The sequence below is a fragment of the Dendronephthya gigantea genome, unplaced genomic scaffold, assembly GCF_004324835.1.
Source record: "Dendronephthya gigantea isolate DGI-Jeju-01 unplaced genomic scaffold, DenGig_1.0 000018F, whole genome shotgun sequence".
Classification (NCBI taxonomy): Eukaryota; Metazoa; Cnidaria; class Anthozoa; order Malacalcyonacea; family Nephtheidae; genus Dendronephthya; species Dendronephthya gigantea.
This window is the reverse complement of record NW_021163028.1, coordinates 1,788,753-1,860,841: the sequence shown is the minus strand read 5'-3', so window position 1 is coordinate 1,860,841 and position 72,089 is coordinate 1,788,753. Positions and strand designations below refer to the sequence as shown.

Genomic DNA, 72,089 nt, shown 5'->3' with positions numbered 1-72,089 from the left:
CCAGACAAATGAGTTGAAGTTAATAAAACTCCGTAAAACACTTGAGATATGTGTTAAAATTAATTAAAGTATGTTATATGCTACAAAACTACTGTTAGAACCATGTATGTAGCGTGCTCCAGTGGCGCTGCCATTTGACTATGCAACTAGTGACGTAACTTACTATATTATTAGGAAGGATGGAAACTCTCGCCTCAATTTTCAACATGTTCACAAATTAAAACACAAATTACTATAGTAAAACGGCACGTCGGCTGCTAAATGCCTACCCTAGGTTTAAGTTGAATAATCAAACTATACTTTCATCACAAAAATAATACTGAATTCAAAAGAAAGCGCTGGAAAAACGTACACAAACTTTGTAAATTTGCCGAAATTTACGTGAATTCATGCGGGATGTAAGTACCTACCCAAAATGGCGGCGGCAGAAGAATCTGATTGGTCGAGAAAGGTAAACAAAGTTTGAGAGATTTTGATAAACCGGGGGGGAGAAGCAAGCGCGGGAATAGTTAAAAAATTTTAAATAATATTACGCAAAATATTTTCATATATGTAAGATGTTTTAAATTGAAATATATCGACGAAGGCTATCATAATGTAAAAAGACAGGCGAGCAAGGCTTTTTTCAGGTACAATTATATTTTTTAATGTCATTTTTGCACAAATTGCTGGCAACGTTTCGCAAAACCGTATTGTCAAAGTCTTTCCGTACTTGCATAGTTCACGGCAAACGGCCGTCAAAAATGGCAAAACAAAATCAAGAAAATACGTACAAAAGGAACGTCAACAATTTCTTATGGTAAGTTCATAATTTAATTTGTATAAATATGAAATTGCAATAAAAATACCGCGACAATGTAAACAAATATAACATTATAAATTCAAGGTCCCCAGCCGTTGTCTCGTACAAGTTTCAAAAACCAGGGTAAAGTGATAAACATGCCTATATTTCACGTTCATTTCGCAAAATATTGTCAGGTGTTAAGGTTTCACATATATTTAAGGTCGATTTTGATAAGAAGGTTATAGTTTAAAAAACCTACCTTGAATATTTATTGAATCAAGTACTCGCATGTCCGTTTCAATCGAAATTGTCCACTCAAATGCATGTTTTTGGTGATTTCATTTATGATACACGTATAAAATGTCCATTTTCCCGACACACACGCAGTTTTTGATTAAAACACAGCCCGTTTTGGCGTTTCAGTGTTCTCTGCAGTCTAGATGACTCGTAGCACGAGTTTATATGCCTTTGCCCCTTCGACGATTTGAGAACACCCTCAAAAATTTGATTCAACAAATCCAGAAACTCCTCCGGTTAAGAAAACGTTAAAAAATGTTCCATATAGTTGTACAAATCTAAAATCCACCTGGTTCGATGCGACCTGAAAGAGAAAAAAAGCCAAAAATCGTATTTTCGAAAACAAGATGTAAGCGTGAAAAATCAACACCTAAAAACAGTGAAAATAAGCTGCAGAATATCAAGATCAAACTTAAAACTTGTTATTAACAGTATTACCTGTCTAAAATGTGTTTAAACGGTTGAATTACTCCCCAAAACCAGCATCAAAGAGCGTTTTATTTCAACAAAGCGACCAAAAAACTGTCGCTTGCACGATGCTATTGCATTCTACTATTCCACGCATGCTCGAATGTAGTTTTAATTATTCCATGACACATGTGACATGTTTGAACGTCGACGTCAGTATAAATTATGTGAGGTCAAATATGTCGTAATTATATATGGAACCCGAGCGTGGAATAAATCGCACGCAAAGGCCATTTGCAATTTGCAGCGTGAATGTATCATAAGAATTTTAAAAGATTTTTTTATCATGAAACATACTTTGAAAAAGTTTCATTCATTCTGTTTTAGGGTTATTTCTAATTATGAATATAATCAGTCTAAAAGTTCGATCTTACGGTCTGAGGAGATACTCGAAAGTGCGCATAAAGCCGGATTGGAATTAAACTCCAATTCATTGGGAAAGATCGTTCAATCTATCTGGGGGGAAAAAGTGTCGTATGATCATCGGGGATTAAGTGTTTATAGGCACCTACAAGAAAAATACGCCACTGAAAGATTTAAGCGGAAGATCACAGATCTTGGTGACAAAACCTTAACAGACATCGAGTCTCTCTGCGATAAACACTCCGGTTGGCTTCTTGACACATCTGGTGTAAGCAAAGGTTTCGTTACACTTATGAAATTTCCAAATTCTTCCAGTGACTGTGACGAGGTTGTTATAAATGGACGTCGCCTGGCTTTTACTGTTATGGTAAAAATAGATCCTCAACCCGTGATAAAAATGCAAACATACGGACATGACGTTGCATTACAGCAAATAAAGGGAATGGAAATTATGAATTACACAATTCAGGCAATTGAGGAAGCGATTCATCTTTTTGAACGAGCGTCACCATGTATTGGTCGTGAAGTACCAAAAGAAGAAACGTCAGCACATCTTAAGATTCCTGTTTGCGGCTCAAGTGTGCTCGCAGTTGTTACAAAAGATCGCGATGAGCATTTACGGCTTATTTCCAACTGCTGTCTTCTGATCAAATTCAACGGAAAGGCGTGTCCACCCTGCTCGTACATCATCAATTTATTTAACAACAGAGCAAGAAAACGGAAAGCATCAAACCCAAGCTGCACCCCTCCACTGAAGTGTAATGTTCGCTATCTAGATCGACTAGGATTGGAGGAAAAAATTGCTTATCAAAAGAAGGAAAAAAGAAAAGAGAATAAGGAGACATGCATGAAAGATGACCCCAGTCTAGAGTTTATGGAGAAAGATAGTTTGGATATAGCGAAAATTTTTCAGTCGATAAATGAAAATGATGTACCACCTCAAATGCAACTAATGTGGGAAATGCAAAAGAAGCAGTTGTTGGCACAATCTCCAAGAGGTTACCGTTGGGACCCAAGGTATCAAACATTGTATAGTGAAAAAGTTCAATAAAAAATTTCTGAAAAGCTAAAGAAGTTATATTAATTATAAAATTATTAATCGCTGTATTTAATTTCAAGGATAGTGAGGTTAGCATTAGATCTCTATTGCAAAAACCCTAAAGCACTGGATACCATGAGGGAGTTTATCATTTTACCAAGTAATCGCCTGATCAGGTAATGTATGTTAAAAAATTAAACAGCGTCGTTGAATTGACACAGGCTTGATTTAGCGAGTATAAAAAAATATGCCCTTTTTAAGGTACTACAAGAATTCCGTGTGTCAAGACCCTGGATGGAATGAGGATGTCATCGATTGGTGTGCGAAAGAAGCAAGACGGCAGAGTTTTAAACCGCAGGACTACTGGGGTGGTTTTGTCATAGACGAGATGAAAATACAAGTAAGCAATTAACTAGTGCGGTTATCAATAATAAATGGCAACAGCGGAACAGTTTGAGTATACAAATTGTTTTTTATATGAACGCATCTTCAGCCTGACCTAGCATAGCATGCAATTGCAGGCACTCTGTTTTCTCGTTTTCTCTGATCAATGATCATGAATAAACCATTAAAATTATGTTACCAGAATAACGGATTGCGATTTAAAAATCAACAAACGTCTTTATATTCAATTGACTGTATATATTTTGATGACTTTTAGGAAGATTTGCAAATGACAGTAAAGGCAGGACGTCATGAACTGACCGGTATAGTTTCGCTTGGCCAATATAACAACGACATGGAGAAAATTAAAACAGGTATATCTATTTAACACCGTTTATAGATAGAACGGTTTTTGGATATGCAATAAGCTGATGTATTGTATAGACTAAACAAACACTAGAATATGCATATGATCAGAAACTGATCACCTCATAGGAATGTCTTAATACGTTTTCTACTTTGTAGGAACTGATTCTAGCGACATCCACCTAGCATCGCATTTACTACAATTTGAATTTTTAAGTGGGAGCGGATTCCGCTTTCCTTTGGCGCACTTTCCAACGGCAGAATGTCCTCCGTCGGTGCTTTATCTTCAATTTTGGGAAGGTGTGCTGCGGATGAGGAAAGCAGGATTCAGGTTTATTATTGCCTTAAAGAGACCATACGTATACGGAGTAATCTAATGAAAATGGACTGTAAGATTTCACTACGAAACGCAATAAATTGTTTCATTCTTTTAGCATCCATTTTTTAATATGTGATGGGGGCGAGTCAAATAGGCAGTTCATCAAGATCCATTTCGATAATTGCAGTCCGGTGGATCTTCACTTTAATGCTTACAATATGCTGACGGAGGACCCAATGGTATTAATGATGGATCCAAAGGTATTTAAAAAACACTGCTATTTTTCACTCGATGCTGGTATTACCTGTGAGTGTCGTAATAGCATTCAGGTTTAATGTTTAATACTTACTATTATCTTTTTAGCACAACGTAAAAAAGATTCGTAACAATTTGGAAAAGAGCTCTTCTCATGGTACAACAAGAATGCTGACTGTTAATGGCCAGTCTATATTCTGGTCTTACTGGAAAGAGGCGTATATGTGGGACCAAAACGAAAATTCATGCCATATTCACGAAAAATTAACTGAGGATCATTTCCAACTAAACCCATGCTCAAGAATGCGTAATACTTTGGCAGAAGACGTTTTAGACAGGAAAATGTTAATTCTCATGAAGGTATATAAATTTTTCTATATTACATTATATGCAAATGTTGCTAATAACCTAAAAATATTATTTTAGGCCTACCAAGATCATCTCGCGTGTATAGGAGATCCGTCATCGGAGAAACTGAATGCTACCATACAATTTCTTCGACATACGAGTTTTATTGTTGAGTTTTTCTCAGACAAGCAAGTCATTTACGACATAAACGATGACCGTCTTTCAAAACTATGTGGAGTCCTGCAGTATTTCTCCGACTGGAAGAAAAATGCATCGGCAGAGAACGAGTTCATTTCTCATAAACTGTGGTTTGATCTCCAATCTATGATTCTTGGTTTCGTTTCCCTAGTGAAGACCAAATTGAACCGTTTTCCAGGTTCACTCATTAAACCAGCTATTTTGAATCAGGATGTACTAGAGAACCACTTTTCCCAGCTACGAGGCGCAAATGGGCAAAACGAAAACCCGTCGTACCAACTAGTGCAAGCAACCCAAAACTCAGTGATATTTGGTCAAACAACAGTTAGCGTAAAGTGTAACACGGGATGTACAAAGAATGATTCTTTTGTGCAATTGCCTAAGGATAAAGTGTTTGGAAAGAAGGGGGAAAATAACAGCAGAACGGGACAAACTGGACTAGTTTTCAAATGTTAATCAATTAATCAATGAAAAATATTACACCATGTAACAACACTAATAAAGTATAATAAATTATATGTCTAAAAATGTAACGCCACGGATTTAACTTTCACTGAATTTTAAATTTAAATTAAAAAAATTTAAATTTTAAATTTAAAATTTTAAATTTCACTGAATTTAGAATGTTTGCGCACGGATTTTCAGAATGCCTGGTATAGTAAAGCTCTATTCCATTTCTCATGCGCATAATTAAACTCGATGTAACCGTAACACAGGTACCGTGTTTGCGTTTTCCACATCACCAACAACATGGACGTAATAGGTTGAGGTTATCTGATGGCAAGGCATATGCTGATGCATATGGATTCCTTCGAACAGCGATGCAGCCAGTTGTTTCTTATTCCATTTGGACAAGAATCTACAAGCATATGCGTCGCATAAAATCTGCAGCTCTTTTTTCTTGTAGAGAGAAACCAATCCTTCCACATTTAGCTCATCCACAAGTGCTACCAATTTGGCGTGCGAAACTTTCTTCCCGGCGCTCTTATCCTGATTTATGTTCGCTAAGTCCACTTTCATCTTCCGCCTTCGCAACTTTTCTTTTCTTACCATAATGGCTTTCCTATGTGCCAGAGACTTCTTCACGTGGTAGTCCCTGCGAAAATCTCGCAGAAACTGACCTGCGCCCATTCTAAAATAGCGTGTGGTTACTTCCTTGTAGATTTCTTTAATTAAAATCTATAAAATAAGGTATTTTCACAAATCACAGTTTGTAAATAAAATAATATCCAATAACCTATAATCCGTCGTATGCTTACTATATTCATTTCCGCTATACCAACTTAACCTGTAGATACCCACTTACAGAATTTCCTGCAACATTAAATAATTGATCAAACTTTTTTTTGGAGATTTCATTTTCCCAGACTTCTTTCATTGCGTTATTCACCATATATTTTGGCAGGAACCTAACTTTTCCAGATTAATTTTCTCACTAGCTTGTTCCAGCGATAGAAAAAAATCAAAGGTTTCATCACTGATGTGGAGCAGACCCCTTTCGCGATATTGTAAGGATTCTGTGATGGTTGTGGACTCTAAACTTGAAGAGGTGTTTTGTAAGCTTTCGTAAGGGACAATGACATTTTCTTCAAGCAATTTAATCTTTTCAAGTTCTGATTTTAGCTTTCTCCTCACTAGTGGTGTTTGTGACAATTTGTTCTCAAGGAGGTACCTGGAAAATATAGTAGGTTTAGATCATATATACACATTGGTGCCGTATAGACAATTACGATAATAGATTAACTGATGCAAAGTTTGGTTGTAAAATGTTTTAAACGCGGAAAATAAAAAATTATTATGAAAAAAAATTCTGTTATGGGAATTGCCTACTAGAGATTAAAAAAATACTTTCGGGAAAAGCACGTTGTTATATATATTTAAAAACATACCTTCGTGATTTTTGAAGTGCTTTTCGCACAGCCCAGCCACCGATATATCGTATCTTCCCTCTGCCATCAGGACTCATATCCCTTACATTAAACGGAATCGGACCAGCTTCTTTCTTCCGCACCAAGGTACTTAGTTCATTAGCTAATAACTGAAAGAGGTGAAAAGCTAACTGCGCGCCAAGTGTCCTTTGACCATCGTCCAATTTTGACCACGAACTTTCCGAAAAGGCACTTATAATATCACTTCGATATTCATTCGTAAGAAAAAGCTGATGCAATTTTTATTATTTAACATCTAGGTCAACTAATGCATACTAAAATAAGCAGGAAACTAAGTTCCTTCGATTTATTCACTTATTTATTTCAAAGGTAACATGTATAAGGATTTCGACTTTGACGTGGGTGTACGTGCGAATGAAAAACGCGTAAGTGGAAAACAGCCTTTACAGGTCATTCACTTTGGTACAGAATTAATTGAATGAAAACGATCTGCGAAGAACATTAAGTTGGTGTATGGCTTGATAACACTATGCCTATGAACAAACAGGTGAATGCCATCTGTAAGAAAGCTTTCTACCATCTAAAAAAAGTTTTTATCTCAACGACATTGTGAAACCTTAATCCACGCTTTTGTGACGTCATCATTAGATTATTGTAATTACTTTTGAATGGTCTGCCACAATATCAAATGAAGAAATTACAACATGTTCAAAATGCTGCCGCTCGTCTCCCTACTGCTGCCAGAAAACGTGAGCGTATAACACCTGTACTAAAGGAACTGCATTGGCTTCCAATAAAGGAAAGGATTGATTTTAAGATTTTAATACTTAGGTACTAAGTGGAATAGCACCGAAATATTTATCAGACATTTTAACTCCATATCAGCCGAAGAGATCTTTAAGATCAATGAATAAAGGACTTTTAGTAGCACCAAATTTTAATCTTAAAAGATATGGGAGAAAAGCTTTCTCTGTTGCTGCACTAATGTTGTGGAATGCTCTACCAGATGATATTAGGAATGCAACTTCTTTAAATATTTTTAAAAATAAATGGAAGGCTTTCTTATTTAGATGTGTATATAGTTCGTACAAAACATTGTAATATTGTTGGATGTTGGACCTAAATAGTAAATTGTTGTAGTATTGTATAGTAAATATAGTATAGTAAATAGAAATAGTATTTTAAATATAAAAAGTGTAAAGTGCCATTCTTTTACTAGAAGAAATGGCGCGATATAAATGATTAAATATTATTATTATTTCGAAGAAATGAAAGAATGCCTAAAAAAACAGTGGTTTCGACGAGCACTCTGCAAAAGAGAAAGCTTTTTGTTCATTTTAATTAAATTTGATATGCCACATTTCATGATGTTCAATCGTTCAAAACTCGCACACGCTGGTTCTTAATTCAAGGGTTCGTTTATTTTACCTTTAATTCTCTATCTGTTTACATTCAATTTTCGGTCCTAATCACAATCTACTCACGATCAGTTCACAATCTATTGACGATCTACTCACAATCTCCCGCTCCTACAATTTAGCTCTCTTTTATAATAACTGGTGACTCCCTGTTTGCACAATTTGAAGTTTCGGTTTCCTTCGCCCACAAGGGAGCATTTCTGCGTTATCTTGTTAGGTTCATCGTCCGTTCCAACATAATGTGGGTAAAAACAGAGTTGCAAAAAAGCTGCGGGTACGCGGATACCACCCGTGAGGAAGGTTTGCTTTGAATGAGGTTTGTGAGGAAGGTTCAAACATCTGCACATCATGCATGTACGAAAAACCAAATATTTCTTTATGCTGGTTGCCACTTGACTCAGTGACGTAGCGTCATTTTGAGGAAGGTTTTCAAGACTTGAAATCCTACCGGAGGAAGGTTGAACTCTTTTTGCAACTCTGGGTAAAAACAATCTTCTACTTAACAAACAGATCTAAAAAAAACATTCTACTTGGCAATAACAACTATTTTACTTTTTGCGCAACTTTTATGACACAATAAATAAAAAAAATTATTGGAAAAGTTCATCCATTCACGTGTCGAAGTCATGCAAGATCATCAGTTGAATCATTTTTAAAATCAATAGCTTCGATTTTGTTAAAAAAAACGTACGACTCATTACTAGCGATATTTATAGCTGTTAAATATAATGTTATTTTATAGTAGCTACTTAAGTTTCTTTTATAGTAACTAAAAAAAGCTAACAATCTTACTTCCTTTTCTAAAATTTAATTTTAAAAGCATTTTTTATGCCATTTCCTTGTCATTAGCATTCATTATATGAACGTTTAGGTTATACAGAGTTTTTGCTAGACTAAAAAAATTTGTTCGACGCGTGGTAAACTATATCGCTGAAGTTCTAAGTCGCTATATCGTGTGAAGTTTAGGAATTTAAAGTTCCTCCAATGCCTTGCAAAAAAGGATGCTTCAACGCTTCACAAGCATATGGTCGACTATCAATATCATGACTTATCAACAATGTCACAAACCGTTTGGGGTCACCATAATCATCAAGTGCGTCTAAGTCAACTGGATTTCCCTTTGAGATATTCGTCATACGTTCTTGCACAGTAGCACCGAAGGGATGTCTACCGCCAGTTAAAATGAAAAAGGAAATCATACCAATCGATTGGATATCAGATTTTTTCTTATAACGTCCCATTCTTTCTCCGTTACCTGCTTCTATAACTTCGGCAGCCATCCAGCCTCGTGTTCCTTTCGCAAAAGTTTTAACTGTTGTTTCATCTTCGTTCAAAACACGGCTGAGTCCGAAGTCAGCTAATTTCATCTGACCTTTTAGATCAACCAATATATTTGATGGCTTCAGATCTCTGTGCAAGATTCCTTGGTCATGAAGAAATTTAACACCAAGTAAGATCTCCTTGATCATCCTCGGGCCTTCTTCTCGCAGGTGGGGAACACTGTGTGACTGTACGTATTCTTTCAATGTTTCTTCACAAAGATCCAAAATTAAATACATAAAGTTTTTGTCCTCGAGGATATAGCGATAGCTCAGAATATATGGCGATTTCTTTGCGTCTATCCGTTTGAGAACAGCAACTTCATTCTCATCGGCAGCTTGACGCAATAACCTTTTTACAGCCACTTCGTCGCCATCTTCTAAGATTCCTACGTAAACATACGTGCCAAATGAACCAGTTCCAAGGGTTAACTGTCTCTCTGGGGCAAAATATTGCAGCGGTGGTCCAATCTACAGACAATGGAAAAAGTCAAAAACAGGCAACTTTCCTCATGTACCGAGATCGAATTCCTATAATGCAGGATTTCTCAATAAAGGCAGTAATGGCACACTCAGGTTCTCCGGATAGTTTCACAGATATTTTACTAAAAATATCTCAAGCAACTAGTCCCTAAATGTGGTTTTCCACTAGTGGGTCGAAATTTTTCACACAAAGTTCCTTCACGCGCAACACTTTCAAAAATAGGTAGATTTTCACCCCGAGATTGCAGTCGTCTGTGCAGGCTAGCTATATAACTGTACAAACAATAGTGAATAGAACCATAAGAGTGAATAGAACCGGTGCCCTTTAAGACGACAAAATATTCCCATTCCTAAACAGTTTTGGCTATCCCAGTGGAGTTTAAAACTTAGGATGAATTTCTGACCAACCAAACTCAGAAAAGCTGCAGCAAAGTTTAACCGGATAAGATTGTATTTGCAGGGTATCGATTGTATCTGCAGGGTTATCATGTTAGCCGCATGCTGAAAAAGTAAAAATAACAAAGGACCGTAACCATAGTAACGACGGACTCAAGTAAACTGTTCGACGAAATAAGTACACCTTGTGTGAGATTTATGATTGTTTCTTTCGGATTAAAAAATCTCAGGCAAGATAAATGGTTAACACAAAAAAGCGGGTGGCAGAAACTCGCGAACGCCTGAGATACAACTTGGACAGCGAGTGATGATCATGTGGAATGGAAGAGGTCGCATGGGATGGAAAAGACCTTGTGGCATGGCAAAGATCGCGTGGGATTGCAAAGACCAATGTCGCGTGGGATGGCAAAAACACCTTGTGGAATGGCTAAGATCGCGTGCGATGCCAAAGACACCTTGTGAAATGCCAAAGATCGCGGGGATGGCAAAGATTGCAAGGTATTGCATAGATTTAGTAGATACGTTAATTTTTTGGACAGGGTTGAAAATGCTCGCGCTATATTCACGAAATTCTATTATTTTCAGATTTAAAAATACAGAATAAAATTAAGTTACCTCAGTTAGCTGTCCAACATTCATATCCTTCAAAATCTGGATTTTGTTCCGATGTTTAATGGACTTTGAAACCTCTAATCTAGGAAAACCCATGATTATATTATTACCTTGTTCTTCCAATTCCTTATATCAACGTTAAACTCGACTTATTAAACAATTATTAAATAATTATTTGGGTGTTTGCAAATAATTAACACTTATTTACCGCGACCGAAGGAAACCTTATGTTTTGTTGACTCGAGACTGGTCAATATTTCACGAGGCGAAGTCCAGGTGCGCCGCACGTGATTAAAGTTGTTATTTCCCATGGAAAATAACGCATCTCCCTCTGCAGGGGGTCGCGCGGGCGTATAGCCTCCTCCGCAGGCATCTCTTACTTCTATTTGTATTAGGCATGGGTTAGCTCATGCCTAATATAATTTAATACATAAGAGATGCCTGCGAGTATAGATCTTGCTAATTTCTGATAATCACAAATAAAGAATTCGATAATTGTTCTTATTATCCATTGCAAAAACCAACTCGGAACGTTAATATGATCGTGAATGATTGAACGTTTGTGCGGCTTATTTATTTTTAAAATCGTACGCACTTGCCAACTATGAAGTAATCTATATATATCTATATATGTATTTTAAGCAGACACTAAAGTTAACCAGAGAACGACATAAGTTAAATAAATTAATGATATGATGTAAAGCATATCTTATATACATACTTTCTTTTTAGAACGTTCCGTTTGTTCACTACTTCCTGCATTCTCTCTTCATCTTCTATTATAACACATAAATTAATTATGGAGCTTTAAAAAAGGAAGTTATTCAGCGAGACTTTTCCAGGAAGAGTATATTATGACAAAACCCTTCGAACTATTATTATAGGAGGCCGTAGTAAGCAACAGCCTTATACAACATGAAAAAAAGTGTAACCATTCATTATTGTCATAATTACCTTTTTTACCAAAACCATGGTAAGCTTTTTTACGACAATCCCTCGTTATTGTTAATAAAAAGCGCTGCCTTTCACGTAAAGCTTCTCTCTTTAACTTGGGAACATTTACATGTGGAAGGTCTGACACCTTACGACTAACAATATAATCAATTTTATGTGTTAGGCATCCAACTGCTGTAAATGCATTCTTAGCAAGTTGAACATAGTAATCGAAATCGGGCTTTGTTATGCTGATGCATGTTGACAGGAAAAGATGACAGAAGCGGTTTCTAAGCAGTCGAACTTGGTCGATTGCTAATGTTATAGTTTCATCCAGGTTCCCAGTTGGACTGGTCAGCGAGGCATGAAAAGGACTGGGTTTCTTCCCCTTTATAAATTGATCACTGAGTGTCTTGATGGTCGTTGTCGTACAGATTGCAAAGGTCTTGGAGTAAATAGTTGCACTAATCAGCTCTAAAAAATCCCAATCCTCGAACGATTTATTCTTTGGTATGGCAGTTGCATCGCCTTCGAGTGTTTCAAGAAGTTTGCGGACTGCAGGTGTGTCGGCCCATTCTTGGTAACCAGGCAACGGTGCAATCTTCGAGTTCCACAATGTCACAAATGTCCAACGTAACATTCTTCGAAACTCATAGCGAACGATGGATGTTAATTTGAGGAAATTTAATTCTTCTTTTGATAAGGGTCTTACTGCCATTTAGATGCCACTTCAGAGAAAATCTAAGATAAAGGAAATTGTTTAATTCCTACATCAAAGAAAAGACAGCATCATTGAACTGACGAAATTGTAAATTTAGCTTTCCGATCGCTTATAGTACATTTTTTTCAATCTTTTTAACCCATTCAAGACTTCCCACTATACTAAATGTTCACTTGGAACATTTCAACATCTATATGGTTGCATGTGAACTGCGCTGCTGACCGGAAATAGGTGTTTAAACTTGCTAGAATTAAAATTTGTTTCGTCAGATGGCACAGACCGCACAGTCTTACTTCAATGCAACTTCCAAGGCAATTCACGATCAGCAGCAAGAGGCCTACAAGATGGTTCTTAGTAAAAAAGAAACGGAAATCAGTAGAAAGCCGTATTTTTTTAAATTAAATTTTAGAAAAGTATGGCTTTTTTTTCATGATGGACTTTATATAGAAAGTAGCTCAGAAATTAAAGTCATATACGGAGCTGTTCGAAGAGATGGCTTGACCTCAAAATCTAACCCAATAATTGGCGTTAAAAAGCTGTACATGCATGCAAGTACTGAAGTACATATCAATCTTTAATATCGTGGTAGATATGATTTGTCTGAAATATGTGGTATCAGAATTCCTATCAATGTTTCTTAATCAAAAGGGCATTTGTTATCAATATGCAACGCATTCAATTTCTAGGATGATGAGAAATTTGTTCAGTTGGTACTGGTGGTACTCGATTATAGATCATATTATTATACATCTTTTCTTGCAAACGTAATTCACTGTTGGAGCCATTTAAGTGAGGGGTTTTTGATTTTAGTTGAAAGTTAGTAATTGATGTGTAGTCTAGTTGGAGTGAAAATAACAGCAAAATGCAGACAAAACATTTTATCATTTATTTTAACTCGCGATCATTTAATGGTTCCCAGCAAATTGCAACAACTAGAGACACAAAATATCTCAACCATGAATGTAGTCTGAAGTTACAACACTTTTTTTGTCATTTGCCACGTTAATAGAAACGGTTGACGGATTGACGATTATAACATGCAGTTCTAAAATTTTAAAAATAGGTACGCAATGCGTACATGTGGGTAGCCTGTAAAACATTAACTGCGATAAAGCTGCTATAGTGGCATGTAAATATCAACTGATGCAATAAAATATTATTTTCTAGTCTTATGTTCTAATGCCATAGACAAGGGAATAAACGCCCTATAGTTAGCTGGTTGAATACAGTTATAACGAAGTCAATTTATTGCACAATCTATATATTATAATATTTTATTGTATTAAATACATTTTAAACAGATCAAAACATATATAAAAGTATTTTTACAAGAGATAGGAAATGAACTTTTTTAAGCAGAATAGGTGAAGAGAACAAAAAAGAGAGTAAGGTTCTGGGATGGTGGCACACATTGTCTGATAACGTAAAGCTTAGTTTAGAAGCAGAAAAAGGTTTCAGACTTTTTTAAATTATTTCGTTTTGACGTCCTTTGATTATCAGCATGTCTTTGTTACATACAAGATTGGCTATTTTGTTGATAAATCAATGTTATAGTTATGTCAATAAAGGTTAAACATTATTGTTCTAGTGAGATTATACCACTTGTTTTCCAAAGTTTATTGGCAATACGTTACACCATTATAACTGAAGATGATAGTATGATTTCATTGATCCATTAGGAAGGTACAGGTGGTTTGCAATGTTGATTACAGATAACTTATCAGCATCAATTAGCTGGACATAATAGCACCAGTTCGTAGGTCCAAAAAGCTTAAATTTATCAGTTGACAATATCTTATCACTGTGGTAATCAGCCTGACAATCAGTCAACATTGAATGCCATCATTCATCATTGATATAAATGTGTATCGCTCAGTAGTAGTTACCAGGAAGGTACGAGTAGCATTTACCAGTAAGGCTACCAGTGAACTTTGTTCTTGTTTACAGTCACAAAACAAAGAGTCCAAAATTGTTTCAAACATTTCAGCATATAAATTTCAAAGGACTCATCTATGTATCTGAACAATATTTTAAAGATTTTTGTTCAATTGAAATGCACATGTGATAAAAGTTTTGTTTTTTAAAAAAAATATGTTTTGTTAGTTATGTTCAAATAAAAGCTTCTTTTTAAACTCCAAAGCATTTGGTTTAATAGCTGCATGATTACCGAAGATGTGACACCCACACACACACACACACACACACACACACACACACAAACATTGTCAAATTTCTCTATAAGAGATTTATCAGGACAAGTCTGGAGACAAGTCAAGAAAGGGGATGTAGGATTTTGCACCTGGGGCCTGATTTGCACAAACTTCTAGATCTGCAACATGTGTTTAACCAGGATAAATAAAACCATATACAATCACCATAGAAATATAAGTATACAGTATACCACCTTTACTAGTCAAAATATTGGGCAATTAGGAGAAGATACATTGAAAGAATACCCTATGCCTTATAATAATAATATTGGGAAATTTGGAAGATAATGTGATGAAATGTTATAATAGGTAAGGCATTTTGCCCTGGCAAATCCCTTCATGAAGATCTCACAGTGTAACTTATAATTAGATGTCACAATGTAGCTTATAACTAGCAAAATGCCTAAAGCACTTAACGGTGAACAGTAATAGCCATTTTATATAGGTAACAACTACATTACATCATTGTTTAAAAACAGTTAAATACTATGTGTTCCATAATTAATGAAGAGACAGGTTACAGTAGAAATCCATCATATTGTTATACCAAGGTTAATGTCTTCCTGGCCATATAAAACCTAAAAGGAGAAGTTGAATTAAAAATAAAAAACTGAAAAATCATCCTATGTGAGTTAAAATACTGTATAATTGCATATACTATAATGAAAATACCATTTCAATAATATCATCACTTAATTGAATGCCCATAATATATACACATTTAAAAACAACACTGCCAATTACTCCTTTCCTTTCCATCTAAAAAGATAGCATGGAGCCACCTTAACCTTACAAATGCTAATGTGGGTGTTATTTATGCATTTTTTTTAATTGATGACCACATATAGATTTCAAGCAGTTCAAATGAACACATGTTCAATAACAGGTTGCAGAACCCCATAGAGCCACCTTAATTAACAAAATGTACTGCAACATAATAATGAAAACCAATGAAGATGGCCAAATTCTGCAAGGACCGTAGGCTTTGATTTTTTCTAAAACATAATAGGTTGGCTCTAACAGTTCTTAGAGCCAACTTAATAAAATGCACTGCAATGAAACAAGAAAAGCTAGTGTATAAGGCAAAATTGTGCGGGGACCTCCTGCCCCGATTTCCTTAAAAAAGAGATATATTAACACTAAACATGTTATTTCGGCACACACAATAGCTTATGAGTGTCCCACACATAGTTAACATATTTTCATAATACACATCTGAATCTTTTGGGTGATTTTCATATTTACTGGCAATGTGTCATGATAAAAATTTCAGTATTTTTTTATGAAACAATGACTTGAATTTTGAAAATAATTACTATTCCAAGAATATATAGATCATAATTATATAGTGTTTCTTAAAAGCAAACAATGAATTTTGCAACTTTATACCAAAATAAAAAGACATACTATTTGTTATAAAAGGTCAACAAAATGGCAGACCTCAGGTCATTTAGGTCAAAATATTAAATTTATTGCAAGGACCTCCCGCTCAGATTTCCTTCAAAATATGCATATTTAACTATCACTAGCTAGTTGATACATAAAAGCATACAAATGTTGCAAACATGGATAAGTGGGAAATAATATTTTTTCACCATTTCAACATTTTTGTAGAAATGGAGCTAGTCCACTGAGAGCTAGTCTCACTGTCACACAAATGTATCTGACTTAATTATGGTTTTATGGAACTAGCTATCACTGCCTATACTTTGTCTTGATGTTTACGCACGATTGCGTCCAAAATTTCACAAAATATACAAAGGAATACAACGAATCCGTGGCAAAAAAACAAAATAAGCTACTCTTGGGGAATAATGAACAATTGAAGAGACATTAAAAAGCAGCAAAATTAGCCGTACCTGGAAAAGTTCGGTAGCAAAACATCACTCCTTCTAGGCTCTCTCCTAAAATAGTCGCAGTCGTTTTCGTCCAAAAATAAGATGTCAGGCTTGCAGATATCCCAAGCTAAACTGAACTTATTACGGATAATTCATTTCTTGTGTTTATCTTGAAATCGTAATGCACCCAACTGGGATATTAACGCTGGTAATTCACCGAATCAACTTTCCAAACTGGGCAAATCGCTCCATTTTCGCGCAAGGCATGATGGTATTTTTGAGCGCTAATTACCACTGATGTCTGATAACTCGATATTGTCATATTGCCGATATTCTTAAAAATCTCCTCTTAATTTTGTATTCAACGACTCGCAACTACGTCTACGCGACAGGATATTAAACCATGACGGTGCTACTTATAACTAGGAAGGTACAAAATATAGCTGAGGCTACACTACGTCGGACGTTGTAATATAGTAGAGTGTAAAACGAGATTTTACTCTCAGTATATAATACCAAAAAATGAAGGTTTGGCCTTGTCGCTACACTGACACGAATCAGCAGATCAAGACTAAGCAACATTAAAAGCAAGGAATTATTAATTTAACATATAACAAAACATGCTTCAAGATATTACTACGCCACATTTCAGTTAGTCATCACTCGAGTTTATGGACATGACATATTGTACGAAGTTAATAGTGGCATTATGCCAAATACTCACCAAATACGTCTTGTATTTCTACACGAGAGCCCAAGCTATTCTATGTAACGAAATAAAGCCTTCTTGTAATGCCTTATGAGATTTTCAATGATTGTACAATTGTGAAACGAAAAAATATATATGAAATACTCAAAATTTCTCTTATCGGAATTATCGCAATTTATCGGCTTCCCGAATCCCGAAATTTGAGGCTAGGGCAGTGCTTCCATTTTCAAAATCAAAATTTCTGATCTTTTGGTTCAATATTTCTCTAAATTCCTTAGATAGCAAACATTATTTCCTTGAAATCTCATTCAGTGATTTAGTAGTAATATAAACAATTTAATTAATAATTGCCAAAATAACAAATTTTGTCAAAAGTCTCCCAACCCCAAAATCAAATTTAATTAAATTTACTTACAAACCATGGTTGCTAGTTACACTATAATCAGAATCAGTGGTTACAACTTACAGATGAGGTAAAGTCCGTTTGCAGATCGCTTCTGTTCATACTACATTTGCCTATTTACATTTTCGGAAACGCAGGGAAAACTGGGAAAGATAAAAACATATTTTAAATAACCAAAACTGATAATTTACTCGATCAAACATTCAAAAAGGTAGTGACACCATCTTTGGCACAAAAATGCACTTAGATATCCACTTAGATGAATATTTAAGTCTTTGACTCTTTGGAAAAAAATCCTTAGATTTCCTTAGATTTTTTCTCTTCCTCAGATTCTCCTTTTCGGCCGTAGAATTTCCTTAGAAAAGGAAATTTCCTTGAAAATGGAAGCACTGGGCTAGGGCCTAGGTTTCCAGCTAGCAGCGCTTCCACCACTGGCTTCCACTTTCAAATTCCATATTCCTATTGGATAAATAATAATTATTTATTTAAAATAATTCACAGTCTGTGATTGGCTAATAGCCATGTGTGAAATCGTCATATCCAAACGTGTGACGTCATAACGTGTGATACGAGCTATATAATAATTCCTTATTGCTTTTATGTATCATAATTGCTTTTATGTATCAACTAGCTAGGGATAGTTAATATATCAACTAGCTAGTGATAGTTAATATGCATATTTTGAAGGAATTATTATATAGCTCAGTGGTGATACGACTTTTTTTAGTCACATCAACACAATGGCTTCCTCAAGTGAAAGGTTCGGCAACTTTGAGGAATACATGTTCGTTCTTTTAAATAAATAATAAAACATTTATTGAATTCGGTTTTCACATGATATGAAGAATTATCCAGTCTCATATTTATCATATTTCACACCCAAAAAAAGTCGTTATGTGGTGCTTGTTGCTTTTCGACACAAAAAGTGAAAGGTGTAATTAAAAAATTAGAATCATTGTATGTACAGAGGGTACTGTGCATTGCACAACTGACAAGCCAGGGAAACCTAAATTTTAATATTTACACGATCTTATACTGATTTTACATGACAGAAGAAAAATGGGAAAATTAATTTATGCTTTTGATAAATTTTCCAAATTTCCTAAGATTTCCTGATTATTTTTATTATGTCGCGTATTTTGGCGGGAAAACGCTTAAAACCTAAAATCTTTTCGGCGCACCGCTAAAATTAATTTATAAGCACACAAAGTGAATTAAAATTAGGTCGATTACGAATGGCTCAGCTAACGACAGAGCAAAGAGTATTTCTTGTTTTAAAGTACGCCCAAACTCAAATCGAAACTCGTAATCGAACTCATAAGTTTAATTCACTTTGTGTCCTTATTTTGATAACCCTGGGAAACGTATTTTCAAATCCCAGAAGCGTAATTAGTTGCACAGTCATTGAAATTCTAATGTATAATCTCGTGCATACAAATTGTGGTATTTGCAGTTTTTTTATACACCCTGTATACAAAGGATAAAAGCTACGGTGTAATCATGTATAATGTACAACATAGGACTAATTAAAATAATTTAGATTTAATAGAATCCGACTGTCCATTTAAGCTGGGCTTTAGTTCTTTAATGAAAAGCATTTCGAAAACCAGACAGTCAAACTCATTTTCGAAGAACCGAGAACCTCCCAAGCAAGTCATCCAAAATCTGTCCATGCGCTTCCTTATCATGCCTTCCAACAATCGTGGTTTTACGCTCATCAACGCGTTGATGTAAGTGTCGGTACGTGTATCCGACATAACCAGCATCGCACTGGTCACACTTAAAACGATACACAACGCATTGTTGAGACAGTAAAGGCTAATTTCCACTCACGATAATTCTCTTCTGGATCGGACAGGACAGGAAAGATTCCTTTGTATAAACGCCGCCAGAGAGCTCACCGACAAAGGAAATTTTCCTGTCCGTTCCGATCCAAAGGAGATTTTTTCTGAGTGGAAACTAGCCTTAACACCGGTTTTCTTTCACGTATCCTGAGCTGCTCACCAACTTTCTAACTGACCAAGACAGGTCTCAGGACCTTTCCTACTTTGTTAGATAGATCAGACAGCTGAGTGTGTTTCAACAAACTAATGTACGTGATTGTACTCACTATTTAAAAATGTTGTCGAAGTGCAATCCAGCCAACGTTTATTTTTCACGTTGCCTACACATCCGTTCCGAGCGGCGATTTTTTGCACTTCCTCACATTGATAACAGGCGGTAAATTTACTATACGCTTCTAATCAGTTTATAAATAGAGATTACTTCATGGTTGGCGAGTGCGCACGATTTTTATGCACGAGTTGTGAAGGATCGCAATACGAACGAGTGAGCGCAGCAGCGAACGAGTGAGTTTGCGATCCTTCGCAACGAGTGCATAATAAAAATCGTACAAACGAGCCAACCATGAAGTAATTTGTTTATTAAATGTGTATAGAGATCAATTTGACAACGACACGCTTTTAATATACTAAAACACAGCGAACAACAAAATCGAAACTTTATGCATGAAAACATATTTATTACCGTTCAGTTTCTTTGTAATTTTGTTCAATAGAAGTTAGACATTCTTTCCGAAAGATTTGAGATGTGCTGAATGTAAAAATATCTTGAATATGAGAATTATGTTTTGAATCTCACTCCTATATTTCGACGCCATATTGAAAGAAAATGTAAACAAATTGCAGCCAAAATGACATACGACAATTTTTCACGTGTGAAGAATATCGCACGTCCAATCAAAAGCCGTGCATGGCATCTTTTCACGCGTGAAAAACATCATACGTCCAATCAAATTGCATGAAATTAATTTACACAGTGAAATAGGATTTTTATTTCATCATTCTGCTGTGCATAAATCTCTATACACATATAATAAACGCGAATATGCAAAGAAAGATTCAACCTATTTCAAGCAAACTTGCTAACCCCGAGCGGGCGCGGAGCAGCCTGCGAGGGTACTAATTCCGCTGGGAAATTAATTACACCCGGGTATTGTGCACATAACGAACACTAATTCCGCTGGGAAATTAATTACACCCGGGTATTGAGAACATAACGGAATCCAAAGTTGCTCAAATTCTATGTCATGGACGTTCAATGGTCATGGTACTTGTGCGCACGCGCAAAACGATAAAAAGCAGAACCGTTGCACAGTTTAAGCTATAGGACAGTTTGCAAATTGTTATTCCATGTACAAAATATAAACCTAAAATCACATCTGAGTGCGCAAATGTCGCCACGTGATGTGATTTTTGCAGGATACTTTCCTGTCTATACAAATATTATGTAAAAAGAATGAAATCAAAACTACCCCATTCGACATTTCCAACTTAACTTCGTAATGTCATTTTCTTCCTTTGGCGCGTCTTCCTTGAAGTTACCAGAATTTTACTGTTAGTCCCTTATGCCTCCAAAGGCACATCTAACCATTCCTCAGTTCATCGCAGTGATGCAAACACATAAGTGATTCGCTCTAACTCAGGGTTTTCTGGTGCATGTTTTTTTTAAAACCCAGCCTTTCATGCAACAACAGCAAAAACTCTAGAATATTCTAAACGCAATTTGACAACAATTCTTTTCAACGAGTGGACGTTGAAAATAAAGGATTTATATTTAAGAATTAAAGAAAAGATGAATCGAAGTCCATCCAGAATTTCCAGATCGAATCACGAATGAGTTTGAATCACAGTTTGGGACTAGGACAGGTTTACGAACGACCACTGTGCAAAATTGCTGCTGTTTAGCGTTGACAAGAATGCATAAAATAACTAGCGGTTAGATTAGAATTAGAATTAGCGGTTAGAACTAGAAGATTGATCGAGATTATCACGCCGTATTTTTTCTTCACCTTGACGAATGCTTTCCAATCCTTTTACTTTATGCGGATCCAGCAATTTCTGCATCTCTAATGCCTCTTTAGCATATCCTATGGCTTCTTGGCAATCAGATTTCCTGTTTTGATGTGTTTTCGCTAACGCAAAATTCACCATCGCCCTACAATAGGTGTTCTTTCCAGCGATGTCACGAGCTTTCTTCAACGTTGCCACTGATTCGTCAAAACGACCAAGATAAGAAAGACACATGCCACAATTCTTGAGCAAGAACGCAAAGGGCTCGATAGAATCCAATTTCAGTTTCTTGCGCAGTAATAATGCGTCAGAATAATACTTCATTGCTTCTTTGTTCTTGCGCGAGTTTAAATACAAGTCTCCTAACAGTTTTTGGAGAACGCATGTTAATTCGTGGTCACCAAAATGGTCTTTGGCTAACGAAAAAGCTTGGTTGTAAAATAATTCTACACTGTTCATGTATTCAGAGTTGCGCTTTTTGTCTTCATTGGATACAAGCTTCTTTTTCAAATTTCGACGCTCCATCAGGAAATATACTTCGGCTGCTTTCGCGATAGGACTTTCTAACACGTTTTCATGTAACGTGGAATTAACGTCTTCCGGAAGATCAGGAGGGGCTGTATATTTTGCTTTATCAGAGTCAAACCGGGGGAAAATAGAGTAGCAAAACATCAAAAAGAACCTGTCCTCTTTCTGTACTATATGACTTTCATGTAACGCTACAGCGATGCCGTCTAATCTCTCGAAATATTCAGGAGACTTCCAGGCCGATCTATGACCTTCTTGGTCAGCTACCAGGCATTGAAATGTGATCGCAATAACCGGCTGCCCTCGATCTTCGGCCAGTTTAATACACGCTTCAAAGAAATTCCTTGAAACCATTCCAGACACAAGATCCCAAGTAATTCTATGGAAAAACCTGCACATGGACTTGTAAATATCACTACATACTAACAGATCAAGGATGTTTGGATTCAAACTCGTCGTTTCATTTTGGGTGCAGATTCTTAGCGTTTCCTCGATATTGTGGACATCCTTCTTTAGTGCATCCCTGGCACGAGTGTATCCGTCGTAAGAAAAGCATTCCATCGTTAACGAATGGCACAACTTTAGAAAATATCGAACCATCAATTCTTGTGCACCTATCTTTTCATCTCGAAATTGGTCTTGAAAAGATAAAAACCGTCGGATGAACGAATGAATCACAAAGCGCTGATCGTTAACATCTTGAATAAAGCCTCGACTGACTAAATATACCAAGAGTTCGAGAGTTTCCGCCTCACTTCTCTCGATTACTTCTTTTGCCGAATTTGTCTCGAAATTCCCATCGAACACTGAAAGACAAACCAACGCTTTCCGATCTTTCTCGCACAACTTCTGAAAAGAGACTTCGATAATCAGTCGAAGATTATGATTGGATTTAATCTCTAATAGATCATTATGATCTAGAATTATCGCTCCTGCGATGCTTAAAGCGAGAGGAACAAAGCCACAAAGCTCAGTTAATTCAGGGAAGTATGCGTCCTCAACATCCTCCTTGGGGCAACACTTTTTCAAAAGTTCGATACTGGAGTTTTCATCTAACTTTTTCATTAGATAGTTTACTGGCGGTTGTTCAGGAATTACGAGTTCAGTTCTTGTCGTTGTTAGAATGTGAAGATGGTGGTGTGAATTCCTGCGAAGGGTAAGCAATAATTCATGAAACTGAGATTTCACATCACTTTCAACCAGCTGCTCAACATTGTCCATTACAAGGACGACTTTCGTCTTAATATTCTTTAACCAAAACATCAACGGGGCCCCTGGATCTTTTCCAGGATTTAAGCCAATGTCATGACATAGACGTTGTCTTACTTGAGAAACGTTTGATGCATTTGACAGGGATGAGAAAATGACGGCAATATCATGTTCATTGCTTAAGTGATAAGAAACTTCAATCGCAACAGCAGTTTTGCCAAAGCCGGGTCCACCAACAATAGAGACAATTCCACAGTCATTCTCAACCAAGGCAGATATTATTTCCTTCACTTCAGCTTCACGGCCAATAAATATTTGTGGTCTGTTGGGAATGCAGCTTTTTAGTCGTGACTGTTGACAATTTCCTTCAACGTTGATGATATCTATTACTGGCTTGATGATACTTTCTATTTCCACATATTTCTCTGCTCTTTCAATAATATTTACCATAGATTTCACGTCGCGTTGATACAACAATTTTTGCATCTTCATCGCCTCTTTTGCAAAGAACGCTGCTTCTTGGGAATCAGGTTTCATTTTACTATACGTTCTTGCTAACTGACAATAAACCTGGGCTCGACAACGAGTATTCTCGATCTTGTCAGCTATGTCGCAAGCTTCCTTCAGCGTTTCCACCGATTCATCAAAGCGACGAAGAAACAAAAGGCACGCTCCGAAATTCTTAAGCAACATCACAAACTGTTCATTGGAATCAAGCTTTAATTTCTTGTGTAGATTTATGGCATCGGTATAATATGACAATGCCTCGTCGTTTCTATGACAGTTAAAACATAGATCTCCTAAGTGTTTATAAAGAGCGCAAGTTAATTCGTGATCACCCAGCACCTCTTTCGCTAAAGTTATGGATTGATTGTAAAATAAGTCTGCGCAGTTCAATAACTCTTTTTTCTTTTCTTTGTCATAGGCCATTTTATTTGCACGCATTTTGATTAGACTCCCCCGTCTCATTAAAATATATGCCTCGGTCACTTTCTCCATAGGACCGAGGATTGTGTTCTCCGGCAGAGAAGGCAGATCGTCTTCCGTGAAATCAGTAGGTACACTATCTGGTACCTCGTTAAGGTAATACCGGGCAAGTAATTGGTAACAAAACATGAATACGAATCTATCTTCTTTTAATACTGCTTTATTTTTGTGAAATGCTTTCTCGATATCCTTAATTTGCTTGATGTATTCGGCTGACTTCCACGCAGATCTACGACCTTCTTCAGCAGCTACCAAACATTGAAATATGATCTCAGTAGCCGGTTGATCTCGACTTTGGGCCAGTTTAGTACAAGATACGAAGAAATTCCTTAAAATCGCTTCTGAAAGAAGATCCCAACTGAAGTTGTGAAAGAATCTGTATGAAAACTTGTAAATATCACTACTTGCCAATAATTCATGGATGTTCGAGTTTAAACATTGACTGCAGATCTTAAAAGTTTCCTCAACATTGTGGACGTCTTTTTTCAGCGATTCCCTTGCGCGAGTAAATCCGTCGTAGGAATAACAATCCAAGGTCCACGAATGACACTCCTTCAGGAAATGCTTTACCATCAATTCTTGTGCCATTGCCTTTTTATCTTGAAATTGTTCATGATCATCAAGAAACCGTCGGATGAGGGAATGAACCACGAAGCGCTTATCACTACTAACCTGTAATAAACTTCGACTAACAAGATTTCTCAAAAATGCGGGTGTTTTAAATCGGTTTCTCTGAATTACCTCCTTCGCAGAACTCCTTTCGAAATCCCCATTAAACACCGAAAGGCAAACCAAGGATTTCTGATCTTCATCACTTAACTTCTGAAAAGAAAACTCGATAGCTTGATGAACGCATTGATCGGGGCTCCTTAGCGCTTCCATTGGCTTCTCGCGTAACCACTCTATCATCTCAGAAGGATGATCAAGATCTGGAATTACTGTTCCTGCAATACACAAGGCGAGAGGAACAAAACCACACAGCTTCGCCAATTCAGACAAATCTGCATTTTCAACCTGAGTGGGGCAACATTTCTTTAAAAGTTCTACACTAGCTATTTCATCCAATTCCCCTATTTTATGGTTTTCGATGGTTTGGCCCGAAACTGAAAACTCGGTTCTTGTCGTCGTTAGAATATGCAAATGTTGCTGTGAATTTTTGCGGAGGTTACGCACCAATTCAATGAACTTAGATTTCACACCCTTTTCAAGCAACTGCTCAATGTTGTCCATGACAAGGACAACTTTTCTCTCAATACTCTTCAACCACAACATCAACGATGATTTAGGATCTTTTCCAGGAATAACGCCAACGTCATGGCAGAGACATGTTATTACTTCCGGAACAGTTGATGCATGTGACAGGAACGAAAAAATAACGACAATGTCATGCTCATTGATTAAGTGATGAGAGACTTCAACTGCAACAGTGCTCTTGCCAAAGCCTGGTCCACCGACAATGGAAACAATTCCACAACTGTTCTTCACCAAGGAAGTGATTATTTCCCTTACTTTAGCGTCACGACCAATGAATGTTTCTGGTTTTACAGGGGTGCAGCTTTTTAGTTGGGGCTGTCGATCACTTGGTTGACTAAAGAGCGTCTCCAAATGTTCTTCTTGGTTGTTTATAACCTGTCTGGCTAAACTTTTACTATCGTTCATTTGAGTGACATTTGCACCTAATTCAACGAGCAGGAAACTGTCATACTCTTCTTTTGTAACATTGTTCATTTCGTTATACTTCAAATCGCTGATATCTTCAATACATTTCTTAACTACGTCACAACTGAAAACCTTTTCCAGTTCAGTAGCAAAATTACTAACAATATCAAAAGCATCGTTAAGAAAGGTGTCGGCCAATTCACGTTTGGCTGCAAGAGTCCAAGGGTTTCTCACCTTTGAACAAAGTTCTTCAACGAGGTGACAATCTAAATGTTTACCTGAGACAAATGCTGCATCTTCCATCCGCGAAAGGACATCCAAAAGAGAAGATAAGTCAGTGGAATCGACGTCTTTGATGGTTACCCTTTTGTCCCCAAGAACAGGCATAAAGAACTTGGCAACCTCCCAAGGATCTTTCGGCCAACTTGTTGCGTCGCAATTTTCTTCCCAAGTGCTGGTGAACTGTCCTTCGTCGTCTTTTTGATGGCATTTGGCAAGCTCGTCGTACCATTTTTTGCAAAAGGAACATAGGTCGTTAGGTTTCTTTTTCGTTTTGCAACTATCAGGAGATGAGCATTGCCCGGGTAGGTCACTGCAAAGTTGCATATGCCATTCTTTTATGATCTGACCAGTGTACAAAGCGACCGGTTCCTTAATTATCCTGATTATTTCTCCAACGGTTACCCAGTTGACGTTATCCTTGGACAGATTTTTGTTTGATGAAGTACAATTCTTGAAAAGAAAATAATATATTGTAGAAACATAAAAGTAAATAAATTAAATTATTCCTGAGTTCTAAGGGAACAAAAACCCAAGTGTGCAGTAAAATCTTTAATCGTCAGTACATGCAGAAATAACTAAAGTTGTACTGTAAAAACCATTTGCGCAAATTCTTATGGGCAACTTTGCCATAGTATCAATAGAATCTTCGCATGTCCATGCAATAGTCTTTTCCCCTCACGTTTCTACGCCAGGCCTCTTAAAAAATAAACTATTATTGAATGATCCCGAGCATGATATCTCAATTCAAAAAAGCCGAGGTTTGGATGGAAAAAAACGAACAAACGACGGTGTCAGGTCTTGAAAACCCTATGATGAGATATTTACTGATGTTCAGTCGTAAAAAACTATTATCTTAATGGCGTCGGCATGCAGCCGGAATAAAGAGAATACTTAATTAAACCGTGAGCTTGGGTTGTATACGAGGCAAAGCCTAGTTGGTTATCAGCCATATACGAAAAGAGTGCATATAGCTTGAACTTTAATAATAATGTGCGAAAGATTAAACTCCTACGAAAGATTAAACCCCTATGAAAGATTAGACTTCTATGAAAAATCAGTTACACTGTGTATTACTGTTTGTTTCATTACTCGCCCTATACGAAATCATATGTCCGTAACTCTATTTTCTCACTTTTCACAGTCAATAATAACTACATTTACTCGACGCTTTTCAGCCAGTTCGGTTCGAGAGAGAGACAACATTGCAATAGTTTACACTACATCTTAAAAGCAGCAGAAAACTTGCAAATCAAACCAACCTAGGACCGTTACTTTTTCTAAATTACAGTAGTCACTCCCTGAATTCATTTTGGTATCGTCAGAACAAAATGTAGGAGTTTAGTGCCTTGAGACATATCGCTTATATTTTATTATAATATAACATTCATAGCACGCGCATGCCGATTGGTCGAGAAGCGTGTTTCTATTCATCAACGAAGGTGAAGCCTGAGTTGACTATTTAACAATTAGTCGCCGAAGGCGAGGTGATTACATATACACTGTAAAAAATGAATGGTTGAAACAACCAAAAAAAAAAGGTTCTCCTGGATGCAACCAGGACAACCAATTAAAATTTGGTTATTTTTTTACCAAATTCATTTTGGTTAAAATTACCAATATTAATATTGGTTGAATCTACCAATATTTAATAGGTTGATGTAACCTGTATTGAATTTGGTTAATGTAACCAATGTGCAATGGTTTTTTTGACCAATTATTTTAACCAATTAAAGATTGGTTAAATTATCCTGAAATTCAAAGCACTTCAAATCAAATTTTGTCAATACACACATATATATTATAAAAGATCTAATATAATAAATAATTTATCCTAATGGTTATTTGCACACATATATACAAGTTACTACATGCAAACACTTATCTTACTAGGATTCATCTATACTTAGGTCATTTCCAGGTTCTCAAAGCTGGGGTAAAAAGTTTTCAATTCAATTGGAATGTTCCGTTTTCCGTCTGTTTGTAGTAATATCTGGTCCAGAAGAAGGAAACACATTCTTTGTCTACCCACCTCCAGCTTTAGGGTTCTCTGCGTTGGATACATACAATGCAGTCAGCAAACACATAACTTCATTTAAGATGGAAAACTGCTTAAACTTTATTGCTACCATGCCTTCAGCCACAAGGTCTAGTGAATGTCACCAAGAGATCCAGTTAATAGCACCTTCGGGGATGTGCTTTTTTTGACAATAGTCAAAATTTCAACACCACTGTCATCCTAAAATAAATTTAAAAATTATAAAACTTAATATTCCTAAGCTTGGAAATAAAACATTTACATATGGGAAAAATCCTGGGACACAAAAGAACAAGACCCTACACTAGACAAGAAGCCACTTGAGCATATTTTAAGTTTTTATGGCCTATAGTTTAATATTTACAGGGCCAATTTCCCAAAAAAATTGGCCAGGTCTTTTTCTGTCCCAACTGAAGCAGTGGGGCAGTGAAAATGCAATGGTTTTCCATTTCTTTTAAATAAGTTTGATTACAAGATTCAGCAGGCAACATAATAAATGTGATTTGCATACTGTATTTCAACGTTGTATATTATATACATATATATCTGTAGATACCTTTTTCTTGTTCGGGTGACAATCCTCTAACAGACCAATAATGTGTTGGACATCTTTGTTCTTGTTCTTTTCCAGAGCAGCCAGCATTGACGGCTTCTTTGAATCAATGTTTCGGCATCTCAACCATGTGCATTGAAATGATGCTCTACACACAGAAAAAGTAAAAGTCAACAATAGCTAAACCAAGATATGTATATAAGATATATTAACTTCCACACATAGTTACTAACAATACTACTTACCACATATACTCTTAATTTTCTCTGGGTTGAGTTGGGGTTTTGCATCCTTTTCTTTAAAGGCATTTGAAGCTTTTCCAGGGATGGAATGACAGCAAAGTTGTTCTTGCATCCTTGACATGCCCATAATTGCCTAAACCAAATCTTTTACATTTAATTTTGCTTTTATAACTCTATTTTGACCTTTGGTTAATATGATGTTTGGATATAAGAAAATCTGTAAATTTTAACGGTTAATATGAAAATTAAACATTTAGCACCTTATTCACTCCTAGCATTATGCCATGATATAATAGCTATAGAATTTATAAATGTACTGCAAAAGCATTGACAGAAATAAATTTTAGTTGTAATTGTCCTATTTATAATGATATAAATAAAAGGTATATTATATTATCTATATGATTCACCAGAAGTAGGATTTGCAGTTGTTGAGTTTTGACAGCATATAAATACAATAATACTTGCCATTTCTGATTCAGCATCAGTCATAAGTATCTTGCACTTAAAGGTGATCTTGAAGCCTTGATGGAGTGAATAAAGTAATCTTTTAAATGACTCAGTGCATGGTTATACATAGAGGGCATTTTATATTAATTAATACTAATAGGCAAGTGAGTGAAGTGACAGCTGGACAAAGTTTTGAAAAAGGGTCCAGCAGCCATACAAAGTCTGATCTGAAAAAATAGTCAATATTTTAAATATAAACATATATTATATACAAACACACTCACCACTGAATTATAATACTTTAGCTGTACACATGTTGTTGTTGAAATTGTAGATGGTCGAATGGAACCTTTGATTATTTTCTTATTAACTTTAGAAATTCCACATGGCCATGACAACATTACAAATCCTCGCGATCACAGTCACTATTCACAAATAATCCGGATCTCCTCGCGTATTAATCCAGCCTGTTTCACCAATTTCGCATGACTACTTATTGACAAATTCAAATAACGCGTATTTTATGTTAAAATACGAAAGAAAAACTCACTAAATTCTACTATAAAACCTTGAACGGATGACAAAGAGTCAAAGACGCGCTCAAAATTTGAAAATAACGCGTGTCGGTTGGACAAGTCCCACATGACCTTGCGGTCTTGTTTGGGCAAAACACCCGCCACCTTACCCGCGAACAGGTATATTATGAAAACAGTTAACAGTGAAATATGTGTGATTTGTCCTTCCAAAACCGGAGCGATTTTTGCTGAGAATTTTAACTTTAAAATTTAATATTCTATAGGATTTGTAAATTCTATAGAATATAGCAATAGAATTCTCTATAGCATAAAATCATAAAAAGTCCGATAGAATATTCTATAGGATTTAGAATGTGCTATATCATATTCTATTGGATTCAATAAAAAAAAGAACCAGAGGTGTACAAATATACTTCATCGACCGCAAAGAGTAATTGGTCAATTTAACCAAATTTTATTTGTTGCTACTAAATATATTTGGTTGTTTTTACCAATATGAGCTTTCATATCCATTTTACCAATTTTTTATTGGTTATTTTTACCATTTTAATTTGGTTTTAACCAATTTAATTGGTTGAAACAACCATTTTAAATGGTTGCAACCTTTTTTTTTGGTCATTTCAACCATTCAGTTTTTACAGTGTAGGCTTGTAATCACCGAGCCTGAGGCGACTAATTGTTTTAGTATAATTTCAGTATTGAAAAAGTATTATTTATAAATACAACTGATATTATAAAGGAAATAGAGGTTATTTCTCGTTAATAATTATTTTTCGTTCTCCCAAACTCCCACGCGTGTTTCTATAACTGCATAGAAACACGGAAAATGTTTTCTATTTCTTAAATAGAAATAGTTGAGGACCCAGGATGGACCCCTGTGGAACTCCACTTGTCATTCTTTTTGGAATCGATAGTTGACCGTTTATATTGTCATATCCTATATTGTTTCTAACATCAAGGAAACTATATACTTGAGCCACTTGAGGTCTCCGTACCATGCCCCGCGCCGACTATAATAACGAGTACATCTGATTATAAATATCTTGGCGTGCAAGTGGATGGATTACTAAGTTTGAATTCTAAGTTTGAAAACTGAAGTTTCAAGAAAGCATCAGGACGGTTGAAGCTCTTGCTTAAGATAAGATCTTTTCTCGATTTACCTTCGGCCAAAACCTTTTATCGCACGATGATCATGCCCATATTTATGTATTGTGGCGTACTACAACTAAACCTGAGTCGGACGCAGCTCGCCAGACTTTCATCATTACACGACCGCTTTGTGTCCGCTGTGTTCAAAGGGGAAAAGGCGGGTGAACAACATGTATCTTATATCTGCTGTAAATGCGAACAAATTAAGAGCATGTAAACTGGTGCATAAATGCATTGATAATGATATTTGTGATATTTTAAAACTCCTACTTCACAGTTCAGCATTATGGCAGAGAAACGAGAGACAATAACAATATGATGAAACTACCAGCGATTAATGCTCGTAAATCTTTCTATTTTATGGGAACTAAGATTTATAATGACCTACCTATAGAATTAAGAAAGATTGAGAGCAGCCGGGATTTTGAAAACAGGGTTACGGAGCATTTCAATGAATTATAAACGGTTCTAAATATGGTATTAAAATCAACTAGTTAATCAATCAACTAGTCAACCTAATGTACATATAGTTTTTAAAGCTCTTTAAATCTAGTTTGCTTTTTTATACTTTTTAGGATAACAGCTAGGACACACATTGATACCAGCTTTTTTAGTTGAAGTGTATTATCCTGTATAAATATTCGTATTACACTTAAACCTAAATTATTTGGCTTAAATGACAAAGCATATACAGTATATTACAATCTGCCCACATGTAAATAATTCTAATAGTTATATAATGCTTGTTTTAACTTCTAGATGTTATTCTTATTATTTACTCCTAATAATTTTTGTCTTCTTTATTTCAAAAACAATTATAGAAAGAAACGTATTGTAAATATTAAAATGGCGAAGCGATTAACAAAAAAAACGTGCTGCGCAGAATTTTCATTCGGAGAGGTTGAAATTACGGACCTATTTTATGATTGGATTGGATTTCAGTAGTTCAAATTTCCTTACAGCACAGATTATAATCGGATATACATTTAGTAAGGTGCAAATGACCTGCTGTAGAATTGTGCTCTTTTTTGGTGAAATTCAAGGCCATGATTTGTCTGCGTTATTCTTGTGGCCTCTATAATAACTGACCTGCGTTATAGTTGACATTATAGGTGTTGAAGCTTGCAGTTAACGAGCTCGTGAGTATCAAGGCATAAATATATATGCTAATACTACATTAGGTAAGCTAGATCCTGTAAGTCTGTAACATGTAATGATAATATTATTCGAATCCTAGTTGGAATTATAGGATTTTAAATTTTAGGGTTACTATCTGCAGATTTTAGGGTTCCTATCTGTATATCACACATGTTAGATAAGAAAAGGTCTCTTATGTTACACATGACTTTGTTTTGTCCTTTCTTTCGATAGCTTGCTCTCGTATCTCTTAATCTTTATATAGGTGTTAAGTCTTGCAGTTAACGAGTTCGTGAGTCAGATCGAACTAGCCAAAAACTAGGAACTGCATGGAAAAAATTACATTGCCCTGTAAAAAAGGGCAAAAGTTACACAACAGAAAGTCCTCTATAGATTTCCTTTACAAACCAATAGTCTTACCATGTTTTATGTTCGACATGGTGGCACTATGTGCACACATGGAACTGACAAGGTAAATATGAACAAACTACGGTATTATAGTACAATATGAATATGTATATGCAATGTACCTTTTGGCATTCTTCCTCTACCTTTCCAGGGCTTTTACCTGAATGAAAACAAATGAAATCAAATAAATAGAATGGATGATAATTAATGACGTCACGACTTGATGCTATGTCGTTTGGGGATTCTTGTGTGCCATTTGCCTCGCTTTCGTGTTTTTGCGTTCGCTTCGACTTCCGGATTTTGGCCCCGTCCTAATTTAACGTGCTTTATATCCGGGGCTGGTAAAGCTCTTAATCACTTTTTAATCACTTTTTTGTAATTATCTCGCAACACTATCTCGCAGTGTTTAATTATTTAACGATTGAAATTCCGGCGTGTTTCTTATATCTCTGAACATAAACTCTCTCTCTTATTATATTCATATAGAAGTATAGCGAACTAAAAGCGTGTCATATATTCTGAATGTTCTTGCTATTTTAGAAAACGTACGGCCGTGATTCAAAATGGAAGCGTATGTTCATCGTCCGTATCCCACCTTTAGGCTTTAAGGATATTCTGTATGTCATGCATTTATACCGACCAGCCTACCACAGAACGCACTTGTCAAATCTGTGATTACTTCTAGTTTTAAAAATTCCGGACTCTGATTGGTCGAGTGACCTGTAATTATTACGTAATAATCACCTCAGCAGATTTTTCAAAATCGAAAACATTTTAGTAGATATTAGTATAAAAGTTTCTTTGTTATCTTTGTTGTTGTTTGTGCTACAACACAAGTGCCTTTTGCCTCAATAAACATTCACTATTATATTACTCACACAATTTACACCCTGCAATTAACCACGCTTTTCATCAAACATGACCTCTTAATACAAGCCTTGCATAGTGACAAGTAAAACAACGGCAGATGAGCTACATAGGGTGGTAGGCTCAGGATGGCAGCATGCTAATTTTGGTCATTTGTTGTAGTAGGAAATTTCATCATATCTGCAATGTACAGTAAACCTACCATCTACTTCAGGGCTTGAAATTACATTAATAACAGTTTTATCACCAACGACATAGATAACAGTTTTGTCATCTCTATATTCTGGAACATTTGAAATTGAGGATGGAAGCGATTCATCATCCATCACCAATCCAATCTTTTAATGTCTAAAATTGAAAGGAAAACTTATTGACATAGTTACAAATGGTTTTATACTGTTTTCATATTGTTGCAATAGTAAATTGCAATTTATCAAAGAAAAATCTAGCCATTCCCAGAATGAAAAAAGTCTACTCTTGCTCATGCAGGAATTTCATTTTTATTAACTGTGTTATAAATGTCATTTATTATATTATTACAAGTCAAGCAGTCAGTACTATACTTTAATTATTGGTAGTAGAAACAATGCAGTACTATTTCAGAAACCAGCTTAATTCTCAGATGCCTGGTGGGACTTTAACTGTAGACAATAGTCATCGAACAGTTATTTAATATATGTTGTACTTTAGAGAGTTAAAAAAGCTGTTCAACTTAAACTTTGTCAACCCACTACTTTCCCATAAATCCTAAGAATCTTTATAATAGTAAATGACTAGCGGTAATTGTAACCCTCTAGCTAAAGAATTCCAAAAATGACCCATTAACTTGCTCTCTAATTTCTTGGATCATGGTTGAAAAGAGGCCAATTAAGAGCAGAAATGCAACATTCAGTATAGAAACAATGTGACATGGTTTAAGTGACCATGCAGGATGAGAGGCAATTAAATATATATGCTAATAGTCTAATAGTCTAGTACTTAAGTACTACATTAGGTAACCTAGATCCTGTAAGTCTGTGACATGTAATGATAATTTTATTCAACTCCTAGTTGGGATCATAGGATTTTAAATTTTAGGGTTACTATCTGCAGAGTGTACATCACACAAGTTAGATAAGGGAAAGTCTCTTATGTTACACATGACTTCGTTTTGTCCTTTCTTTTGATAGCTTGCTCTCATCTCTTAATCTTTATAATGCCAGGGTGAATACCTGGGTCTCCCCACACACAGAAATTCTGTCAGGTTTAATAATTAAGCTGCATGTAAATAACAGTCGAGATATATGCGGGAAACATCAACTACAAGCACTATCAATCATCATAATACACGAACATCTACATAATAATCGCCAAAATCAGGTCAACAAAATCAAGCATATGTACATGTAAACACACGATTGATTTTGAATTTTCACGTCCTATGGCTGTGGCCCCTGGACATTACTTGTTGGCTTATTGAGGCCCTTTTATAGATCGTTCTAATTTTATTTCTTTTTCGCAGAAACGGAAGCGAACGCCCAGGACAAATCGACGACGAACAGGAATTGATCACCTTTTACGATGCAAAATTATAAATATGTGATTAAATCTTCTCTTCCGACTCTTTGTATGATTTTATTAAACATATATTTACCCATGAAAGAGCAAAGAATATTCTAACTACTATCAGTGCGAATTTAATTAATATAAAGCAATCAAATCTATGACAATATTACTTACGCTATTTTAGAATTCTTTCATACTCATTACTCACAACAGACGCGTCATTTCCTCTGTCAAAAGTCTATATTTTGTGATCCACTACAACATCTCAATATTTAAGTTACATTATTTTGCAACCAATATTATTTTTTACCGCAAACGGCCATTTCTTCGCCCAATATAAACTTCTGTTGGCTATAAATTGTAACCTTTACACTGTGTGACCAGATTTCCAAGACAACTACCAAGCGAGTGTCCAAAAAATTACTAAAGTAGTGAAAAATATAATCGTGAACTAAAAACATTCTGTTATTAATCAACGTTAGCCGTTACTAAATCGGACGAAATCGCAACTACAGTAAATTACATCCAAAAACCGAATTGTATGAAATTTTAAATGATTACTCAATTTACTCTGCATTATCAAAAATATTGCGAAAAATTTGTAATTACAAAAAGTGTACCAAAAATTACCAAAAAATTAAAATACCAAATATGCATGATGATAGCATGGTCACAATTAACATGTAATATAAATCTGTAATTATTATTATTATTATTATTTACAGGAAGCTAGAATGACTAATACGTGGTTTTTCATGAAGGTCCCGTTTTTGTGCCTATGAATAATTATAATGAAATTCGCGCATGCTCGTTCAATAACAAAGCAGTACTCTAATGTACAGTGTAATTGCATGTAAACACCGGTTCACTGTATCAATATCAAATCCAAATTTCCAATGAATTTCTGTAGTTGTTCATAGTCATTGTACCGGTTGATTTGTTTACCAACGTATCTAAAACTATGAACTGAGCGGTCACGGCTGAAAACATAACTGAGCGCAAAAAAATCACGTGGATTCGAAAATGTCCTGTGCATTTGTCCGTGCAAAACTGTGACCGAATAATGTTAATTTTTTTCTGTGGTAAATTTTTCAAAAACGAGTTATCAACGAGAAACGAGAAGTAACATATTGTTTATTTTCCAGTGCGTTTCCAATGACCCCACGTTTTCAGCAACTCATCATATACCTGGGTTGTAAGGCTGTGTTTGTCAGATATCATCTTGGCTACGTGGTAAGCTTCCAGTAGTGTTTTAAGTGATTCATGATAGTCATGAAGATAAGCAAGGCACGCCCCTTGATTCTTCAACAAGAACACGAAGTGCTTGTTGGAATCGATTTTTATTTCCTTTCGCCGATTTATGGCATCAGTGTAACATTCCAATGCTTGTTTGTTTTTATGCCAGTTAAGAAATAAGTCTCCATGAAGTTTAAGAAGAATGCATGTCAATTCGTGGTTGTCCAACGACATTCTAGCAAACGACAAAGCTTGGTTGTAAAATGATTTAGCTTTGTTCATGTACTCATCAGATTTTTGCCTGTCTTCCTTGATTGCGTTATTTGCTCGTTTCTTGTACAAATTTCCAAGTTCAATTACAATACGTGCTTCCGCTACTCTTTCGCTAATACTTGATGCTTTCAAATCAGGTATTGTCAGAAAATCAAGTTTGGAAAGATCAGTTGGCGGTGCATTTGTTGCTTTGTTTGAATCATAGCGCGTGAGAAAGTAGTAACAAAACAAAAACAAGGACCATTGCTCTTTCAGCATCGCTTTATTTTCGTGAAAAGCTGACCTGATCTTCTCCATTCTGTCGACGACTTCAGAAGATTTCCATGCCGATTTACGACCTTCCAGATATGCGAGTAGACAATGAAACGATATCACAATGGCTAGTTGCTTTCGACTTTCGGCCAGTTTAATACAAGATTCAAAAAAACTTCTTAGAATCGTTTCTGAAAGAGCATCCAAACTGAAGTTATAAAAGAAGCTAGGTGGATTTTTGTAAATATCACTACGTGTTAACAACTCGTACAGGTTTGGCATCAGGTTGTTTGGCTGATCTTGGGAGCAGATTTGTAGTGTTCTCTCGACATTGTGGGTGTCCTTCCTCAATGTTTCTATGGCGCAAGTATATCCGTTTTTCGAATAATAATCCATGGCCAAGGAATCGCACATCTTTAAAAAGTGCGTAGCCATACACACTTGGGCATCTATTTTTTCATCTTGAAATTGATCATGATTAGCCAGGAACTGTCGGATAAGTGAATGAATCACAAAGCGGTTATCACTTTTTTCTTGTACTAAACCTCGGCAAACGAGACTCTTCAAAAATTCAAGGGTTTCCAAGTCACTTCTTCCAATTACCTCTTCCGCATATTTGGTATGGAAATCCCCATCAAATACCGAAAGACAAACTAACGCTCTCTGATCTTCATCACTCAAATTATGAAAAGATAATTCAATGGCTTGTAGAATACACTGGTCGGAACTCCTCAATCCTTTCGAAGGCTCTTCTCTTAACCACTGCATCAACTGTATCAACTCTGAAGGATCGCTAAGACCTGGAATTAGTGTTCCTGCGATACACAATGCGAGAGGAATAAAACCACACAGCTTAGCCAATTCGGACAAGTATGTATCTTCAATTTCTTTACTAGAGCAACACTTCCTCAAAAGTTCGACACTCGATTTTTCGTCCAAGTATTCTATCTGATGGTTTATACCGTTTGGCGACGGGATTACAAATTCGGTTTTTGTTGTTGTTAGGATTTGCACACGTTGCTGTGAATTTTTGCGGAGGGTACGCACTAATTCAATAAACTGAGATTTCCGTTTGCCTTCAAGCAGCTGCTCGATGTTGTCCATCACAAGAACAACCTTCTCTTGAATACTCTTTAACCAAAACATGAACGATGATTCAGGATCCTCTCCAGGATTGATGCCAGCGCTATGATAAAGACTTTGTCTTACCTCAGAAACGGTTGAAGCATGTGACAGATATAAGAAAATGACGACAATGTCATGTTCTTTGCTCAAGTGATGGGAAACTTCAACTGCAACAGCGGTCTTTCCATAGCCTGGTCCACCAACAATGGAGACAATTCCACAGCCAGCGTCCACCAAGGAATACTTTGTTTGCTTAATTATGCTGGAACGGCCGGTAAATTTTGGGTTTCGGTCGGGTATGCAGCTTTTTAGTCGAGGCCTTACATCAGTTGCCAGAACATTGCCGGCTTCTGTTAATGAATCAATAATACTTTGTACCACCGCATTTTCCTCTGACTGTTTAATAATCTTTTTCATAGTTTCTACGTAGCGCCAGTCCAACACCTCTTGCATCTCAATTGCCTTTTTTGCATATTCTACGGCTTTTGGGCAATCAGATTTTCTGGAACTAGAAGTTATTGCTAACTGGCTATATACCAGGGCTTTACAACTGGTGGGCTTTTCAGCGAGCTTTTCAGCTATGTCACGAGCGTCCTCTAACATTGCTATTGATTCATCAAAACTATAAATATAAGAAAGGCACGCCCCGCAATTCTTGAGCAATATCACAAACTGTTCGTTAGAATCGAATTTTAGTCTCTTGTAGAGATTTATAGCATGGGTATAGTATGTCAGCGCCTCGTCGTTTTTGTGCAGGTTGGAGAATAGGTCACCCAAAAGTTTATTCAAAGCACATGTTAATTCGTGATCTCCGAAAAGCTCTTCTGCTAAAGACAACGCCTGATTGTAAGATGATTCTGCAATGTGCATGTATTTGTAATACTTTTCCCTGTCCACACGGAACATCTTATTCGCACGCAGTTTGCTTAAGTTTCCACGCTTCATTAGAGCATGGGTCTCGGCCGCTTTCTTGATAGTACTTAATACCTTGATTTCAGGCAAAGAAGGAAGGTCGTCTTCCATAAGGTCGTCTTCCGTAAGGTCGTCTTCCGTAAGGTCAACCGGCAGGCATTCTTTTTCCTTTTTATAGTGATATCGAACGAGTAAATAGTTACAAGACATGTATAGGTGTCTATCTTCTTTTAGTAATGCTTTATTTTTGTGATACGCTGCCTTGATTATCTCAACTTGGTTGGTGTATTCTTGATCTGTAGTCTTCCATCCGCAACCATGACCTTTTTGATCTGCTATCTGATATTGAAATGTGATCTTAATAATTGGTTGCTGTAGACGCTCGGCCAGTTTAATACAAGCTTTCGAGAAATTTATTAAAACCTTTTCTGTGAGAAGATCCCAGCTGAAGTTGTGAAAAAACCTGTATGAAGACTTGTAAATATCACTACCTGCCAAAAACTCACTGGCATTTGGATTAATATTGGCCGCCTGATCTTGACTGCAGACTTTAAGAGTCTCCTCGACATTGTGGATATCCTTCTTCAGCGATTCCCTGGCGCTTGTAAACCCGTCATCGGCGTCACGTGAATAACACTTTATGGTCAATGAATGGCACATCTTTAGAAAATGCTTCACCATGAGTCCTTGTGCCATTGTCTTTTCATTCTGATATTGCTTATGACCAGTCAAGAACCGTCGGATGAGCGAATGAATCACAAAACGTTTATCACTAGTACTTTGTATTAAACTTCGACTGACCAAATTTCTCAAGAAACTTTGAGTTTTCGGCCCATTTTTCTGAATTACTTCCTCAGCAGACTTTCTCTGGAAATTGCCATCAAATACTGAAAGGCAAACGAACCCCTTCTGATCTTCCACACTCAACTTCTTAAAAGAAAACTCGATAGCTTGTTGAACACACTGTTCACAGTTTCTCAATGTTTCCATAGGCTCCTCTTTTAACCATTGAATCAATTCTAAAGGATCATCAAGATCTGGAATCAGTGTTCCTGTGATACACAGGGCGAGAGGAACGAAACCACACAGGTTAGCCAATTCAGACAAATAATTGGGTTTTTCAACCTCATTAGGGCAATACATTTTCAAAAGTTCGACACTAGATATTTCATCCAACTCCTTTACTTGATAGTTTTCTGTTACCCCAGAAATCGAGAATTCGGTTCTTGTCGTTGTTAGAATCTGTAGTTTTTGCCGTGAATTTTTACGGAGCGTAAGCACAAAGTTAACAAACTCAGGTTTCACATCGGTTTCAAGCAGCTGCTCGATGTTGTCCATAACAAGGACAGTTCTCTTCTGAACGCCTTTCAACCAATACATCAACGATGATTCAGGATCTTCGCCAGGATTGACGCCACGAATGTCACCACAGAGACGTTTACTTACTTCGGAAACTGTAAAAGCACGTGACATAAAGGAGAAAATAACGTCAATGTTATGCGGTTTATCGCTTAATTGATGAGAAACTTCAATAGCAATAGTGCTTTTGCCAAAACCAGGACCACCGACAATAGAGACGATTCCACAGCCAACCTTGGCCAAGGAAAACATTATCTGCTCTACTATAGCATTACGACCAACAAATTTTTTTGGTTTGTCTGGAATGCAGCACTCTATTTGGGACTCACTATCCTTGGACGGATTATGTATCTTTGGCGACATAGAATTCTTAAAAGAAAATAACATGGTCAACATAATGGAAAATGAGTAAACAAATATTTGCTGGAGTTGCTTAAAAGTGTAGAAATACCCTTTAGGTTGTATACCTTTTAGTTACAGTTGACCAGTTCTGTTTGGTCTAAGATAGTTTTAAGATATATAAAACTATAAAGGGTTGTATTTTATGAAAACATTGCTTTTCTCCAGGTATGCAGGACTTCTTTATAATTATACCATGTTATATACATGCATGTAACTTTCCTTCCTAGCAAACTGACTTTATGTTTGCCGCAAAAATAACTTGTATAGATACGCATGATTCGTACAACGTTAAATCGCAGCTCTAACTTCAGGATAGTTATTGCATGTGTACGAATAATTGATAAGAATTGTACCTTTTCATGTTCCTTTTTCAGTTTATTTTCTAAAGAGAAAAAAAATACATGACACACTGAAATTTATTTTTACAGCATGTAGTCTTCTTTTCGTAAAAAGTTGAAGGGAACCACAGAGCAGGTGGTGCCCGGGGATCTTCATTCCCAATCACCCTCAATTTGTGAGAAAAATTTGTGAGAAAAATTTTCAGGGCTTCGGCTGACGAAGGGGGGTTTTCGAAAAGGTCGAGATATTTGGAATACAATTTTACCTCCATCAGTCCTTACATCAATGGCTTCGAACCCACGATTTCCCTCCCCAGTTGCTGAACATTCTGGGAAAGAGAAAAAATAAGAAGAAAATTATGGTTATATAGATTTTTTGGAAAATTGTATGCCAAATTTTGTTAATTGTATATCAAAGAGTGATCACAGCATACGCTGGATTTCAACTAAGAGATTTTATAGTGCGTCTTCCTCGCGAATTAATATTAGCTATATTATAGCAATAATGGCATAACCTTCCAACTAATAACTAGTAAGTTTCTTTTTCCAGAAAACTAGTGAAATTTATAATTTATTAATCAGGGAGTTTAAGCTCCGCGTTTCAGGAAAACAGCATGCAAACTGAGATATCGTGGTAGAGATCTGCCTTAGTTTCCATTTAGAAGTACAACGTCTCTATTTTTATTATTACCTGTTCGAGAAGCCGGGGCTTTATAGGCATTTTCTTCAATTCTATCAAGTTTTTTAATAACATGTTCATGGTTAAGTTTGATGTTCTCCAGCTCACTATTAATCGCTGTTATTCTATTTTCTACCCTTTCTTCAAGAAACTTGCGGTTTTCCAGCACAGCCCTAATCAACTCACTAACTCTCTCAGTTGGAAAGTCTCCTTCCTCAAGACCACCAATATAATCAATTTGATCAGTTGAGAATCCAGTTGCGGTAAAAGCATCCTTAGCAAGTCGAACATAATCATCAAAATCGGGTTTTGTTATGCTGGACGCGGACGAGTGACATAAGTGATTTCTAAGCAGTCGAACTTGGTCGATTGCTAAAGATATGGTTTCATCCTGGTTTCCAGTTGGACTGGTCAGCGAGGCATGAAAAGGATTGGGTTTCTTTCCCTTTATGAATTGATCACTGAGTGTCTTGATCGTTGTTGTCGTAGAGATTCCAAATGTCTTAGAGTAAATAGTTGCCTTGAACAGGGCTGTACAATCCCATTCCTCGAACGAATCATTGGTTGGTATGGCAGTTTTACCGCCTTCTCGTTTCGAAAGAAGCGTACGAACTGCGGGTGAGTCGTCCCAAACTTGGTAACCAGGCAACGGTGCAATCTTCGAATTCCACAATGCCACAAATGTCCAACGTAACATCTTTGGAAATTCATCGTGAACGATGGATGCAAATTTGAAGAAATTCAATTCTTCTTTTGAAAAGGGTTTTGCTGCCATTTGGATGCTACTTCATAAGATATACCAAAGAATAAAACGAAATCATTATTTCCTACATGAAAGAAAAGACAGCGTTATTATATATATACGAATGAAACTTTAAATTTATCGTCTAGCTCGATATCGGGAGGATTTTACTTCAGATAAGATGGTATTCTATGGTATTTAACCATTAATAACAAAGAATGAATTAGTATTCATTATAAGAACTGTCTTCTATTGGTAAAAATTTATAGTCGAGTACTATTGCAAATGCTGCATATGCACTCCAAATTTATTAGCTGGTACAGTACTGTCTAGAAATAGCCTAACAAAAATCGCGGTTAACCTAGGTCAAACCTCGGTCTGATCACGGTTGAACCGAGGTCAGACCGAGGTCCAACCTTTCAATAGTTTAACCAAGGTTAAACCTCGGCCTAACTTGGTCTGACATGCAGACATTTGTTAAGCTTTTTTCGATTTGGTTATTATGTTGTCCTTCTCAGCTGTTCATATAACATTTCGTTTGGAAGCGAATGGCCTCTGCGAAGGTATTTTTTCCCTTGCGGTCGTCTGCGGTTTCTATCGGTCGACCGCAACCATGCATACCGCAACCGCAGTGTTAAGTTATTTCTGGACAGTATATACTGTACTTACGGTAAGCATCATAAAGAAACGATTGCGCCGATTTAAGTTTTCGAGAAGAAGTGTAGAACAGTAGAAGAGATCATACTTTTAAACAGTCGGCTATACAGCTTTAATTTTTCATCAAGGCAACACTTTCTCAAATGCTGAACACTGGATTTTTCGTCCATCTCCTCTATTATATGCATGGTTCATGCAGGGTTGCCCGCATATTTCAAATTTAGTTCCTGTCGTCTGCAAATGTTGGTGTGGATGGTTATGGAGTGAAGCATGTCAAATTCAGTAAACTGAGATCGATTTCAATTTGCTTTCAAGCAGGTGTTCGATGTTGTCGATGACATGGACAACATTTTGTTCAATGTATTTTTCAGTAAATAAATATTGGTTCTGGGGGATGGAGTGCTCCCAAGGTCACCCTCTTTAGACCCTATTATAGACTCGCGTTAATCTACATACATTTTAGTCTATACTTAAAGTAAACAATGACCACCATGGGGATCCACGACCCCTTTGGCCATTTAGGATACCTATCTGGGGAGCTATGATCGACCTTTTGGGTGAATTACCAATACTGGGGAGCAGCTGCTAAACCCCTGAGGACGTCCAACGCGGGGACCACGACTCCTGAGGACATCATGACTACATAATTAATGATACCGTATAAACTACTGAACTATAATAATGTATGAAGCTGTAAGCCTGTAACGAGTCAAAGGGGTAACTTTAACCTTATTTACACTATATATTTGGAGCACTTCCTAATTGCGTGTTTGGTGTCTCGGTTGGTCCTTTAACGATTTATAATGTTTTGTCTATCCGAATTGGAACGGCAATTAATTTTTCAGGGTTCAGATAACAGATTGTGTCATACGAAATAGCTTCTAGTTTAATTACTCAGTAATTTGCTGCAAAACAGTAATAACTATCAAAAATGTCTATAATTCATCAATTATTTAGGCAGAATAAATTGGCCTAAATTTGGTGCATTCAGGTGGTGAATATTGGTCTAGACGAATGCCCGGAAGACGAAACTGCGATACGAGAGGAGATTTCCTTTTAATTTTACGTATATAATTCTGAGAAAGTCACAAATTTACAAAGATTATGTGTTGCACATTCCGATCATATTTTTACAATTGTATAGACTAGGTTACCCAAAGGGTAGTAATGCTGCCTTCAATAGCATAACACAGAGTTGTCACAGAAATAAGACAAAAAATTGTACTTATCATTATGTTAAGCAGATTTATATAGACGCCAAAGACGTATCCTTGCATGGAGATAGAACGTCATTTTTAAGTTGACATTTGACGACCGTAAGGTCTTTTTAAATCTGCCTAATACCGAACTAAGGGGTAAAGGTACGTTTATAGTTTGCCGCATAATCTTGAAAAACAACAATACAGTTATATTTAGTGTTTCTGCCTAAAATAATTTATATAAATTGTTAAATAGTAAGGCATTGGAGAAACATTCTATTCATAGAAAAAATATTTAAACTAAAGAGCGTTTCTGTGGAATTTTAAAATGTCAGAACAAAGATAACAGAACAAAGATAACAGAACAGTACATGGAAAACTTCTAAAAAGTGGCAAGAATGGCTGAAGTGTTTTCGGCAACAAAGTCATGCACAATCTAATGTTGACCGTCTAAAGAATATAGTTTATATAAACATGCTGTATATATATGTTATGAAGTAGAAAGTTTCTCTATGGAGACAACATTTCTTTTGTTGTTAAAGAGTACTTTCGCCTCAACAGTTAAAAGAATTTCCATGAGGAAATCGTAGTCAGTTCCCTCAAACTCGGTATCGCAAGTGTTTTGTTCTTTGTAGATGTTGAATAATTGCTGTAGTTTGTCGTCAAACAGCAACAGGGTGGTCGTGCCATCCTGAAATAGCACAGTATAGTTCTGCCAGTATATTAAAACCTAAAATGGTGAATAACTTAGGATTAAACTGTGTCAAAAATAACTTTTTCAAGTCTTTATAAAGGATCCTGTCGGCAAAGTAGAATACAAATGGGCGGAAATTGAAAGCTTCTGTGTAGACGGCAGCAATGTCACAAACAACACGAGGTCGAATTTCTTAACAAGCCTATAAAGTGCGCATTATACAGCGCGCTTATACACGCAGTAAAGTATCAAGTACCATGACTAACAAACATTTTTGAGTTAAAAGTATAAATAAGATAAGGGCTTTACAAAAAGATAATCCGAATGAAAAGCGCGCAACATACAGCGCGGTTATACAAAGTACCAAGTACCATGACTAACAAAATATTTTTGAGTAAAAAACATAACTAAGATAAAGCCTTTATAAAAAGATAATCCTGAATGGGCAATGCAGAATGAAAACGTGAAATTAAAAACTTTCGTGCATGCATACGCGGCAGCAAGGCCACACAAACAACTACACGACTAACACGAGGTAGCTTAAAAAAACTCACCCTTTTTTATATAGTATGTTCTCGTTGAAACGTTCTGCCAGTATATCAAAACCTAAAACGGTGAATAACTTACGATTAAACTGTGTCAAAAATAACTTTTTGAAGTATTTATAAAGGATCCTGTCGGCAAAGTAGAATACAAATGGCGGAAATTGAAAGCTTCTGTGTAGACGGCAGAGGTAGAGGTCGAATTTCTTCACAAGTCTATACAGCGCGCATTATACAGCGCGCTTATACACGCCCATGACTAACAAAATAGTTTTGAGTAAAAAATATAACTAAGATAAAGATAATCCTGATAAGATAAGATAATCCTGAATGGGCAATGCAGAATGAAAACGTGAAATTAAAAACTTTCGTGCATGCATACGCGGCAGCAAGGCCACACAAACAACTACACGACTAACACGAGGTCGAATTTCTTGATGTCAGTAAAGCGCGCAGTTTACAGATACACAAAGTAAAATACGAACGACTGTAAAATAAAATATTTTTGTGTTTAAAGTATAAGTAGAGCCGTAGTAAAACAAGACCCTTTCTATGGTATATAGTAAACTTCCAACTCGTGAAATATGGAAATGTGACGCCAACGCAAAACGTTCAGACTGTATAATAAATTAAAACCTAAAACGATCAATAACTTATATTTAACTCGTAGACATAGAAGTACATCGAGAATAGGCTTTAGAATAAAAAATCCTGATAGCATCGCAAAATCCGTACACACAAACAACTACGCGAGGTCGATTTTTTTTAATATGCCTAAGCGCGTGTGAATTTATATTTCAGCGCGGATATATACTAAGTAAAATACAAAGTAAAACGAAATATTTTAAATTCACAGTAAATCCAAAGTATATTAAAATAACTTATAAGTTGATCAGTAATAGAACCTAAAAAACTCACCTAAAGTTAAACTCCAGACGACGCCAGTGTATTACAATCTAAAAGGATACGACTGCATGTTTACCACACGAGTATAATTGTGTAAATGTTTGACAAGGGAATAAATCGGCTTACCTTGGTCTTTGAAACATAAACGTGAAAGAGCAAACAATTGCGACCACGAAGGTTTTATTCAAAGAACCGAAATGCATTATGGTTGAAAAAAGAACTGCGAAAAGTGTGACCACAATGCATCGCTCTTGGCAAAAATCAAGATTTCGCACGCTATTTCAAATTTAGGACTGCTGCCTTGCTCGGTCGCTCAGGCGACCTCGCTGCGGCAGCAATTATTACATTCCAAAATAAATCGTTCAAAATCACACTAAATCAAACTAACTAAACCAAATAAGCTAACAAATCGTTTTGCGCAATCAAACAAATGTCGTTACAGTACCTGAAGAGTGGATCTCCTTCGTTCAAGCTATCTAAAACGTTTTTTCTGTCTCTGTATAGCAACTCAAATGCTGTCTGGATACTAACTGCGTTTTTCAGTGATTTTTAGGTTTTAAATTACACTTGCGTTTTGAATAAATTATCAAGTGACGTCATGCTAATGTAAAATTTTAATATCATAAAGTACTTATCCTAAACAAATATTAGAACCTATAGAAGTGCATTTCTCTGGCTGAATCACATAACGTAGTCTATGGATAATTACAGTAATTCCTATACACATAATGACATATTAATTTCACAGAGCACTCGGATACATATAGATATCATAAAATTATATTGTTTTACCCACCGGCCCCGTCGTCGCACTCATTCACTACGAATAATTACTTTAAGATTTGTTAAGATAAGAGGCATTTAAATATTTTGAAATGAAACTATTTCAGAAAATACTCTTTAATTTTCGAATGTAGTCATTTTACAATCTAGCTAATGCACTCATTAGTGATCAATAATTTTGTAATACTGTTCAACTTCATAATTATCTTATAGAGATTATATTTGCGAAATTTATACAAACTTTATTATGATTTCCGTTTCTATTAGGAATCATTCGACCATTTACATTGTGTTATTTTCCGGCTATGAATTTGAAGAAACTCAGTCTTCAGTCCAAATTAAGCGAGCTGGTAAAATACGTAGTAGTAGTAGTAGTAGTAGTACGTAGCAAACTAATAGTTTTATATATTTACATATGTAGCAAATTTACTTTAGTGGTGCACAGTGATTTTTAGTATGAAGCAAATTGACAATGTGCGAGTCTAAATAGTAACAAAGTACCGCTCTGCATACAAACTGATTTGAAGTATGTGACAGATGCCTTTGTGTAGTTATGGAGCGGGCTCTATATAATAGTAGCAAAATGACTATCGGCTTATGTAAGCAATATGATTAGAAGTAGATAGCAAAATAACTGGCTTTCGGGTTGACGCGAACTCTTTAGGAATGCGAGAAAACTAATCCAGTCGTTTAAAGCGAACTACAGACTTCATGAATGTTGCAAACTGACTTTGTATTCGGCATGCAACGTACTAACCAATTCGATTAGTTCGAGGTAGGATTTACGACACGGCTAACTTGACGACGCGACAAAATAAACAAATACGCCATGTCAAAGGTGACAAATCAGTTAAACGAAAGGTATATAAAAGGACCACTGTGAAGTTAGCCGCGGATTCGGCCTCAGATTCGGCCTCAGATTGGGCCTCAGATTGGGCCTCACATTCAACTGTGTTCAATCATTCAAAAGTAGAATTTGGTCATTTAATAATAACAGGTTTTTTAGCCATTTTTTCGTTTAAACTTTATAAATACGAAGATGTATAGCTTATTTATGCATTGCTAGACTGTAATTAGAACAAAGCAGTCGATTTTATACAGATTTACAGAGTAAATTGGTTATTATTTTTGGGCACTGTGTGAGAAGTTGTTGACCCGCATAGATATGGCATAAACTAAAATGTTTTATTGCAATTCCTGTGTATACGTCTATATTTTACAGAATAATACGGCCTTACAAATGGCGTGCATCGTTGGGCTGCACAGTCACAACATACTCGGGATTATTTGCTTCCTTTCTCAAATTAAAAATGTCCTTATGATATAAATACAAAAGACGTAACTAGTATATGGTCCTCTCACCGGCGCTATCAATGTTACAATTTGCCAAAGTCATTTGCTACAACAAGAATTAGCGTCGATGTGCATACAAATCAAACGTACTATTGCCATATGACAAACAATGGTCCAACGAGGTTAGGATTACAAGTTAAACTTGGCGCAACTTTCACACGCATATATAGATCGTTTCAAACGTTATTTAGAACAGTATTTTCCCATCTATCCAAAAGTACACATCAGTTGAAGACGCAGACGTTACACGCTGAATGTTTCAGGGCAACAGCAACGACTCATTGCAAAAACATCTTACAATATTACATGGTGTTGACATATATACCCACGTTATCATCCTAATTGTGCAATTTAAATTTATGCATTTCATACAAAATGCATGCCTATTCAATCCACTGCATTGAAGTTAAAACTTCTGTTTATATGAAGGTATGATTTCATTGTTCTACAAAATAATACAATGTGCTGTGCCGTGTTTTGATGCAGTTTGTAGCGCAGACGATGGAACCTGCGCTTAGGCATTAAGGGATTACTCAGAAGACAGAAGGTTGACGTGCTATTAAAATAAAGCAATTAAAACAGTGATGACATGTAAAATAGACGCACTTAAGCGGACAAAATGCGAAAGAAAGATGATCTCATTATGCCTGCTTAATTAAAAGACACGTTTATTCAAGAGGATTAGACACATTAGAGATTAGACAATTATAATATTAGTTATGGTATCAAACTGAATATATAGCCAAAGATGCTCAAAATTAAACTGAAAGGTTTAATGAAGCAAAAAATCTACGTAAAAGATATATAAGATGCCATTATGCTAATCAAGAACAAGTTACAATCATAGAGGATGGTTTCTTATTAACTGTCCATACAAATGTTCTCAAATTTTAGTATTCAGTACATTACTGTATGATCTTTCTCATGACACCAACGTTTTTGCGGTAAAAAGAAAAAAAACGGGCGTTTTTGCGATACATTCCACTTCGATTTATGACGTATTATTGCGTAATAACCAGATAACAGAAAAACTCAATTATTGTAATTCTGAAACATAAGTTGTAAAATGAAATATAATTTCCGATGGATAAATGAATTTCAAGACAGAATGAAGCGAAAAAATCCATGTAAGACATATATAAGGTGATATTATACGAATCAAGATCAGGTTACAATTGAGAAAAGTACTTAATATTTAGAGGATGATTTCTTATTAACTGTGCATACAATTGTTCTCAAATTTTAGCATTCAGTACATTACTGTACGATCTTTCTAATGACTGAACTGAACTGAACTGAAACTTTTATTTAATCACGGTAGACTAATCAGGATTTACAACAATGAAGTAAAATACAAGAAAAACGAACACACATACATATACATATACAAGTTATGATACAAGTAAGATACCTGTTTTCCATTAGTGCCGTGAATTTAATTAAGATAAAAAGGAATTATCGAATAAAACTGTTGCATTCAGATCTGAATTTACGCAAAAACATGTCGTAGTTCATTAGGTAGAGAATTCCATAGCACCGCACCACTATAGCTAAAGCTATTTTTCAAATAATTTGTACGTGGTTGCGGTACTGCTAATTTGCGATTGGTGTCTCTCAACGTGAAATTTGTTATTCTACTGCGATCAATAAACATTTTAGAGAGATAATCTGGTGCAAGACCATTTAGCGATTTATATACCATAGTAGCTTTGGCAATTTTGCGCTGAGATGCGAGACTTTTCCAGCCAAGTTTTTCGAACAGATATTCTGCGTTTGTATCATGGCTAGAAAACGTCAGAACTCTGGCGGCTCGATTTTGTAATTTTTGTAGTTTATCTGCGAGAGTGCTACCGCAAGTATCCCACACCTCAGAGCAATAGTCGAAGTAGGGTTGAACTAAACAGTTGTATATTAGTCGCAGTGTGGAGTGAGGAACAAAAGGCCTTATACGTTTTAGAGCACCTATACCTGAGGCAACTTTTTTGCACAGTTTTCTAATATGAATCTTCCAAGACATATTTTCATCAATATATGTACCAAGAGATTTTGTGAAAGTGACTTGTCTAATTGGAACATTATCAATCACCAATGAAGGAGATGATTGAAATGTACCGATTCTTTGATAGGATCCGATTAACATGAATTCGGTTTTAGATTGATTTAAAGTAAGTCTGTTCGCTGAGAGCCATTCACTGACACTAGCAAGATCTTCGTTAAACGAGAGAGATTTTGTGAAAGTGACTTGTCTAATTGGAACATTATCAATCACCAATGAAGGAGATGATTGAAATGTACCGATTCTCTGATAGGATCCGATTAACATGAATTCGGTTTTAGATTGATTTAAAGTAAGTCTGTTCGCTGAGAGCCATTCACTGACACTAGCAAGATCAACGTTTTTGCGGTAAAAAGAAAAAAAACGAGCGTTTTTGCGATACATTCGGCTTCCATTTTTGACGTATTATTGCGTAATAATAAGAGCGCAGAAAACTAAACTATTGTAATTCTGAAACATAAGTTGTAAAATGAAATATAATTTCCGATGGATAAATGAATTTCAAGACAGAATGAAGCGAAAAAATCCATGTAAGACATATATAAGGTGATATTATACGAATCAAGATCAGGTTACAATTGAGAAAAGTACTTAATATTTAGAGGATGATTTCTTATTAACTGTGCATACAAATGTTCTCAAATTTTAGCATTCAGTGCATTACTGTACGATCTTTCTAATGACACCAACGTTTTTACGGTAAAAAGAAAAAAAACGAGCGTTTTTGCGATACATTCGGCTTCCATTTTTGACGTATTATTGCGTAATAATAAGAGCGCAGAAAACTAAACTATTGTAATTCTGAAACATAAGTTGTAAAATGAAATATAATTTCCGATGGATAAATGAATTTCAAGACAGAATGAAGCGAAAAAATCCATGTAAGACATATATAAGGTGATATTATACGAATCAAGATCAGGTTACAATTGAGAAAAGTACTTAATATTTAGAGGATGATTTCTTATTAACTGTGCATACAAATGTTCTCAAATTTTAGCATTCAGTACATTACTGTACGATCTTTCTAATGACACCTACGTTTTTGCGGTAAAAAAAAAAACGAGCGTTTTTGCGATACATTCGGCTTCCATTTTTGACGTATTATTGCGTAATAATAAGAGCGCAGAAAAACTAAACTATTGTAATTCTGAAACATAAGTTGTAAAATGAAATATAATTTCCGATGGATAAATGAATTTCAAGACAGAATGAAGCGAAAAAAACAATGTAAGACATATATAAGGTGATATTATACGAATCAAGATCAGGTTACAATTGAGAAAAGTACTTAATATTTAGAGGATGATTTCTTATTAACTGTGCATACAAATGTTCTCAAATTTTAGCATTCAGTACATTACTGTACGATCTTTCTAATGACACCAACGTTTTTGCGGTAAAAAGAAAAAAAACGAGCGTTTTTGCGATACATTCGGCTTCCATTTTTGACGTATTATTGCGTAATAATAAGAGCGCAGAAAACTAAACTATTGTAATTCTAAAACATAAGTTGTAAAATGAAATATAATTTCCGATGGATAAATGAATTTCAAGACAGAATGAAGCGAAAAAATCCATGTAAGACATATATAAGGTGATATTATACGAATCAAGATCAGGTTACAATTGAGAAAAGTACTTAATATTTAGAGGATGATTTCTTATTAACTGTGCATACAAATGTTCTCAAATTTTAGCATTCAGTACATTACTGTACGATCTTTCTAATGACACCTACGTTTTTGCGGTAAAAAGAAAAAAAACGAGCGTTTTTGCGATACATTCGGCTTCCATTTTCGACGTATTATTGCGTAATAATAAGAGCGCAGAAAAACTAAACTATTGTAATTCTGAAACATAAGTTGTAAAATGAAATATAATTTCCGATGGATAAATGAATTTCAAGACAGAATGAAGCGAAAAAATCCATTTAAGACATATATAAGGTGATATTATACGAATCAAGATCAGGTTACAATTGAGAAAAGTACTTAATATTTAGAGGATGGTTTCTTATTAACTGTCCATACAATTGCCAAGAAGAAGATAATGGTTGGTATCTTAGATGCGACTTTCAATATCCTGGTTGTTTAGAATACTATCATGCACGTTGCGTAGGCTTGGAAAAATTAAAGAAAAGAGAATGTGGCGAAAAGTTCAGCAATTGTGAAGACGGTACCTCATATGCTTGCCCTGAATGTGCCAGAATAGTAGAATGCAATGTTAAAGTAAAGAATTCACAATTAATAGAAGCGACAAAATCATCTAAACCCGAGTTGGTGTCAGAATTCGATTTTTCGTCCGTGCAACATAATCTGCCTGAAAATGACGAAGTGTGTATGCAGCAAGACGGCATTAAAGTAAATACTGTTTGGAAGGAAGACTTGCCAAACACTGTTAAGTATTCGGTAGCACCATATACGATGAGAATTTCACCATCTGAACAATCCCAGACAAATGCTATGTTTTCTGAGTCTCATGAAGGACTTGAGGATAATAACATTTTCCTTCCTCGTGGAGAATATCATGACCTGAAGTTATCTGACAGTGACTGCATTGTAGGACAGGAAGAAAAAGTGGAGTCCTCCCAGAAGAGAGACTCACAGAATCTACCTATGTTTTCTGAGTCTGATGAGGATTTTGAGGACATTACTATCGAAGCTGTTTTAGATGGAGATAAAGTAGAGGCAACTTCTCTGGAAAATGATTTACTGAATCCGTCGATGCTTTCTGAGTTTGCTGAGGGAGTTGGATATGAAAAAGTGGAAACATCCCAGGAAAGTGGATCACGAAATCTACCGATGTTTTCTGAGTCCCATGATAAAGGATTTCAGGATAATAGTTTCCCATTTGAAGAATATGATGACTTAAACTTTTGATGACAGTGACGATATTTTAGAACAAGTAGAAAAAGCGGAAACCTACCAGAATAAAGACCCGCTTAACCTACCAATCACGGTTGAGACTTTGAGAACTATAACGGACTGCCCCAAATTAACTACAGGTACTTATTTTACCGCAGAAATACCCAATGAAGCTACGTTCAGACTTACCGATGATGAATGGAAACGAATTGAACCAGCTGATGAAAAACCGAGTACGCTTAAACCGTGTTGGACGGAGGTAGTGGCATGTCATTTGAACGAATCTAATGACTATTGCACTTTTCGCTTCAAACGACATTTTATTCAGAGAAGAGATTCAAGAAAACGAAATTGTGATGTATTTACGGCTTCGGGTAATTGTGTGTTTGTCGATTGTAAATGTTCAATAATTGAGTTTTTCTGTCATCTGGTTATTACGCAATAATACGTCATAAATCGAAGTGGAATGTATCGCAAAAACGCCCGTTTTTTTTCTTTTTACCGCAAAAACGTTGGTGTCATTAAGGAGATCGTACAGTAATGTACTGAATACTAAAATTTGAGAACATTTGTATGGACAGTTAATAAGAAACCATCCTCTAAATATTAAGTACTTTTCTCAATGGTAACCTGATCTTGATTCGTATAATAGCCCCTTTTATGTCTCTTACATAGATTTTTTTGCTTCATTCTGTCTTGACATTCATTTATCCATTAGATATTATATTTCATTTTACAACTTATGTTTCAGAATTACAATTATTGAGTTTTTTTGCGCTCTTATTATTACGCAATAATACGTCAAAAATGGAAGCCGAATGTATCGCAAAAACGCTCGTTTTTTTTCTTTTTACCGCAAAAACGTAGGTGTCATTAGAAAGATCGTACAGTAATATACTGAATGCTAAAATTTGAGAACATTTGTATGCACAGTTAATAAGAAACCATCCTCTAAATATTAAGTACTTTTCTCAATTGTAACCTGATCTTGATTTTCATATAATAGCCCCTTATATATATCTCTTACATAGATTTTTTTGCTTCATTCTGTCTTGACATTCATTTATCCATCGGAAATTATATTTCATTTTACAACTTATGTTTCAAAATTACAATAATTGAGTTTTTCTGTCATCTGGTTATTACGCAATAATACGTCATAAATCGAAGTGGAATGTATCGCAAAAACGCCCGTTTTTTTTCTTTTTATCGCAAAAACGTTGGTGTCATTAGAAAGATCGTACAGTAATGTACTGAATACTAAAATTTGAGAACATTTGTATGCACAGTTAATAAGAAACCATCCTCTAAATATTAAGTACTTTTCTCAATTGTAACCTGATCTTGATTTTCGTATAATAGCCCCTTATATATCTCTTACATAGATTTTTTTGCTTCATTCTCTCTTGACATTCATTTATCCATCGGAAATCATATTTCATTTTACAACTTATGTTTCAGAATTACAATAGTTTAGTTTTTCTGCGCTCTTATTATTACGCAATAATACGTCAAAAATGGAAGCCGAATGTATCGCAAAAACGCTCGTTTTTTTTCTTTTTACCGCAAAAACGTAGGTGTCATTAGAAAGATCATACAGTAATGTACTGAATGCTAAAATTTGAGAACATTTGTATGCACAGTTAATAAGAAACTATCCTCTAAATATCAAGTACTTTTCTCAATTGTAACCTGATCTTGATTCGTATAATACCGTCTTATATATGTCTTACATGGATTTTTTCGCTTCATTCTGTCTTGACATTCATTTACCTATTGGAAAGTATATTTAATATTACAACTTATGTTTCAGAATTACAATAGTTTAGTTTTTCTGCGCTCTTATTATTACGCAATAATACGTCAAAAATGGAAGCCGAATGTATCGCAAAAACGCTCGTTTTTTTTTTTTACCGCAAAAACGTAGGTGTCATTAGAAAGATCGTACAGTAATGTACTGAATGCTAAAATTTGAGAACATTTGTATGCACAGTTAATAAGAAATCATCCTCTAAATATCAAGTACTTTTCTCAATTGTAACCTGATCTTGATTCGTATAATACCGTCTTATATATGTCTTACATGGATTTTTTCGCTTCATTCTGTCTTGACATTCATTTACCCATTGGAAAGTATATATATTACAACTTATGTTTCAGAATTACAATAGTTTAGTTTTTCTGCGCTCTTATTATTACGCAATAATACGTCAAAAATGGAAGCCGAATGTATCGCAAAAACGCTCGTTTTTTTTCTTTTTACCGCAAAAACGTAGGTGTCATTAGAAAGATCGTACAGTAATGTACTGAATGCTAAAATTTGAGAACATTTGTATGCACAGTTAATAAGAAACCAACCTCTAAATATTAAGTACTTTTCTCAATTGTAACCTGATCTTGATTCGTATAATAGCGCCTTATATATGCGTGTGAAAGTTGCGCCGAGTTTAACTTGTAATCCTAACCTCGTTGGACCATTGTTTGTCATATGGCAATAGTACGTTTGATTTGTATGCACATCTACGCTGATTCCTGTTGCAGCAACTGACTTTGGCAAATTGTAACATTGATAGCGTCGGTGAGAGGATCATATACTAGTTACGTCTTTTGTATTTATATCATAAGGACATTTTTAATTTGAGAAAGGAAGCAAATAATCCCGAGTATGTTGTGACTGTGCAGCCCAACGATGCACGCCATTTGTAAGGCCGTATTTTTCTGTAAAATATAGACGTATACACAGGAATTGAAATAAAACATTATAGTGTATGCCATATCTATGCGGGTCAATCACTTCTCACACAGTGCCCAAAAATAATAATCAATTTACTCTGTAAATCTGTATAAAATCGACTGCTTTGTTCTAATTACAGTCTAGCAATGCATAAATAAGCTATACATCTTCGTAATTTTAAAGTTTAAACGAAAAAATGGCTAAAAAACCTGTTATTATTAAATGACCAAATTCTACTTTTGAATGATTGAACACAGTTGAATGTGAGGCCCAATCTGAGGCCCAATCTGAGGCCGAATCTGAGGCCGAATCCGCGGCTAACTTCACAGTGGTTATAAAAGGCGGAATTTTATACAACCAGCTTACTTCTTATATTTTGGTGCGAACTGGTATAAATATATCATCTATACGACAACATATGTAGCTATGTATACGTCGTTTAGCGACGCGAACTCGATCGCTATTACACTAAAATACTCACCAAATACAAAGTCCTGAACTCTTATGAATAATATGGTCTATGAAACCTTTCAATAACAGAATAAAGCCTTCCCATAACGGAGTTTTCAATTCACTGTGGCATGCTTGATTTCATAAAAAATAGCTCATGGATTAAAAAGAATTCACTCACCCACTGAATTATCTTCGAGATGCCTTCCTACTCACAAACTACCAGGAATGTTAGTAGTTTAATGGTTCTGCAATGGTTCTACAATCCTGCACGGAAAACCATTTAGTATTCCTTTATTGACTCGTACCTATAGTCTCTGGAAAATTATAGTGCATGATGGGAATGATTTAGGCTCAACCATGCATCACCTGACTGTTTACGAGAATAATCTTTATACGTCGCGTGGCCGTGACGCATAATTTTAGTATTGACCACTTGGGTACGAGTCGCCTCGAAGTTACTTTTAAAAAACAGCGCATCCATGTACACACTTTGTGAACATCTCCTCTTCTAAATTAAAAAGTGGCTACGTGAAAATAATAGACATAATTGCTTAATAGAATTTCAATATGAGAAGTATCTTTTAATTAATTGTATCAAGTAAACTAAAAAATGCTTCGATTTAAGTTAGTGTAGGTAAAAATTTGTAAGTCGTTGAGACTATCCGTTGGGCTTCGCCGATGGACGTCAGGGCAGGGCAGTTGTTTGGAGCGCGATTGGCGCCGACCCTTCGGCGATCGAAATCAGGCTTTTATGCAACCGAGCCAAAGTCATAAGTTGATGGGAGGAAAAGGATTAGTAACCAAATGTCACCATTGCTAAATTTTTCCATGACAAACATACACCTTTGTAAGATGAGCCTGCTCGTAGTAAAAAGGCAGTGAAGTCAAAAGACTAAGCGGACACCGCTCGCGAAAGCTTTGCTGGATGTGAGGAAGGAGGAGGGTTCGTGCATTCACAAAGATCGAAGTTCTTCCACTCAGAAGATTCTCCACGAGACACGCGAGAACGAGGGTGTGTGTATTGCGAGGATACCACGCACAAAGCCAAGAATTGCCCAAAAGTTGTGGAAAAAGAACAAAGGAAAGAGATACCAGCAGAAAAGAGACTAGTGTGCTTCAATTGTACAGGAAGTCAACATCGTGCTGCCAATTGTAAAAGCAAACTCGGATGCCAGAAATGTAACAAGAAACATCGTACCTCAATTTGTGAACAATCAGAAGAACAATTGCTGAAATGAAATCGCAGGCAATGGCCCGAACACACGAGTGACGCATGCACCCAGTCGTGATATTCGAAGTTGAAGGTGTCAAGTGTAGAGCCTTACTCGACACAGGCGCAGGCAGTTCCTACGCATCTGCTGCACTTTTGGATCGTATTTCAACGCGGAAGTCGAAGAAGGAAACCCGAAAAATCGACATGATGCTCGGTGTGACAACGAGGGAAGTCGAATTGCCGACCATTGAGATCAAGGGAGGATCGGGTAAATTTTCTATGTCAGTAGAAGTCACCAAGGTGAAAAAAGGGGAACTCTTATTCATTATACAATCCGAGATATCAGCACATGATTGAGCAAAACCCACACCTGAAAGGAGTCGTCATGGAGGACATTGACGAGAAAGAGCGTCTACCGGTTCACATCATTCTGGGAGCGAGCGAGTATGCGAAGTTGAAAACCGATGTGCCCCCCAAGGTTGGCCAACCAGTAACAGAGTTGACACAGTTTGGATGGACTATTATGTCTCCCGGAAAGGAGTCTTGCAACATAACCAACATGCTTTTGACTCAGACATCCCAGGCCGATTACGAAGAGCTGTGTCGTCTGGATATCTTGGGCTTAAAGGATACACCTACTAATGATCAGTACAGTGTGTATTAATGAGTTCAAGGAACAACTCACCCGGGACCAAAGTGGTTGCTACGAGACAGGCCTCCTCCCGTGGCGTGGCAACCACCCTCCATTGCCCAACAATGAATCTAACAGTTTGCGACGATTAACAAGTTTAACGAACAGACTTGAGCGTCAGGGTTTAACAAGCAAATGCGTGGAGATAATCGAGGAACAAAAATCAGAGGAGATAATCGAAAAAGCTGAACAGCCAAGTGTAGGAAGAGAATGCTACATCCCCCACAAAGCAGTTATTCGACCTGATGCAGAATCTACAAATATCCGAGTTGTTTATGACGCTTCTGCAAAAGCACGTAACGGCATCCAATCTCGCGGAGTGTCAAAACCCCCCCCCCCCGTTGCAAAATAAATTGTGAGACGTGTTAGTGAAGGGACGCTTTCATCCAGTGGCTCTAACGGGCGACTTGCAAAAGGCCTTTTTGCAAGTACATATTCGTGAAAACGACCGAGACGCGCTTCGCTTCCACTGGTGTAAAGACCCGCACGCAGAATTAGAGACCTTGCGATTTACCAGGGCTCTTTTCGGGCTGGTGTCATCTCCCTTCTTGCTGGGTGGAAATATCGATACACACCTGCGTAGCTGGGAAGAAAGGGAGCCTGAAGTAGTGTCAAAACTTCGTGAGGAGTTGTACGTGGACGATCTGATATCAGGGTCAACAACCGTATCAAAGACGGCGGAAGTTACCCTTAAAGAGAAAGCAACAAGTATCTACGAGGATGCTGCATGGGTTTAAATTTCACAAATGACACTCGAATGAGCGAGAATTGGAAACGACCCAGGTTCAAGATGGTGATCGTACCTACGCGAAACAGCAATTAGGGACCCCAGAAGGGGGACACAGTAGCATGCTTGACCTGGCGTGCATGGAATAAGGGACGAGATACATTAGCGGTTACAATGCCCACTGATTATACAGTGTTGACTAAACGAGGCATCCTGGCAAAGTTGGCGAAGATATATGACCGGTTGGGTTTCGTATCTCCTTTAACACTCTCAGGTAAACTTATCTACCGTGCAGCATGCGACACCAAGCTCGCCTGGGATGCACCACTCTCAGATATCCTCGCAAGGTTGTGGAATAAGTGGAACAGTGCATTTCCAGTACAAGTAGGAACTCGACGATCCCTGGTAGTTTATCAAGAGCCAATCAAAGCCATTCAACTGCACTCATTCAGAGATGCGAGCGGTAACGGGGTTGCTGCGTGTGTTTATGCGGTAGTTGAACAGGAATCGGGAACTAACCAGGGCCTAGTCGCGGCGAGATCAAAGTTACCGAAACGTGGATTAACGATACCGAGGTTACAGCTGGTAGCGGCTGTCAATTTGGCATCAAATGTGAAGGCGGCGTTGATCGGTTTTCCAGTGATGAGCATTCAATGTTGGTCAGACAGTTCGGTAGTTTTATATTGGATTATAGGAAGCGGGGAGTACAAGCAATTCGTGGAAAACAGAATTAACAAGATCAACGAACACCAAGGAGTTGTATGGCGACACGTTCCCTCAGCCTCAAACCCTGCTGACCTATCAAGTAGAGGAGGGCAAGTAGAAATGGCACCCTTATGGTGGAAGGGTCCTGACTGGCTGTCTAACACAGAACTTCGGCCAGAAAACATACATAGTGAGCGAGCCAACAGCAGAAAGTAATGCCGAAGCTAAAACAGTAAAACAAGTATTCGCACTTGCAGTCGACGAACCGAATGAGATCGACAACGTATTAGAGAAATTCCCTTTGCAGAAAGCTGTAAGAGTGTGTTCATAGATGCGAAGATTTGCCCACAACTCACTTCGTAGTCGAAGAACAGAACGCATCAAGGGACGACTAACGACTGATGAAACTGAACGTCAGAGACAATTTTGGATCAAACAAGCCCAAGCGAATTGTGATTTCAAACAAGACCGTGTGGAGCTGAATTTGCAACCTGGCAAGGACGGTGTTCTGGAGTGCTGTGGTCGAATACAGGGAGTGTATCCTATTTACTTACCAGACCGACACACGTTCACTCTTAAAGTCGGGCTAACCATGACTAAAGTTCGCAACTGTTACTGGAAGAAATTGTTGTATTAATGGAATTCTGATCGTTTATTCAGAAGCATTGTTTAACTGTAGGTCAAAGCACTTATGGATCATCTACGCCATGTAGTGTTACTACGGGGAGAAAGCTAACGCGTGGTAACGACTAACGAGGTTTCCAGAAGGTATATATTTATTAAAACAGCGGGAGTTTGAATGTTGATGATTTGATCTTAAAGATTAAACCGTTTAAACTTGTACGAGAATACGTGACCAGCGTAAGTCAGAATAAAGCTAGGGAATAGTCTATGTCTTAGGCCAGACGAAAGAAAGAATTCAGTTGCCTTTTTATATTCTTTAAACTAGATAGATTAACTAACAAAATGAAACCAAAGTGTCCATTGATACTGAAAAAATCTGGCAGGTATTTCCATGTATTTTCAAGTCAGTACATGAACACTTACACCTTTTATCAAACTATTCTTTTTCAACAGTAATATGCTCCTTGCCAAATTACGATTTTCTTTAAAATTTTAACGACAGCATTTTTAAATCCACCCAACAAAAACATTCCCTTAGGGCACCCAAATCAAAAAAAGCAACAGCATTAAGATGTTTTTTAAAAAAACTACAAGGCAAAGCCTTTGAAAGAATAGTTTACAAGTAGTTGATAACAAATATTCGCCTCAAGCTATTTTAAAATTTGGCTTATTTGTTTATTTTTATTAAAGAATACAGTCAACTGCAGAGTGATTATTTGAAAATCTTGAGTCAAGAGGAACCGGAGTACCCGTTAAACCTTCTCATGCACAAAAACATTAAAAACACGATTCCCGTACGGCACATCACTGCTGAAACGATGACATTTGTCATTACATTCATATAAAATATCTTCTTCAGAATTAACTTGGGCTGCATGACAGATTTCGTCCAGGAAGACTAGCAAGGCAGCAACAGAGATCGTGAACATAAGAAAATTAAATAAGATGCCATATAACCAGTACAAATATCATCAGTTTAAATAACCACAATTACCGTCCAGTTTTCCTGCGGTCATAATTGACAACATAAATAAAGACAAAATTTGATCTGACAAAACAGACTAAAAAAAATATTTATTTAATAAAGTTTAAATGTAATCTCAGTGCATCATGCGCTGGTTCTAGAAGGAAGCCTCTTCACAGTAGGTGCAGGAGGTAAGGTAAAGATTTAACAAGCTCGCATCAAACTGTCGCTAAGGAATCTTCAGCATCACTTTATAGCCAATCGGTTGTCTCTTCGTTCTCATTGATATTTAACTATCTCGTCTCAATCTTGAGAATTAGCCAAATGATACGGATGAGGTGGTGATTAAGAGAACATCTTGAAGTCTTGAGGAACACTTATTCCAGGTTTAAAGTCACGTATCTGGCGAATGTGGTCGTTATTTTCTATAAGCACCAGGATGAGGAAGTATTGCATTTCAATTTGGCTGTATCACGTCGTCTTTCAAAATCAGTAAAGTGCTCATCAACAACAAGTTCTTCATCGCGACAATTTAAAGAGCAGTGTTCCGGGAATTGAACCCAGTAACCGTGTGTACAAGTTCGCTTCCATTAGACCATTATGTTTTCTATTCTGAGGGCGTTTACGTCAGACATTAAAGTCTACTGGGTTGCGAAAATATTCTAAACTTTTTATCGAGTACAACCAATTATGCGGATATAAATTGTCAACAGAAATGTTTAGCTTTCATGCAATTTTACTCGTGAAAAGTTCAATTTTCGTATGGAAAACCAACCGTAAACACGGTTCCGAACACACGGACACTGTTTTTTTACGAGGGAAACCAGAGTGCCTGGAGAAAAACTCTCACCGAAAGCCGGAATTAAACACAAAGTACACAAGTTTAAGATTTTATTAAAACAAAGTCATGTATTACAACAAAGTGTGTGTGTGTGTGTTAAAGATATTGAAATCAAGAGAGAGGAGACGGACAATTTTGGTCCTACTTTTATTAATACTTCACTAAACATGTATTACAAAGCGTGTGTGTTTTCTTTACATAGTACATCATTAATATACGAAACATTAAACTATTACATCTAAAACTGGTTAATAAGTAGGTGCGTTTAAGATCTTGACATCTAAATGTATAGAACATGCAGTGCAGCTGGGTTAAATGTTAATTTGGCATACTTTAGTATGAATTGTTCATGTCTTTTTACAGTGTGCTATTGTGTTTGAGTAATGTTTAAGACTGATCAGTAAAACATGCATTAATGCGAGTTCGTGTTTAAGTTATCGTGTATTTTTTTGTTCTATTATAGACTTAACCCACTAACTCTGGTAGAGAGCTAAATAAAGTTATGAGATCGATGAACTTAATGTAGTAATACATCAAAATGCCTGAGTTCAGAGCGCTTAGATTCAAGTTACGTTCGTCCAAAAACTAAAATTATTCTGCTGACAAATCATAGGCAGTGTTCCTAATAGTTTCGTTTTAAGCTGTCGAACTGTGCACACATATTTCAAGGATCGAGTTAACTTGAAGATATTTCATGAGCCATTATAGAAACAGCATGAAGGCATACACAATTGTCCTTGAAAACGTCATTGCACATTTTAGAGCTGAGGCATATAGCCAGAGCATGCTGCCCTTGTAGAAACAAAGTTTGAAAAAAAATACCACAAAAAATTGACTTTATATTTTTCAAGGCTGAGGCATATAGCTAAAGCAACAAACTGTCGAAACTAAGTGCAGCATCAAGTGTAAATATTTTTTTTTAAACTCAGCATTTTTTGAACCATGCAAGGGATCCCAAAGCAAGCTGCCCTTATAGAAACAGCACCAAGAGTACAATTATTTTTAGAGAAACTGAACTAATAGCCAAGGCATATAGCCAAAGCATGCTGCTCTTATAGAAACAGCCACAGGAGTACATTTTTTCTTTGAAAATCTGGTTTAAAAACTTTTAGAGCTAAGGCATATAGCCAAAGCAAGCTGCTCTTATAGAAACAGCAATGAAAATAACACTGCAACGTTATTAGATATCCCAAGATACCTGCTAACACTTCGAACCACATAGCAAAGTCAAACAGTACAGACAAAAAGTGGCGCCTTACTTTTCATAAGCACTGCTCGACGAAGCTAAATGATTGGAAATCTCACAGAGACCTTGGAAAAATAATAAAGTTACAATGCCACTGCCAATGTTTGTCTCGTAATTGGTTTCTAACTATAGTAGAAATAAGGCATATATATAACGTTTCAAGATAACAGCATGCACCCCCCCCCCCCCCACCCATTCCTTATTTTCTTTAAGTAAATTCAAATTCATTAATTGATAGCATGTGTGTGTTAACTTTGATTGCATAAATTCTTGTATTTCAGAATAGCAAGACGGTATAAGACATGCCATAAAATCAATGTTTCTGGCTTGAATATTAACTGTAGCCTTAAGTGAATGCAAGAGATAAGAGAGATATAAACTAGAAGCCATTATATAGGCCATGGTTGGCATCAATGTATTTACTCGTGTGCGTGTCTATTTTATGTGCAGCTACAAGATCATGAGGTATAGTGCATGTTTTGTATCTGTTCATATTTTGATATAAATCATGTTTTTGCATAAATACATACATAATATTATATGTTCAATTACAAAATATAGTAAGGCAAGATATAAAATCGTATTTTTACAATGTTTGGTGAGAAATCAAAAAGTATTTACATACAAACAATTTTACAACCAGACCGAATAGTGACCTGTAGTTATCATTTTATGTTAATTCCGAAAGCCGCATTTGACCGGATTTTAAGAGCCGCGAAGATGATTCCAATCAGGACAAGATAGAGAAAGAGGAAAGAACCTACGAGATTATGTTTGCCATTTGTGGCTATGGTTTGTGTTAGTGTCATGGCTTTTTAGCCATTTCTTAGGTGAAATATGCATGGGTATATATAACAGTTGTGATATGTTTTCAGTTTTAACAGACAAATTATCAACCTAAATCTTAGCGCAGCCCTAAGCACAAGCGAGCAGTCCTATGCGCAAAACCGATTAAAATATTTAACCGAATTTAAGAAACGTTTGCTCACATGCATCATGCATTAGCTATGTTCCTGGTGGCCAGAACTTAGTTAACTGAATTAAAACTTTATTTAACTTAAGTTCGTTAACTAAATTAGTTAACTTCGTTAAGTTAATCATGCACAGACTAACCCCTGCATGCACATTTTTTGACCACCAGGCTACTCTAACCTGTAACGATGCCCGGGCATCGCTGAACGTTGCTTTTTGGCGTCGATTTGGCGTAGTTTTGGCGTATATTAGGCGTAGAGTGCCGTCGAGGTTGCCTACATTAGGCGTAGATTTGCCGTCGAGATTGCCTACATTAGGCGTAGATTTGCCGTCGAGGTTGCCTACATTAGGCGTAGATTTGCCGTCGAGATTGCCTACATTAGGCGTAGATTTGCCGTCGAGGTTGCCTACATTAGGCGTAGATTTGCCGTCGAAGTTGCCTACATTAGGCGTAGATTTGCCGTCGAGATTGCCTACATTAGGCGTAGATTTGCCATTGAGATTGCCTACAGATTTGCCGTCGAGGTTGCCTACATTAGGCGTAGATTTGCCGTCGAGTTGGTCTACATTAGGCGTATAGATTTGCCGTCGAGATTGCCTACTTTAGACGTAGATTTGCCGTCGATTTGGCTTGTCGGTAATAGCTCAACAGAGCCCATCAACCTGAAATAAGATTAAAGAAATAAGCAAACTACATTCAGTTTTATTGAGAAGAAACACGCGTATAATCCGGATTGTAAACAGACCCAAAACAACATCTATAAAACCCCTCTGGGATTTTAAGTATCTCCTTGCAATTATTCATATCAAATTATCATGCGGCCGTTGTCGTTCTTCACCTGAATCATGCATAAACTCTCCATTGTTCGGTTTATCTAAAATGTTTAATTGCTTAATACTCACGTTTTATTATGAACAGGTTTTGTCGTTGTTTCAAATGGCTCAGTTGACCCGCTAAATCGCTACCTGCAATAAAACCAAAAGAATGCTTGTTATAGACAGCGATTTCAAGGATTTACCTTCGATGAAGGGAGCTTAAATATCGGGAGAAAACTTGCGGTGATTATTCAGTTGAGAGAACGCATGATGCCTGATCAAGCGTTTCAAGTTTATCATCCTATTTTGAATAAAATAGACCCAAAATTACCTGTTCATTTCAGCAACAAGTGTTGAAGAGCATGCAGCTTTGGACTTGCCGTCTCTTTTAAATGCGAGTCATCTCGGGGAATTTCAGCTATGGGTTTTCTTTCCCAGCTCATTTCTATATTCGATTTGGTTTTAGCTTTTAAACTCCACCTGGAAGAACAAAAGGCAATGTTAGTTTACTGCTTTGGTCTTTATAACTCAATTCAAAGGTAATTGCTTGCGATTGGAGCAAAGGTTAGCAGCTCACATACGATTTAGCGTATATTACCTTTCTCATATCATCAACAAGTCCCAAGAAAATGCGTAGACGTGCTTTCTCTTCAAAGGCGAGTTATCTTGAGTCAAATGCGAGTCGTCTCGGGCAATTTCAGCTACTTTGGTTTTAAGCTCTCAAACTCCACCTGGAAGAATAAAAGGCACCATTAGTTCACTGCTTAGGTCTTTAGAAATCAATTCAAACGTAATTTGCGTGTGGTTAGAGGGAAGGTTAGCAGCTCAACGGTAAGATTTGACGTATAATACCTTTCTCATATCATCAATATTCCCCGGAAAAAGCCTAGACTTGCTTTCTCTTCAAAGGCGAGTTATCTTGAGCCAGTTCAGTCACAATTCATCGGTCGTCAATCTCTTGTTCACAAATTTCATCGTTTAACTTCGCTTTAATACGTCAAAATGCTGCATGAAAAGAATAAAAGCTACGTTAGTGCTATACAAGTTTGTATTTGAAGCTGAACACAACACGAGAGAGGCATTACAAGACGTGAACTAAAGACACGTGGAACCTCAGCCCAAAAGCTCACGATGAAACAAGCTGATAAAACACGCAAAGGGAAAGGCATATTACCTGGTAATACACCAACGACAGTCTGTCAGAGATAGTAAACTTCTATTAAACTTCTCTTCTGCTGAAGACGATAGCAATCTAATAGCAATTTCTGTTGAAATTTTCTTGGCATGAAGGAGACTCATTTTTGTTCTTCGATGACCAGCGCTGAAGTGATGTCTCAAACAGGAATCAAAAGCATATATTATTCATTTCACCCGCTCCTCGTGTCTGCAAAATAAAGTCATCCTATTGGATGAACACTCCCGACCTGACAGCTCAACAACGCTTTTGATTGGACGTTCATAGTAATTTAAGTAATATGATTAATTCTCTTCTCTTGAGCCTGAACATCAGAAATGAAAGGAAAGAATTAATCATATTATTCAAATTACTATTCTCGTCCAATCAGAAGCAATGTTGAGCTGTCAGGCCGGGAGTGTTCAGCCAATAGGATGACTTTATTTTGCAAAACAAGGAGCGGGTGAAATAAATATCTAGCTTTGATTCAACGTTGCCACATCACAACATGGATAACACGGAGTCGGAGTTCCGGAGCCGGAGTTTCCGAGCCGGAGTCAAAATTACGGAGTCTGACGTAATAATATTGGAAAACACGGAGTCAAAAATTATGGAAAACACGTAGTCTGCCAAAAACATGGAAAACACGGAGTATAAATGTTTGGAAAACACGGAGTCAACGTAAAATATACATATATTCATAAATGAAGGATCGCTCATAAGTCTATACTAATTTTATACCACAGTAATAGTGTAAAAGAAAGAATACACAATAACAAAAGATTATAGCTATAATGCCTCTCGCTCAAAGTCATAGAATTATTGTTGTAGCTAACTACATTACGTGTCCTTATATCACCTCAAATCACACCAAAACTGCCACATCCATGTTGGCATGTTGTTTAAAACTCGCTATCAAATTTGCATAATTCACGTTGAGTCATTGACCACTGAGCTTGGCAGACTTCCAAACATTTATACTCCGTGTTTTCCATATTTTTAACAGACTCCGTGTTTTCCATAATTTTTTGACTCCGTGTTTCCCAATATTATTACGTCAGACTCCGTAATTTTGACTCCGGGACTCCAACTCCGAAACTCCGGCTCCGGAACTCCGACAGTCGGAGTTATCCATGTTACCTGGTTTTCGGGTTGAAGCGAACTCTTTAGGAATGCGAGAAAACTAATCCAGTCGTTTAAAGCGAACTACAGATTAGTTCGAGGTAGAATCTACGACACGGCTAACTTGGCGACGCGCTTGCAAAATAAACAAATACGCCATGTCAAAGGCGACAAATTAAACGATAAGGTATATAAAACGCGGAATTTTATACAACCAGCTTACTTCTTACATTTTGGTTCGAACTGGTATAAATATATCATATATTATACGACAACATATGTATGTATACGTCGTTCAGCAACTAAATACAAAGTCCTGAACTTTTATGAATCATATGGTCTATAAAATCTTTCCATAACAGAATAAAGCCTTCCCTGCAAAACGGAGTTTTCAATTCACTGTGTCATGCTTCATTTCATAAAAAATAGCTCATGGATTAAAAAGAATTCACTCACCCACTGAATATGCTTCGAGATGCCTTCCTACTCACAAACTACCAGGAGTGTTAGTAGTTTAATGGTTTTGCTTTACATAATAACTACAATGAAACACGCAATTTGATTGGTTCGTAGGCGTGCAGTATGAGACAATCCTGCAAGGAAAGTTTACAATGCCGCTTTGCGCAGGAAATTTGACCGTCGTTTCATTGTAGTTATTTTGTAAAGAAAATACTAAAGGTTTTCCGTGCGAGATTGCGTGATACTGCACTTGGGAAAGTCTCGCAATTTCCCGCGTGCAGTATCACGCAATCCTGCACGGAAAGCCATTTAGTATTCCTTTATTGACTCGTACCTATAGTCTCTGGAAATTATAGTGCATGATGGGAAGGATTTAGGCTCAACCATGCATCACCTGACTGTTTACCAGAATAATCTTTATACGTCGCGTGGCCGTGACGCATAATTTTAGTATTGACCACTGGGTACGAGTCAGCCCCGAAGTTACTGCGAAATTCGTAAATCAGGCTTTTTAAGTGGTTGAACAATCGTTAATTGATACTGAAACAGTTAGGGTTGTTTATACCCTAGTGTTTATACGAAGTCATATAAAACGGAAAACTGAGATCCCAAACCTTGACTCTAAAGCAACACACATGTAAGGCCAAACACAACTAAAAAACCAAATCGAGCCATCGTGAACGCTAAACCTGCATAATGATAAGAAATAACTTCTGTCACACGGCAGCTTATCACTTTTTTATTATATATTTAACCGTATTCTTTTGTATATACTAGACCTGAAGTTATCCATGCCATTGCAAAGGTATGTTTTTTTTAAATGTTCCATGCATTCAGCTTATGAGACTGCCGGTCATATATGGATGATACTCTGAGAAAATGTGGAGTAAAGATCATGTCTAAAACGATTATATATAAATATATTTTACATCCTTCGAGGGGCTGTTCACCTTGATCAATATTTGGACGAGGATTTTGTTACTATAGTCTTAAATTACGTAGTCAGACAGACATTGACCTCGAATGTGGAACTAGCAATGACAATGTTCGCCCGCGCATAAGCTTATTTCAACCAATACCTTTGAGGCTAATATTACACAAATATGCTCTTTCATTTATATGCCAATACAAAGAAACAAAATTTCATAATAACATACCGCTAAGACAACAATTTTTGCTTAGACTAGAACTGATCAAGCTGGCTCCGACTAATTGATGCTTGTTAGTTGTTTCGTTTCCTGGTTGGTATAACCCACTCAGTGGTATGGCCAATGCCTAGAATTCCTTGATAAGTATTATAAAATTCCTTTATTGACCGGCATGCAAAGGTGGCTAACTCCTCCGCAGTCCCTTAACATGACTCATATCAGTGATATTTATAGATCAGTGGTAAGGGGAAATATCTAATGTTTCATTTTAATTTAATTACTCGTTCGCATAACACCAAAGGCCGATGGGGCAAATGGACAAGATACTAAGCCATTCGTAAATACTCGGGGAGGTAGAGTTGTCTGCACTGATATAGGCCAAAATAAGCATCGAAATTATTGGGATAACGATGCTACTGTCTCATATATGTAGTTTTCTAATTATGTAAGCCTTTTTATGTTCAAACTTGACCTGAAATTTCACAAATTTAAACTATAGTATACAAAAGAACTGAATACAAAAAAACAGAGAATTTATAAAATATTCGGGTTTATAAAGCCCGCCGCACACGTGAGCTATTATTAGCTGAGCTAAAGACCACGCGTGGCTGTTAGCTCAGCAAGTTTCTCTCGTGTGCGGATAGTTTTTCGTGAGGAATATCACTGCCAGGATCATGTTATAGACTCATGCGTGATAGTATATGCATGCATTGCCATGGCCATTGCATTCGTCGGCAGTGCTTGTTTTCATTAATATTAATTCAATAATAACAGGGCAATTTCATATCCAGTCGCTTTTCTTCTTTAATATATATTTGAACTATTCATAACATAACTTCGGATATTATTTTGTTGTATAACCCTTATATCCCAATGGTTTTAATGGGTATAATCGAAGTCAGACAACAGCTATGACTTTGAATGTTAAACAATAGCACCGGACCATAAGCAATGTCAATGGTCTTATTTTAGCCAATGCATTTCAAGTTAATATTGAACAAATATACTCTTCTAAGTCTGCAATACTAGGATTATAATAACATACCACTTTTACAAACAAATTTTCTCAGCCTGAAACCGATCAAATGTGGCTCCGACTAGTATGATCCTTTATTCACTTTAAAATTCTCTGAGAGTTTCACGAGTTGCACGTGTATTCATAAATAGTAAGGCCGGCAGTGGAACTCAACTTCAAGGCAGTAAACATATAACAGTCTGTGTAAAGCACTTGATTTAGCCGTTGGAAAGCAATAAAACAAAAAACTTTACCTTTGATTCCTTGATGCCGGCTCTAGTAAACCGATTAACTTCTCTTTATTTAATTGCTTTCAAAATTATTCACTAAAAATTGCTAATTTTAGGGAATTAAGGTGGGGGAACGTTGCTCCACTATATCTGGTAGAAACTGCATGCCTTTGCCCATTTCGTACATCAAGATATTATTCCGGCTCATTTGAAGATTGAAGAATAATTTTTCCAACATTAGGAAAAATAATTCTCATCAGTTGTATCAAATCTGCGTGCTAAATATTTCTTATTTTAAGAAATAAAGTTCTAAGCGAGATTTTGTTTTCTAGAGTTTGAACAAGAAAGAACATTTTTCTTTGCTGAAAAAAAATATTCTTTGCGCGCGCATCTTTTCAAATAACATGGACGAGAACGATTTTAAAACATCAATCATGCATTACAAATCACAAGCCAATGATTTTGATATTCATCAAAAACTGGACTCCGTTTACGTTCTTCATAACGCGTTATCCCAAGAAAAACATCCATTTTGAATTAGCAATAAAGATCGCTGTGATTCGGTTTGTTGATGTGCATAATAAGACATCATGCTGTGTTGCAGTGTTACCTTTTACTGAAGATGTGGGAGAAATGCTCGAGCTTGGTGTCTTTATAGTAGATGATGGCAGCATGATTGATTATGACTGTCCTGTTATAGTTTCGCAATAAATGAAACAAAAACTAATTAAGTTTTAAAAAAGTAATAAAACATCAACTATGCCATTATGAATCGTTAGCGAATAATTCTGAAATTCATCATAAAAAAACTCTCCATCAAAGCACGCACGTTTAAGTTATCCAAACAAAAACGTCCGTTTTTGAAAAATTGACAAATAAAATCACTGTAATTCGGTTTGTTGATGTGCACAAAGACATGGGCGTGTTACTTTTTACTGAAGATGTCGGAGAAATGTCCGAGCTTGTTACTGCTTGTGATGACATTATAGTCACTGGTTCATAAATTAGCTACACCCGGGCTCTTTGAGAATTTGATAACTACATTCGCAGGTTTAACTGCCAAAAGAACAAAACCATTATTATAAAAATACTACATGTATACACCCAAAAATTTGTTGCATAAATTCACCTGATGAGGCAAGCACTGTTTGTTATCATGACATGCATGCAAGGTTTACATTTGCAGACTTGTTTTTTTAAGGTTTTAAAACAATATTTTACTGACATAGCTATACTCTGCAATGATTTTAGCCTCTATATAATGTGTTAGTTTCTATATTATGCTTTTCTGCATGTTCAACTACCCTCTCGAATATTTTATATACTCACAGTAAACTATTACTTGGCATGATTTTTCATCTTTGATGGGGGTAGCTTGCGGCTTTACACT

At 36.4% G+C, this 72,089-nt stretch overlaps 3 protein-coding genes and 2 long non-coding RNA genes across 5 annotated transcripts; all 5 read right to left on the bottom strand.

The window, feature by feature from the left end:
• Positions 1 to 9,090: 9,090 nt before the first annotated feature.
• On the bottom strand, positions 9,091 to 10,419 carry LOC114520813 (serine/threonine-protein kinase/endoribonuclease IRE1-like). Its single transcript, XM_028541146.1, has 2 exons — positions 10,339 to 10,419; positions 9,091 to 9,918 (listed from the first exon to the last, which is right to left on the bottom strand). Exons 1-2 carry the CDS (start codon positions 10,417 to 10,419, stop codon positions 9,091 to 9,093), a joined length of 909 nt encoding a protein of 302 aa, XP_028396947.1.
• An 11,127-nt stretch (positions 10,420 to 21,546) lies between these two features.
• On the bottom strand, positions 21,547 to 35,571 carry LOC114520812. Its single transcript, XM_028541144.1, has 4 exons — positions 35,365 to 35,571; positions 33,848 to 33,993; positions 32,901 to 32,938; positions 21,547 to 26,718 (listed from the first exon to the last, which is right to left on the bottom strand). The coding sequence occupies exons 2-4, from the start codon at positions 33,969 to 33,971 to the stop codon at positions 21,547 to 21,549; spliced, it is 5,334 nt and encodes a 1,777-aa protein (XP_028396945.1). The 5' UTR covers positions 33,972 to 33,993; positions 35,365 to 35,571.
• LOC114520882 lies at positions 27,770 to 29,225 on the bottom strand. The gene is made up of 3 exons (XR_003686737.1): positions 29,102 to 29,225; positions 28,860 to 29,004; positions 27,770 to 28,504 (listed from the first exon to the last, which is right to left on the bottom strand). It is a non-coding gene; the product is annotated as an uncharacterized LOC114520882 (long non-coding RNA).
• A 353-nt stretch (positions 35,572 to 35,924) lies between the features above and the next one.
• On the bottom strand, positions 35,925 to 42,583 carry LOC114520938. Its single transcript, XM_028541287.1, has 4 exons — positions 41,779 to 42,583; positions 41,354 to 41,416; positions 41,103 to 41,131; positions 35,925 to 40,716 (listed from the first exon to the last, which is right to left on the bottom strand). Exons 1-4 carry the CDS (start codon positions 42,539 to 42,541, stop codon positions 36,325 to 36,327), a joined length of 5,247 nt encoding a protein of 1,748 aa, XP_028397088.1. The 5' UTR covers positions 42,542 to 42,583; the 3' UTR covers positions 35,925 to 36,324.
• A 1,690-nt stretch (positions 42,584 to 44,273) lies between these two features.
• LOC114520925 lies at positions 44,274 to 46,654 on the bottom strand. The gene is made up of 4 exons (XR_003686741.1): positions 46,633 to 46,654; positions 46,519 to 46,556; positions 45,613 to 45,664; positions 44,274 to 45,094 (listed from the first exon to the last, which is right to left on the bottom strand). It is a non-coding gene; the product is annotated as an uncharacterized LOC114520925 (long non-coding RNA).
• Positions 46,655 to 72,089: the final 25,435 nt, after the last annotated feature.

Excerpts from the sequence above, each read along its gene's own strand:
- LOC114520813 (XM_028541146.1), bottom strand. The coding sequence starts at position 10,419 with ATGATAACCCTGCAGATACAATCGATACCCTGCAAATACAATCTTATC. Across the intron at positions 9,919-10,338 it reads CTGCAGCTTTTCTGAGTTTG|ATTGGACCACCGCTGCAATA; the intron begins GTTGGTCAGAAA and ends CATTGTCTGTAG.
- LOC114520812 (XM_028541144.1), bottom strand. The coding sequence starts at position 33,971 with ATGGATGATGAATCGCTTCCATCCTCAATTTCAAATGTTCCAGAATAT. Across the intron at positions 32,939-33,847 it reads TTCAAGCCCTGAAGTAGATG|GTAAAAGCCCTGGAAAGGTA; the intron begins GTAGGTTTACTG and ends GTTTTCATTCAG. Across the intron at positions 26,719-32,900 it reads TAGAGGAAGAATGCCAAAAG|AATTGTACTTCATCAAACAA; the intron begins GTACATTGCATA and ends TTTCTTTTCAAG.
- LOC114520938 (XM_028541287.1), bottom strand. The coding sequence starts at position 42,541 with ATGGCAGCAAAACCCTTTTCAAAAGAAGAATTGAATTTCTTCAAATTT. Across the intron at positions 41,417-41,778 it reads AGCCCCGGCTTCTCGAACAG|AATGTTCAGCAACTGGGGAG; the intron begins GTAATAATAAAA and ends TCTCTTTCCCAG. Across the intron at positions 40,717-41,102 it reads TGAAAAAGGAACATGAAAAG|AATTCTATGTCGCCAAAGAT; the intron begins GTACAATTCTTA and ends TTTTCTTTTAAG.